The sequence below is a fragment of the Hordeum vulgare genome, chromosome 2H (genome assembly GCF_904849725.1).
Source record: "Hordeum vulgare subsp. vulgare chromosome 2H, MorexV3_pseudomolecules_assembly, whole genome shotgun sequence".
Classification (NCBI taxonomy): domain Eukaryota; kingdom Viridiplantae; phylum Streptophyta; class Magnoliopsida; order Poales; family Poaceae; genus Hordeum; species Hordeum vulgare.
This window is the reverse complement of record NC_058519.1, coordinates 369,820,808-369,892,896: the sequence shown is the minus strand read 5'-3', so window position 1 is coordinate 369,892,896 and position 72,089 is coordinate 369,820,808. Positions and strand designations below refer to the sequence as shown.

The 72,089-nt window shown below is 45.0% G+C and overlaps 1 protein-coding gene and 1 long non-coding RNA gene across 3 annotated transcripts; both read right to left on the bottom strand.

Annotated features, from left to right (window-relative positions):
* Positions 1-60,149: 60,149 nt before the first annotated feature.
* On the bottom strand, positions 60,150-64,877 carry LOC123426310 (ABC transporter B family member 25, mitochondrial-like). Of its 2 annotated transcripts, XM_045110122.1 has the most exons (6): positions 64,056-64,877; positions 61,802-61,933; positions 61,573-61,634; positions 60,978-61,021; positions 60,599-60,701; positions 60,150-60,346 (listed from the first exon to the last, which is right to left on the bottom strand). In XM_045110122.1, exons 1-6 carry the CDS (start codon positions 64,183-64,185, stop codon positions 60,341-60,343), a joined length of 477 nt encoding a protein of 158 aa, XP_044966057.1. In that variant the 5' UTR covers positions 64,186-64,877; the 3' UTR covers positions 60,150-60,340. The 2 variants fall into 2 exon arrangements, with proteins under 2 accessions (XP_044966057.1, XP_044966056.1); XM_045110121.1 differs by having other exon boundaries at positions 60,150-60,701; positions 64,056-64,874.
* A 1,862-nt stretch (positions 64,878-66,739) lies between these two features.
* On the bottom strand, positions 66,740-67,547 carry LOC123430098. The gene is made up of 3 exons (XR_006622853.1): positions 67,330-67,547; positions 67,126-67,215; positions 66,740-67,036 (listed from the first exon to the last, which is right to left on the bottom strand). It is a non-coding gene; the product is annotated as an uncharacterized LOC123430098 (long non-coding RNA).
* Between the last annotated feature and the right edge of the window lie 4,542 nt (positions 67,548-72,089).

Here is a 72,089-nt window from a genome sequence, read left to right as displayed (position 1 = left end):
CTTCCTCAACTGCCACGAAGTGAAGTCTTCACGGACGTTAGTCCTCAGTTTGTCCCTTTTTGTCACTTGATGACAAAGGGGGAGAAACTTGAGAGTTAGTCTTCAAGCAGGATATTTTTGGAGCTTATGAACTATATTTAAGTTAGAAAGTCTTGGCTCTTCTGAAGTTTTTATGTAATGAGTTGTAACTTAAGCCAGATGGTACTCTGACGCTTTTGAACGTTTTTCTTTGCATGCTTATTCCTCAAGTTTTAATGCACGCATGCTGGAATTCGTCAGATACCATTTGTCATCATGCACTTTCATTTTCTTCATATGATATGTTATATGTATGCATGATTTACAAGACTTAGGGGGAGATCTCCATGATATAAATCATCAATGTGCATTTGCTGTGAACAGAAAAATCCTCAAGATATGCACATCTTCAGGGGGAGTGTCGGGACCCCGATCCTAAGCCATAGGAATCTAGCCTGTAACACATCGCATCCCTTTGCGGTCTCACGCACGGTTAATCCCACGGCTGCAGCCTTACCTTAGCCGGGACCGTTTGCGCCTTTTGACTCACGTATGCAATTGTGTCGCTAGTATTCCAATGACAAAGAACCCGGATCGACATGTCTAGTCATAAACCAAAGTGGCAGTACCGCACAAGGACAGGCATACATGACCCAGCAAAGCAGGTGTCAGTCACCAACGAATGTAGACGAGTCGTAGCAAGCTACAAGGACTCCATTACATCGCGTGACTTTTCCCCAAAGGGACAGACACAATAGCTAAGAAGGACACACGCCGGTCAACCAATGTGTCCGGAGCAGTAGCGAGCTGCCTTGGCTCGTTCGATCACAAAGGGGCATTTCTCTGTAAGGAGTGCTACTAAAGTTTACGGCTAGGTAATCGAACCCCACACATATCAAGTACGACACACGTACGCATGTCATACCGATATGTATAGATACATCGATGGCGTCACAACATAACCATAAACATACAAGCTATATTTAAGAGGCTCGGAAGAGCCACACACATAATATTACACAGTAAGGGTCTCGTGACCCATAATAGCAGTCATTCAGTTACAAGCCAGCGGAAGTGTTTAAAACTGTGTGAGTACAGACAGGTGAAACTAGAAGGCACATGGCCTGACTATACTACAGACCCAACCTAGGGCCAGATCGTAGCTGGGACACCAGCTACTCGTCGTCGTCGATGTCTATGAAGAACCCTCCATTAGGGTCATTAGCAACCTCTGCAACACTTATTAAGCAAACATGAGTACGGAGGTACTCAGCAAGACTTTAGGATAACTATCTACTCATGCAATGTATCAATAAGGTATTGTGGGGTTTCATGCGGAAAGCCAGCATTTGACTCGTGGCTAGACAACTTGCATTTCTAAATAATTTTTACAACTTGATTTCTCGCACACGAGTCCACTAACACCATAACAATACTCCATCGTGGAATCATTCCGTCTCCATACGGAAATGCCGTCCACGACACTCATGCTTATCTTGACAATTTTATGAGTAGCCATTGAAGTTATCTATGAACAACATATGTCACCAAGTAGTCCATATCCGCGGACGCGGCTATTCGAATAGATCATAACCCTGCAGGGGTGTACTTCGTCACACACGCTCTCGCCACTTATCGCCATGTGCACGTCATGCACCTCGGCAACCTTCAAGCGGAAGCCCAGCGAGGGAGTCAGCCACGACCGTTAACCACATTAGTACCTAGTCTAGGTCTATCGCCTATCTGAGGGTAACTCGCACGGAAGTTCGGCCGAGTTTTCTGCCACGGCCCCAATCGATGTGCGCAGGGTTCCCAAGCCCACCATTCGGGTGCCACTTGGTGCACCGTGCCACTGCCTACCGCATCACAGCCCACCTCTCAGGTCAGCGCTATGCACGGCCTCCAGAATGACTATGAACACCAGAAACCACTTGCAACTCCTGGACCAAGTACTAAGCGATTAATAAGTCGAGAGGGTCAATTAAGTATCCCAACGTGTGGTAGTATCTAGTCTTGAATTACATACACGGAACTCAGTTCCTAAGGATGGTTCCAATGAAACAACCCGCCATGTACTCCTACACAGCCTTTCACCGGTACCTTTACCAAATCAGGTTCAACACACAACCTTTGCTTACCGAACACATTCTCACGATTCTGTTCGTCTCCCAGATGACAGACCATACACAACTCTAAGAATAGCATGCATAGCAGGATAAGGCACATCATGGCTCAAGCAGCTACCAGGTATGCTAGGTTGCAAGGTTCAGCTATTTACTGTGACAAGGATAGGTCATGCAAAGGAAGTGGGTTCAACTAACGTGGAAAAAGCATTTGAAGCATTTGATCCTAATGCAATAAGTAAGTGCAGGAGCAAGAACATGGGATTTATCGGGATGATCAAAATGGTTGCTTGCCTTGTTGCTTAGAGGAGTGACAATATCCGTCAGACGGATATTCGGTGGAATCCGGGGGAGCGGAGCCTACCGAAAGAAATGACAACAATCAATAACAATCATGTGCAACAAGATGATGCATGAGCATGGCATGAGGATGCAAGGTGGTATACTATTATAGCTAACATGTATTAGGTTTGGAGTTGATTTGAATCAAATTCAAATATCACTTCAAACGAGGTATTCTCGGATACCATTTTAATTGATTCGACCTGATGCTCAAATCAACTTGCTTTTATCATGCATGGAATGACATGTTAGGTTGCTGGTTTGTGATTTGGACAGTGTTTGATCATATCATTTGTAGTGAAATTTAATTATTTTCCAAATTCCATCTCCAAAGTATTTATAAGAATTAACTTATTCATTAATCTACATGTTTGGGTTCAATAACATTTTCAAACATGTTTGGAAATGACATATTCAGATTCCTTGAATTTTTCTGATACTTTTTCATATATAAATTATTTTCATTGGAGTTACAGATTAATTTCTATGAATTTTAGAAGTTTTGGCATTTTTCTGGAATCCTTTTAAATCAGAAATTCACTTACTGCGTCATCACTACATCATCATGGCGTCAGCAGGTCAACTGACCTGATCAGGTCAAACCTGACAGGGGGACCCACTGGTCAGCGCCTCAGGGGCTAATCCCGCGCTGACCAGCCCCTAAGTAGGTTTGACTTGGCCTTGGGCCCAGTGTCAGCGAGCGATTAGGGTTAAACTACTGGGGTTAAGCTGGCCACGTCGTTCCCCGCCGGAGACTAACCGGCGGCGACCAGATCCGCGGCAGAACCTCGCCGAAGACACGCTATATCGTGCTGTGGTGCTCGGAAAAGGTTGCCGAGAGCACTGGGATGATCCCCAGGCTCGACCTCATCCAGCACTGGCCTCAGGGAGGGCTATAGGTGGCCGGAGCAAGCCGGTGACGAGCCGAGGTGGCTGCCGGAGTTCGGGCTCGATGGTCCAGTGGGTAGAGGGCACGGATCCGAGGGGAAGAAGAGGGGAAATGATCGCATGCTCACGGTGGAGGTGAAGCTAGGCTCAGACTGCTCGGGGAGGGGCTCTAGCCGGCGTTTCACCGTCGATTTGCCGGCAACCGAAGGTTGAAGACAATGGCGTTGGGGATGTTGCAGGGCTCGGGGAGGCTTCGGCCTTTGCAGAGAGAACCAGCTCGTCGAGGCGGAGCTACTGGACTACTCGGGAGGAAGGTCCTGTGGCTAGAGGCACGACGGCTCGAGCTCGAGCTCTTGGCAATGGCGGCAGCAGGAGGGAGGAGAGATCCCGAGAGGAGGGGAAACTAGAGCAGGGGAACGGATAGAGACGGGCTCGGGGTGGATATCCCCGCTGTCGCGCTGTCCTGGGGAGCACCGGAGCGTGCCACGGCGAAGCAGGAGATGGAGGAGCCGCCGTGGGCGTTCGCTCCTCTGCCAGAAGGCAGGAGGAGGAAGACGCCCTTGCCCCTGGTGGGCTGGGCCTCCTCAGGGCGACAGGTAAGGTTTTCCTCTTTTCTTTCTATTTTCTTTCTGTTTTGCTAGCTAGTCGATTTGCTATTTATTTCAGCTCCAAAATAGTTTGTAAAAACTATTTTGAACACACGAGAATATTTGTTGGAATATATCGAACCATTCCTGGAGTTTTCAACATTTTTGAAAACTTAAAGTTTTTGAACTCAAATTTTAAACATGAAACCAGTAGCTTTTTGCATTTATTTAAAATGCCAAAAGTGTTATGAAAATGGTTTTCTTCATTGCTTATTTGCTTCCATGATTTATCAGAAAAGTTGAACTTTTCTTAAGGCCATTTTGAGTTCATTGATTTGAACAAGTTTATAATTCCTTTGAATTTGAGAAGTGGCTAGGTTTTTATTTTTAGTGTTCCTTCACCACTTGCTTGTTCTTGTTGAAAATTTCCTAGATGCAATGCAAAGAAGATATGAACACAGCGCTAACTTGATTAAGGTGTCAGGGATGTGACAACTCACCCCCACTCAAAAGAATCTCGTCCCGAGATTTAGAAGTCGTCGGGAATAACGCAGGATACTCAAGTCGGAGACGATCCTCTCTTTCCCAAGTTGCCTCCTTTTCAGAATGATTTGACCATTGAACTTTAAGAAACTTGAGGTTTCGACGTCGAGTGGTAATCAAGAATACGCACGGGGTATAATCGGTATGAAAGGTTATCTTGAAGATCAAGCGTTTCGTGGTCCACTTCACGGATAGGATCCGAAAAGCAACGCCTGAGTTGCGAGACGTGAATGACATCATGAACCTTGGAAAGATGCGGAGGAAGTTCCAACTGGTAGGCAACTTCTCCTCGTTTGGCAAGAATGCAAAAAGGACCAATGTAACGAGGAGCCAACTTGCCCTTGATACCGAATCGATGGGTACCCTTCAAAGGTGTAACCCGAAGGTAAGCCTTCTCGTCAACTTCAAAGGTCACAGCCTTATGATGACGATCATATTGGCTCTTTTGACGAGACTGGGCTGTTTTCAACTTTTCACGAATAATGCGAACCTGCTCTTCTGCATCCTGGATCATATCCGGGCCAAAGAGTTGCCTCTCTCCGGTTTTTGACCAATTAAGAGGTGTTCGACATCTTCGTCCATAGAGAACTTCAAAAGGAGCTTTGTCCAAGCTTGATTGATAACTATTGTTATAAGCAAATTCGGTGAATGGAAGGCACTTCTCCCAATTCATACCGAATGATATAACACAAGCTCGGAGCATATCTTCTAGGATTTGATTCACTCTTTCTACTTGACCACTTGATTGAGGATGGAAAGCAGTGCTAAAAGATATGTGAGTCCCCATGGCATTCTGAAAACTTTCCCAGAAGCGAGAAGTAAAGATACTCCCACGGTCTGAGTTAATCTCCAGGGGAACACCATGAAGAGACACTATTCGAGAGATATATAACTCCGTTAGTTGGCTAGCTGTTATACTCTCACGAACGGGAAGAAAATGAGCCACTTTGGAGAGACGGTCAATGACCACAAAGATAGCATTATTTCCTTTCTTGGTCTTGGGAAATCCGGTAATGAAATCCATGCTAACTTTATCCCATTTCCATTCAGGAATAGCTAGAGGTTGAAGGGTGCCAGCAGGCCTTTGATGTTCTGCCTTAACTCGACGACAAACGTCGCAGTTAGCAACGAATTCAGCAATTTCTCTCTTCATCCTAGTCCACCAGAACCTCTGGCGTAGGTCCTGATACATCTTAGTACTACCGGGATGAATGGTGAGAGGAGAATCATGAGCCTCCTTAAGGATCAATTGCCGCGAACGTTTGCTCTTAGGAACCACTAAACGGTTTTGAAAGAACACAACACCTTTCTCATTGATGGAGAAATCCCTAGCGTTACCGCTAGCAATATTCTCCTTGATCCGGGATATACCCTTATCATAAGCCTGCACGGCTATGATTTGATCCCTAAGGGTAGGCTTCGCCACCAGGGTAGAAAGGATTCCTTGAGGAACAATATGAAGATTCAACTTCCGAAATTCCTCATAGAGATGTGGTTGACCTTGTTGTAGCATCAAATTGTTACAATAAGATTTACGACTTAGTGCATCAGCCATAACATTGGCCTTCCCCGGGGTGTAAGTTATCCCTAAGTCGTAATCCGAGATCAACTCAACCCACCGTCTTTGCCTGAGATTCAGATCCGACTGGGTGAAGATATATTTCAGACTTTGGTGATCAGTGAATATTTCGCAACGATTACCCAGAAGGTAATGTCGCCAGGTTTTTAGTGCATGGACCACAGCTGCAAGCTCAAGGTCATGTGTGGGATAATTATCCTCATGTGGACGCAACTGTAGAGATGCGTATGCGATCACATGACGATCTTGCATGAGAATGCAACCTAATCCTTGTCGCGAGGCGTCGCAATAGATAACAAAGTCCTTCGAAAAATCTGGTGGTAGCAACACAGGTGCGGAAGTTAGGCGTCTTTTCAGTTCCTGAAAACTATGCTCACACTGTGGTGTCCACTCGAACTTTTTATCCTTCTTGAGGAGTTCAGTTAGAGGCTTTGCAACCTTGGAGAAATTCTCGACAAAGCGGCGACAATAGCTCGCTAGACCAAGAAAACTCCTAACTTGCTTAACCGATTCAGGTTGAGTCCAATCAAGGACAGCTTGAACTCTCTTGGGATTGACATCAATACCCTTACCAGAGATTACGTGACCTAGATAGGTCACTTATGGTAACCAAAATTCACATTTTGAAAACTTGGCATAAAGGCGATGCTCTCGAAGTTTCATCAATACCAGCCTTAGATGCTCGGCATGTTCTTGTTCGTTCTTCGAGTAGATGAGAATATCATCGAGGTATACTACGACGAATTTATCCAAATACTCCATGAAGATTGAATTCATCAGACGAGAGAAGGTGGCTGGGGCATTGGTTAAACCGAAGTACATGACGGTGTACTCGTATTGGCCATAACGAGTAACAAAGGCCGTTTTTGGAATGTCCCCGTTCTTGATCTTGATTTGATGGTATCCCAACCTCAAATCCATTTTGGAGAAGACTGAGGATCCAGCGAGCTGGTCGTACATATCGTTGATCCTGGGGAGCAGATACTTGTTCTTTATGGTGACCAGATTAACTGGTCGGTAATCTACAACCATCCGATCCGTTCCGTCTTTCTTCTTGACGAATAGGACGGGGCAAGCCCAAGGAGAAGAGCTAGGACGTATGAAACCTTTATTCAAGGCCTCATCTAGTTGCTTCTTAAGTTCGGCTAGCTCCAGGGGTGCCATCTTATATGGTCTTCTGGCTATTGGGACAGTTCCGGGAACAAGATCTATCACGAACTCTACATCTCTGTCACGTGGAATTCCTGGCAGTTCCTCTAGAAAAACATCCGGGAAGTCACGGACTACCGGAATGTCTTCAAGTTCCGGAAGAGGGTTGGCATTTAGGGAATAGAGTTGGCATTTGGCAACTCAAGTAGAGACATTGACTATCTCACCCGAGGGATGGGTAAGCTGAACATTTCTAGAATGAGTATCAATCTTGGCATAGTGAGCTGACATCCAGTCCATACCCAAGATGATATTAATATCCGAAGATTTCAAGGCTATCAACGAGGCTAGAAAAACTAGCCTGTCTACTAGAATTTCATTATCATAGGTTATCCTAGAGGTTTGCCATTTACTACCAGGATTTGGACAACCAATGGAATTGGCATATCACAAAAAGACATGTTATGCAACTGTGCATAACATTCTGAAATGAAGGAATGAGAAGACCTAGTGTCAAGAGAACATACGCTGGGTGATGATTAACAAGAAGCGTACCCAGTATGACGTCGGGATCCTCTGCAGCTTCTTCTGCTGAGACATAGTTCACACGGCCACGTGCAAGAGTTGGCTTCACATAGTAAGCTTTGCCTGACTTGCCTTGCACGACGGACTTTCTAGGTTGCTTGGCACCCACATTTTGAGGACACTCACGGGAATAGTGCCCTGGTTCTCCACACTTGTAGCATATCACTTGGTTGGCATGTGGTGCATCATTGCTAGCTGGACCACCATAAGTTTTTGCTGGAGGGTTGGTCTGATTCGTCTGAGGCGCCACGTAGGACGGCCTCGGAGTGTATCTTGGCGGCAGAGAACTGTTTGGAACCCACAACCTGCGTTTTGGAAACGCGGAACTAGATGACGAGCCAATGTCACGGGAGTGCTTCCTTGTGGCTTCAAAGTCGGTATGACCAGTCTCAGCACTGATCGCCTTGTTGACCAGGGCTTGAAATCTTGCACACTCGTGGATGCACAGATCACGACGAAACTCAGGGCTCAGACCCTTACGGAATCTTGCTTGCTTCTTGGCGTCAGTAGACACCTCCTCGGTTGCATAGCGGGCGAGGTTACCGAACTCGCGGCTATAGGCATCCACGGTCAACTTGCCCTGGGTGAAAGCACAGAACTCCTCTCTCTTTCTGTCCATCAGGCCCTCTGGTATATGGTGCAGACGGAAGGCTGCACTGAAGTCTGCCCATGTGGCTACTGGTTCAACATGACGCATAGCTTCAAAGTTCTCCCACCACAGATTGGCGGGTCCTTCCAGGAAATACGCCGCAAAGGTCACCTTATCGGCCTCAGAAACATTCGCAGAGCGAATCTTGCGTGAGATGCTGCACAGCCAGTCATCAGCGTCGAGGGGATCGACAGAGTGATGAAACTTTGGAGGATTCAGCTTCACAAAGTCGTTGAGGGACACTGCAACATTCCTAGGCTAACGAGCCGTATTCTGCTCAATACGCTCTAGCAGTCGGTTGATCTCCCTTTTGTTTCTCTCTGCCTCAAGCATAACTTCCGCCAGAGAGGGCGGGTGAGGCAGGTATTCCTGCGACACTTGACTACCCTCGCCTTGCTTATGAGCAGGGGCACGGTTCAACCTGGTGAACACCATCCTGACAAACAAACTCACAGCTTAGACCAATATCATATCAATACTAGCTATGGATTAAGAATGTACTGAACACACGGAATGCGGAAATGAATATCCGAACAACATGGTAACAAGCAAGTGCTATATATACACCATGGTTCATACACACCCTTACATAGTTCAGTACAACCTTAACTGAAGAGGAACTATTGAAATTATGAAACTACTCATCAGAGGCTTACAAGCTTCCTATACATTATTTATCTAGGCCTCCGGAATTCATTTCACATCACAGGCATACTTCACAAGTCACGCAGGACTGTGGACGTACGGCTACTACCATACTATCTTTCCGCTCACAGCTCACGCATCCGCATAGAACATCTCATAGAGATTACCTCCATGGCCTGGAAGCTCAACCTGCGGATTAGGAAACACTCTGGCCTGAGATCCCTGGGATCCATAAGGACACGGATGTGGTCTTGGTCCCCTGACTGGTGGTAATAGGGGTCCCCGAAGAGGGGTGACTCCTCGTATAGCTGGCCAGCCAACGTGGGCTGGAAGATGGGTCCTAACAGGGTTCAGCATCTCCATATCTCTGTATCCTGTCTGGACTACCGGTGCCAGCTTGTAAGTGCATCTAGTGCCCCTTAGTGATTTTGGTGGTTTGAAGACTTATAGGTTAAGTATCTAATGTGTTTTTAAGTGTACACAGGATCTATAAGTCATTGAGGAGTTTGAGATATTTGAAGAATATCGACCCCTAAAAATATATGTCTTCAGTTGAAGAAATTGGTCTGAAGCTGAAGAAATGAATCGCGAAGAATTTGCGATGAAATTGATATTCCTCATGAAGATATTGATATTGAGAAGATCGGTGGTTCCTGAAGAAAATCGTTCTGAAGAAATTGAAGCGTGAAGATTTTCGTTTTCTGTTTTACTTTCTTCGCATTTGATGAATAGGAACACCGTACTGTTAAAGGGGGTCAAAGTAACACTATGGAATGGATTTCCTCATGATGCTCAACCCAAGCCAAATCCTACCAAAAGCCTCAAGTGAGGAATATGAGTGACATGAGGACTTTCACAGTTGAGAGTCCCGACCGTTTCGATAAGCCACGCCAAGTCACTGATCTTATCCACTCCAACGATCATATTATTTAAGGGCATTAATGTCAAATCATGTCGGGATGCTCCCAGGCTATAAATAGCCGCCCCCCACAACCACTAGCTGGTTGGCTGCTCTGCTAGAAACTGACACTTGTCATAAGAGCAACCCAATTCCTCAGAGCTTTCGAGTGTAAATCATCAGTGAGGAAATACACCACCCACCGAAACCACAAACCAAACCTAGTGATTGAGCATCACTGAAGAAGTTGTTCCTCTATGGGACTGAAGCCTTTTACCTTTGAGGACTGTGCATCCTCCAGACGGTTAGGCGTCATGGTCTAGAGCAATCCAACAGTCAATTGTGGATCGCCGGGTGACCAAGTTTGTGAGGGTTTGGAAGTCTGCCCTGAAGACTTACCACGAGTGTTGGGCGAGGACTGTGTGTCCTTAGCTCAAGGAGAATACGGTAGGGACTGTGTGTCCCGGGATTGGGTGTCCTTTGGTTTAAATACCAAGCCGCTCCAAACCAGATGTACAACTGTCACAGCAGTTGGAACTGGGTCATCAACAACAGTCTTCACCAAGAATCGGGTTCTAATTCCTCAACTCTTTACATTATCTGTATTATGTGTTGATGACTTTCACTGTGACTGTTTGAAGAATTTGCTGAAGACTTTCTCTGAATTTCCTCAACCCCAAATTCTTCACTTGAGTAAATCATCATCTGTATTCTGCGTGCCTGCTTGCTGTGCAATCTGTTTTCATATTCTTCACTCTGTAATACTGCTATTGTGAACGATTGCACAACTGATCCTTAACTGTTTCCGCTGTAAGTTAGTCATCAGTGAGGAATTTCCTCAAAAGGAATTTCCTCAGTGATGAAATTCTAAAAATCTCCTATTCACCCCCCCTCTAGTCGATATAACGCACTTTCAATTGGTATCGGAGCAAGGTACTCCCTTGTTCTGTGTGATTTTGGTTTAACCACCTGGAGTTTTAGTTATGTCGACTGCAGGCATGTTTAAGGTGACTGTAGCATGTCCTACCTACGAGGGAAAGAACTTTCCCTTCTGGAAGAACAAAATGCAAATGCATCTACAAGCTATAGACAATGATCTCTGGTATATTGTGGAAAATGGTGTCCCCATCATTTCTGCTAGTGTCACTGCAGCTGATGTGAAGAAATTCAAGCAACTTGATTCTCAAGCGAAGAACATCATCTGTGGTCATCTGAGCCCTGGCCAGTTTGGAAGAGTAAGTGCCTTAGGCTCTGCAACACTGATATGGGAGAGACTGTGCAAGGTAAATGAAGGAGTATCAACCCAACGTGACTCTCGTGTTGATATTCTTCGCAATCTCTTCAATCGCTTCAAGAGACATGACAATGAAAGCTGCCAAGACACCTTTGATCGCCTCACTGACATATCAAATGAACTGCAAGCACTGGGAGCTCGAGACATCACTGATCACGAAGTTGTGAAGAAACTGCTGAGATCTTTGGATTCTTCATTTGACACTTTAGTTCTGATGATTCAAGAAAGACCAGACTACAAGATGTTAGATCCTGCTGATATCCTCGAGAGGCTAAATACTCATGAATTCCAGCTAGAAGAAAAGAGAGATCTATATGGACAGAGCTATTCCAGACCACGTGCACTGAAGGCAAGAGCAATTTCCTCATCTGAAGAAGAAGACACAGATGATAGCAGCTGTGACCCTGAAGAATTTGGTCAGGAACTTGCAATGCTAGTGAGGAAATTCCAGAGATTTACATGACGAGGCCAGTTCGGTAAATCATCAAGAAGAGACACGAGGAAATCAGAATCTGCATCTGAGGACTACAAGAAACGGACCTGTCACAAGTGCAAGAAATCAGGTCATTACATTGCTGATTGTCCTCGCTGGGGAAAGGAATCAAAGAAGAAGAAATACAAGGATGACAGTTCTGATGACTCAAAGAAGAAGAAGAAATTTTCAAAATCCTCATCTTCAAAGTCCTCCTCACACAAGAAGACTAGCTTCAGAAAGGCTCGGGCACTTATTGGCAAGGAACTGGATTCCGAGGCAGAATCAAAAGAATGTGATGATGAAGAAGGCTCCGGAGAAGATTCAGAATCTGGACAGGCTAGTCTTGCGCTAGCAACCAATTTCGTCAGCAAGTCAATCTTCAATCTTGAAGAAAATGAGTGCACCATTCATACTGATGATCATGCTGATGACTTCGCTCCAACCTATTGCTTCATGGCAAAAGGTTCAAAGGATGACAAACCCAAAAATACTGAGTGGGTTCTCGATAGTGGCTGCACACATCACATGACTGGTGATAAAAGCCTACTGATGAATATGCCACTAACTCCATCACCTCTGAAGCAAATCACATATGCTGATAAAGGTCCTCAACCAGCCACTTGCTTACTAGCAAAAACCTCAGAAGGATGGCTGTGGCACAGAAGACTAGGTCATGCAGGCATGAGGAATTTGCACACACTTGCAAAGAAGAAGCATGTCATTGGCATCGAATCTGTCAAATTCCTCAAGGATCATCTCTGCGGTGCTTGTGAATCTGGGAAAATGACCAGATCCAAACATCCCTCCAAAACCATCATGACCACTACACGTCCATTTGAATTGCTTCATATGGATTTATTTGGACCTACACACTATGCAACACTAACCAATGCAGCATCTCTATATGGCTTTGTCATAGTTGATGATTATTCCAGATACACTTGGGTGCACATTATCGTGTATAAAACAGAAGTACAGGAAATCTTCAAACGATTTTCTTCAAGGGCATCAACGAACTTCGGCATCAAGATCAAACATATCAGGAGTGATAATGGAACCGAGTTCAAAAACACTGGTCTTGATGATTATCTTGATGAACTTGGTATTACTCACGAATTGTCTGCTCCTTATACTCCTCAGCAGAATGGTGTCGTCGAAAGAAAGAACAGGACTCTGGTTGAAATGGCGAGAACTATGCTTGAAGAATATCAGACTGCTCGTCGCTTCTGGCCTGAAGCAATCAATACTGCATGCCATATCATCAATAGGGTATATCTTCACAAATTCCTCAAGAAAACCTCATATGAACTCCTCACTGACAAGAAACCCAATGTAAGTTATTTCAAAGTCTTCGGTGCAAAATGCTGGATTAGAGATCCACATCATAGCTCGAAATTTGCACCTAAGGCACATGAAGGTTTTATGCTCGGTTATGGAAAGGACTCGCACACCTACAGAGTCTTCAACAACTATCATAACAAAGTTGTTGAGACTGTAGATGTGCGGTTCGATGAAACTAATGGCTCGCAAAGAGAGCAATTGCCTTCTGACCCAGATAAGGTGTCTCCTGAGGAAGCGATAAAGCTTAAGCCTACTGAAGACATTGTTCCCACTGAGGAAATTGGTGAAGAAACAATCCCCATCGCTAATGAAAGACAAGAAGATGCTCCTGAGGAAATTGCAACAACACCACTTCCTCAGCCCAGACAAAATCCTCAACCAGCACATCCGAGGATTGCAAATGAAGTAGAACTTGACAAAATCCTCAACGACATCAACGCGCCAGGTCCTCTCACTCGCTCAAAAGCTTCACACTTAGTTAACTTTTGTGGGCATTTTTCTTTAGTATCTATCACAGAACCCTCAAAAGTAGCTGAGGCTTTTCTGGAACCGGAGTGGATCCAAGCCATGCAAGACGAACTTCTTCAATTCAAGCTGAATGACGTATGGGAGCTCGTCAAACGACCAGATCGTTGCAAGCATAACATAATCGGCACCAAGTGGATTTTCCGAAACAAGCAAGATGAGGACGGTCAAGTGATGAGGAACAAGGCACGACTTGTAGCCCAAGGCTACACCCAGGTTGAAGGAATAGATTTCGATGAAACTTTTGCACCTGTTGCTAGACTTGAAGCTATTCGAATCCTACTTGCTTATGCTAATCATCATAACATCATCTTATATCAAATGGATGTGAAAAGTGCATTCCTCAATGGTAAGCTTGAGGAAGAAGTATATGTTGCTCAACCCCGAGGTTTTGAGGATCCAAAGAATCCAGACAAAGTCTTCAGACTCAAAAAGGCTCTGTATGGTCTCAAGCAAGCCCCTCGGGCATGGTATGATACATTGAAGGAATTCCTCATGAAGAAAGGCTTCAAACCTGGTTCACTCGATCCAACTCTTTTCACAAAATCTTATGATAATGAGCTGTTTGTATGTCAAATATATGTTGATGATATCATATTTGGCTATACTGACAAAAGATACAGTGACGAATTTGCTTATATGATGAGTGAAGAATATCAGATGTCTATGATGGGGGAGCTGAAATTCTTCTTAGGTCTTCAAATTCGTCAACAAAGCAATGGAATCTTCATATCACAGGAGAAATACCTCAAGGATGTTCTGAGGAAATTCGACATGCATGAATGCAAAGGTGCCAAGACTCCAATGCCTACCAACGGTCACCTCAGCACTGATGAAAATGGTAAAGATTTCGATCAGCTGGTATACCGTTCTATGATTGGTTCTTTATTGTATCTATGTGCATCTAGGCCAGACATAATGCTTAGTGTTTGCATGTGTGCACGTTTTCAAGCAAAACCGAAGGAATCACACCATAAGGCTGTGAAACATATTCTTCGATACTTAGCTCACACACCAACACTAGGATTATGGTATCCCAAGGGCTCCAATCTTCATCTGGTAGGGTATTCTGATTCAGACTATGCTGGTGACCGCGTGGATCGCAAGTCAACATCTGGCACATGCCATTTCCTCGGAAGATCACTGGTTTGCTGGTCCTCAAAGAAGCAGAACTGCGTATCACTCTCCACTGCCGAAGCTGAGTACATTGCTGCTGGTTCTTGCTGTGCTCAATTACTATGGATGAAGCAAACCCTCAAGGACTACGGCATCAACATGAAGAATGTGCCTCTCTACTGTGACAATGAGAGTGCTATCAAGATTGCCTACAACCCAGTACAACACTCGAAGACCAAGCACATCCAGATTCGTCATCATTTTCTTCGGGACCATGTCCTCAAGGGCAATATCCTCATCGACCATGTGAAGACTGGTGATAAATTGGCAGATTTCTTCACTAAGCCCTTGGATGAGAAAAGGTTTTGCAAGTTGCGGTGTGAGCTAAATATCTTAGAGTCTTCAAATGTTTTGTAAAAACATGCACACATCCTAACACTTATGCAAAGTTGATGACTTAGTTGTGCAACACATGATGAAACGATTTTCTTCAACTGATGAAGAATGTCACTCTGAATGTGAATAAATTAACGAAGAAATTGATTCTCAGGGCCCTATGACAATTGTACGCGGCGTCTGTAATCAACATTCTTATATGGTGGGTAACGCCACCGCCCAATGTGAAATTCCTCAAGTTGATTTTCTTCAAATGATCAAATTCCTCACAATGCATTTTTCTTCAAAACAATTGTTCTTAATTGTGATGATCTATTGCAAAATCTTCAAAAACACTTGATGACTTTCATTTGCGTAGGTAGACTGTGATTTCTAGTCCTCAACAGCATTCACTTATTGCTATTTCTTCAAGTTGATGTTTCGGCTAAGTGAATGTGATCGGACCCTATTTTCCCTCTATGCTATACTTATCCAGTCTATTCAATTCTTCATATGCGTTCTACTTGAAACTTTGTTCAAAATCATCAATGCATCCTTGTCAGCTGATGATTTTGTAACGAAAAATCCTCAAATCTTCGAAAAATTGTTTTCTTCAAAGGAACAGTAACTGAAACCCCACTTCCCACGATTGGATAGCCACGATCTCCACTATCTCCACCGCATCGTACGGGAGCTACACGTGTCCTGCTGAGACGTAGAGGCAAGGGCTATTCGGTCCGAAACTTTCGCGCCAAACAGTAACTTTCGGGCTATAAATATGTCCTTAACCCCCTCGGTATCATCTTCTTCGCCTCATCGCTCTCCTGCCACAGCACACCGAACCCTAGCGCCACCGCTGGTAGTCTTGTCGCCGGCAAGGAAGAGCTTCACTGTCTCAACCTTCTCGCCGCCAGGATCACGCCGGAGACGGAACATCTACGTCCGCCGCCGCCGTAGACGTCCTCTGCTGCCAAGTTAGGGTGCATTGGACACTTGACCGAAGAGCCTCTCCATCACCACCTTTTTGTGTTCTTCGTTCGCACCTTCCAGGGTAATTATATCCCATTTTTACAACAGATTAGATCTAAAATTTTACCTCTCCCATGTGAAATCTGTTTTTCCTCAAGATACGATGTGCACATGATTCCTCAAAAACTATCCATCACCACAACCATTGATGAACTAGCTAAGCATCTAAGATTTTCACGAGATTCCTCAATTGTGCGAATTTTCGGATCTGTACAACTCTGGAACCCAAGAACAGAATGCTTAAGCAAATTCCTCAACCACTGGTTATATTCCTCAAACTGTCAAACTTTTCTATTTTCTTCAAATCTGAGAACGCATATGACCTCTCCAAATTCCTCGCAACTATACTCTGTTCACAGGTACACACATGTCAGCTGATGAATCTCTCGGTTCTCATCACATTAACTCATTTGCAGCGTTTCTGGAAGAAACTCTTTAAGGCTCATCAGAATCCTCAAGAGTTCAAAATCCTCAGATAATTCCTCATCTGAAGAAAATGGAGGAAGAAAGGAAACAGAGGGGAGGAAAGAAACTGGAGCAGAACACAGCTGTGGACATTCCTGATGACATATACCTGGACTACTGCACGCCTGATGATGAACCTGAGACTATGCCTAAAAGAAAGATTAGGCTGCAGAAATTGAACGCAGATGGGCAAAGGAGTGGAAGGAGTACATGTTTGTGACTCCAAAATATGCGAAGAAATTCGCTTTGAAGCCTCCTGGCAGAAGGGCCCCACTTGAGGATCATCAAGTTGCTCATCCCTCAAGTCTTATGACACTTGATGACTACCGAGAGGAAAAAGAAAGGCATCTGGCCAAGCTCAAGAAGCAAGCAGAAACAACAATGAAGAAATTTCATGAATCTTCAGCTGCTGCCTCCGGTGCTGCTCATTCCTCAGCAGCAGAAACCTCAGGCTCCGAGATTCCTCAAACAAAGTCTGTGCCAGCAAAGCCAAAAGCTTCAAAACCCCAAGAAAAGTCTGCACAGGCTTCTGTCACCAAACCGTCAGCTCCAAAACCCTCGGTTCCAAAACCGTCCACACCAAAACCATCAGCGCCAAAACCCTCAGCACCAATCGCATCTACACCAAAGTTCTCAGCTCCACCTCCAAAGCCAGTACAGAAGAAAGTCGTGAAGACTACGACTGCCAGCTCCAGCTCCTCACTCCCAGCTGCAACTAGCTCGGAGACAAAGTCTTCAACACCCCATGTGAAGACTTTGGCAACTACTGAACCTGCACCTCTGCCCAGCCCAAGCAAAATCATCACAGTCCCGTCTGCATCAGAGGGAAGTGAAGAATATGATGATGAAACTCTGGAAGCCATCATCAGGAACAAGCAAGAAAGGGTAGCACAAGCATCAGGCAGTGCTATTCCTCTGGCGATGGACCCCAAGGTCCTTCTCGATTTCATCAATGTGTGGTATGAAGACCCAAACACACCCATTGATGATTTGAAACTTCCTCCTGGTGTCAGCCACATGGTGGCTACTTTCATAAACAAAGCCAAGTGGAAGGAACAGAAGGCCAAGCAGGCAAAGATTGCAAAGGCCAGAAAGGAGAAATTCCTCAGGCAAAATGTTCTCAAGCTGACGCCTAAAGCATTGGTGTCCACCCAGGCAGAGCTGCAAGTCTTGACTGACAAGTGTGAGAAACTGTCAGATCGCACAAGCATCAAAAGCAATTTCATCAAGGTAGCCACTAGTGTTGTTGATGACTACAACAGACGTCACCCCCCACCAGCACCAACTCCGCAGCCCCTGGTTGAACAGCCAAAAGATGCATCTCCTGTTGAGGAGGAAATTCCTCAAGCCGAGGAACAATACCAAGAGCGCCGTGCTGATGAGGCGGCCATTAAAGAAATCATCACTAAGACCGCTCCTGATGAAACTGCAAACCCTGATGAAACTGCTACCGATCCAGCTGCTTCACCAAAGCAGGCTGATGACTATGTTCCAGCTGGTTCCTCACTGCCAGCTGAAGAATCTGTTAAGAAAACACCTTCACCAAAAACTTCAAAGGTGAAGAAGTTAATCCCGTCTGCATCAGACGCGAAAAAGACAAGGGCTGCTGAGAAGGAAGCGAAGAAGAGAAAAGCTTCCTCAGCAGAAGAAAAGATTGAGGCAAAACGCCTCAAGGAAACTGAAGAATCTGCCCCACTGGACCCGGTGCCTCTTAATGTTGCACCCTCATTTGAAATGGTCGTCGTTGGTGACCACACTACGAGGGCAGATGAGGAAATGAAGGATGCTGCCTCTGAGGAGCATACTGATGAGGAAATACAAATTGATGACAGTCCTCAACCTCATATTCCTCCGAAAGAGATTACTGAAGCTTCAGCTGCAGCAGCTGATGAATCTGCGTCTGCCACAAAGTCAGCTGATGAAAATCAAGCTGAAGAAAATGTCCAGTCTGAGCAGGCTCCTCCCTCTGAACAGGTTGACCAAACTCCTCAAACTGAGAAGGAAGAAGAAATTCCTCAGCCTGATGCTCAGCCAGAGCAAGCAATTCCTCACCCTGAGGAAACTGCTGAAGAAAATGTTCCTGCACCTGACAATGAATTCATTGTCCTTAACCCAGAATCTGCCATGGTTGTTTCCCCTCCCATTCCTCAGCACAATCTCACTCCAGTTCAGCGCCTGCCATTCTCGAAGAGGCCAAAGTTTCAGAAAGAAAATTTCTTTGAGGAACGCATGTATTTCATCGGAGAGAATCCTTATGACAAGACTCAAATGAGGCATCTGAAGTTTTGGACAAGGACGCAGATGAACTACTATGCTTCTGTGCTCTGTGGCCGCAACAAGATATTCCAGCACAGGCACATTCCTCATGCTAAACTTGAAGAAATTCCCTGCATGGAACCAGTCCTCAGTGTACTACATGATGCAGGTTTGCTCCCTATGTGCTCCGACATATCAGATTGGAATAGTGAGCTAATTCTTCAGTTCTATTCAACTCTGCACATCTCGGGCAATGCTGATGACATCAACACTTGGGTGTTCGACTGGATGACCCAAAATACTCACTACAAGGCTCCAGCGTCTGAACTCCTCAGAGAACTGCCCGTACCAATTCCTTCAGAAGGGGCAGTGAAGCTTTATGGTGAGCGTGAGCTGCCAAATGGAATGATGGAAGTCCTCATGAAGCCTTTGGCTGCAGGAAAACCCTCAAGAACCACATTCCTCGTCCATGAGCTAAAGTACACACCCCGGTCTGTCTACCGCATTCTCTGCAGTGTGCTAGCGCCAATCAAAGGCCATGATGATGACGAAGATGTCGTCGGCCTCATGAAGAATATCCTCTTCAACATCATTCATGGTATCCCCATGAATATCCATGATTTCTTCTTGAGGACTTTGGCTGACAATGCAATGTGCCCATATGATCACAAAATTTATGCACCATGGATCATGAGATTCCTCAGGACAAGAACAGGCATCAACTTCCACGCAGATTTCCAGAACCATGTTGGTTATATGCCTCCTATCCGAGTCAACAAGAAGACTTTCGAGCCTATTGAGGGAAAAGGAAAGTCTGTAATTGATGAAGGAAGCAGGCCTCTTGATGGTCAATTTAAAGAGCCAGATGAATATTCCTCATGGGACGATACTGAGACTCGTCCACCAAGCCCAGTTCCTCCTCGCGTGCTAACCACCAGAGACCTTCTTCTCAGTCTTCATCAGAAGGTGGATCACAACCACAAATGGGTCAAACGCCAGTTTGGTGCCATTGTGAAAACCCTCACTGAGACACAGAACAGTGTGAAGCTTAATCATCACTATCTGCATGAGGTTTTTGATCGCACCTGGGCTACCCTTGCACATCTGAAGACCCAGACTGAGCTTGAAGAATTGAACTTTGAGCAGGACTTTGACTGGTCGTGGCCTCCCAAGAAAAAGTTCAGGCCCATTCCAGTGCCAGATCTTGAAGACAGCTCCTTCTCCTCCTTCTGCACCGCCGAATCTGATGAGGAACAGCTCGACACCGCAACAGGCCCAAGGAAGAAGACTACACCCAAGAAGCACCAAGGATCTTCATCAACCGCCAAGAAATGAAGTCTTCACGGGCGTTAGTCCTCAGTTTGTCCCTTTTTGTCACTTAATGACAAAGGGGGAGAAACTTGAGAGTTAGTCTTCAAACGGGATTTATTTTTGGGCTTATGAACTATATTTAAGTTACAAACTCTTGGCTCTTCTGAAGCTTTTATGTAATGAGTTGTAACTTAAGCCCGATGGTACTCTGACGCTTTTGAACGTTTTTCTTCGCATGCTTATTCCTCAAGTTTTAATGCACGCATGCTGAAATTCGTCAGATACCATTTGCCATCATGCATCCTCATTTTCTTCATATAATATGTTATATGTATGCATGATTTACAAGATTCAGGGGGAGATCTCCATGATATAAATCATCAATGTGCATATGCTATAAAAGCAAAATCCTCAAGGTATGCACATCTTCAGGGGGAGTCTCTGTGAATCTTGTTTTCAAATTCCTCAAATGAGTATTTACACTTCATATTTTTGATCCTTGTTGAAGACTTAACCTAATTGTCATCAACCACCAAAAAGGGGGAGATTGTAAGTGCATCTAGTGCCCCTTAGTGATTTTGGTGGTTTGAAGACTTATAGGTTAAGTATCTAATGTGTTTTTAAGTGTACACAGGATCTATAAGTCATTGAGGAGTTTGAGATATTTGAAGAATATCGACCCCTAAAAATATATGTCTTCAGTTGAAGAAATTGGTCTGAAGCTGAAGAAATGAATCACGAAGAATTTGCGATGAAATTGATATTCCTCATGAAGATATTGATATTGAGAAGATCGGTGGTTCCTGAAGAAAATCGTTCTGAAGAAATTGAAGCGTGAAGATTTTCGTTTTCTGTTTTACTTTCTTCGCATTTGATGAATAGGAACACCGTACTGTTAAAGGGGGTCAAAGTAACACTATGGAATGGATTTCCTCATGATGCTCAATCCAAGCCAAATCCTACCAAAAGCTTCAAGTGAGGAATACGAGTGACATGAGGACTTTCACAGTTGAGAGTCCCGACCGTTTCGATAAGCCACGCCAAGTCACTGATCTTATCCACTCCAACGGTCATATTATTTAAGGGCATTAATGTCAAATCATGCCGGGATGCTCCCAGGCTATAAATAGCCGCCCCCGCAACCACTAGCTGGTTGGCTGCTCCGCTAGAAACTGACATTTGTCATAAGAGCAACCCAATTCCTCAGAGCTTTCGAGTGTAAATCATCAGTGAGGAAATACACCACCCACCGAAACCACAAACCAAACCTAGTGATTGAGCATCACTGAAGAAGTTGTTCCTGTGTGGGACTAAAGCCTTTTACCTTTGAGGACTGTGCATCCTCCAGACGGTTAGGCGTCATGGTCTAGAGCAATCCAGCAGTCAATTGTGCATCGCCGGGTGACCAAGTTTGTGAGGGTTTGGAAGTCTGCCCTGAAGACTTACCACGAGTGTTGGGCGAGGACTGTGTGTCCTTAGCTCAAGGAGAATACGGTAGGGACTGTGTGTCCCGGGACTGGGTGTCCTTTGGTTTAAATACCAAGCCGCTCCAAACCAGATGTACAACTGTCACAGCAGTTGGAACTGGGTCATCAACAACAGTCTTCACCAAGAATCGGGTTCTAATTCCTCAACTCTTTACATTCTCTGTATTATGTGTTGATGACTTTCACTGTGACTGTTTGAAGAATTTGCTGAAGACTTCCTCTGAATTTCCTCAACCCCAAATTCTTCACTTGAGTAAATCATCATCTGTATTCTGCGTGCCTGCTTGCTGTGCAATCTATTTTCATAATCTTCACTCTGTAATACTGCTATTGTGAACGATTGCACAACTGATCCTTAACTGTTTCCGCTGTAAGTTAGTCATCAGTGAGGAATTTCCTCAAAAGGAATTTCCTCAGTGATGAAATTCTAAAAATCTCCTATTCACCCCCCTCTAGTCGATATAACGCACTTTCACAGCTGCGTCAAAGCCGTCCACAGACGCGCACGGGTAGCATAAAGCTCCATGCGGAGAGCACGAGCATCCTTGTCTCTGTTCTCTAGCATCTCAAGAGTGGACTGCAGTAGTGGATCCTCCATAGAAGAATCAAAATAGACTCTGCTGAGGTATCCCTCTTCACCAGGCTGAGAGGCCAGAACATAGCAGAACTCTGAATTCTGCAGCAGTGCATGTCTCGCCCTCATAATGGTCAGCATTGAATAGGCAACATCTTGTACTGCCATGTCAACAGTGACTCCCAACCCATAGGACCAATGGATTGGCTCCTCAGATCCAGGGTAGTCTGGAAATACCCTAACAGTGCAGATATACTGGGTGTGGTTGAAGTCTCGGTATTGTTCCTCCACTGTGTACTCGGGGTACCAGCGGTAACCGCACACCGACATCACCCTGACCAGCATGGCCGTATGACCCGGCTCATCAATGCACCTGGTCAGACGTACCACCTGACGAGAAGGACGGCCAGGCATATGAAAATAGAGAGTAATGCAAAAGCATTAGAGCTCTGAATGCAAAATTGGGAGCATAACGGCTGTAAATTCTCAAAAACAAATTTTGAGACAACCCAAAATGGAATAACGTAACCACTCAACTATCAAGTTAATTCTCTGATCATCAAACTTACTCCCCTTTTTTCTAGGAATGAAAGAAACCCAATATAACTCTCGACCCGTAGTCTTATAATCTACCGATCAGAAACACGAGCCTAGAAGAAGATGAGTAACCTAGTCCTTAATTCCCGCAGAAAAGACGAGGATGACCAGAATAGAATAACCTAAGAAGAGAGCAAGAGTCTTACGTTCCCTTCCACAAACAATTCCCTTATGTATAACTAAAGAAATTCTAGACTCAACTTCGACCAGTTTGGCTTAGTAGTCCTACAGTCAGTCAGGCTCTGATACCAACGCTCTCGGGACCCCGATCCTAAGCCATAGGAATCCAGCGTGTAACACATCGCATCCCTTTGCGATCTCGTGCATGGTTAACCCCACAGCTGCAGCCTTACCTTAGCCGGGACCGTTTGCGCCTTTTGACTCACGTATGCAATTGTGTCGCTAGTATTCCAATGACAAAGAACCCGGATCGACATGTCTAGTCATAAACCAAAGTGGCAGTACCGCACAAGGACATGCATACATGACCCAGCAAAGCAGGTGTCAGTCACCAGCGAATGTAGACGAGTCGTAGCAAGCTACAAGGACTCCATTACATCGCGTGACATTTCCCCAAAGGGGACAGACACAGCAGCTAAGAAGGACACACGCCGGTCAACCAATGTGTCCGGAGCAGTAGCGAGCTACCATGGCTCGTTGGATCACAAAGGGGCATTTCCCTGTAAGGAGTGCTACTAAAGTTTACGGCTAGGTAATCGAACCCCACACATATCAAGTACGACACACGTACGCATGGCATACCGATATGTATAGATACATCGATGGCATCACAACATAACCATACACATAAAAGCTTTATTTAAGAGGCTCGGAAGAGCCACACACATAATATTACACAGAAAGGGTCTCGCGACCCATAATAGCAGTCATTCAGTTACAAGCCAGCGGAAGTGTTTAAAACTGTCTGAGTACAGACAGGTGAAACTAGAAGGCACATGGCCTGACTATACTACAAACCCAACCTAGGGCCAGATCGTAGCTGGGACACCAGCTACTCGTCGTCGTCGATGTCTATGAAGAACCCTCCATTAGGGTCATTAGCAACCTCTGCAACATTTATTAAGCAAACATGAGTACGGAGGTACTCAGCAAGACTTTAGGATAACTATCTACTCATGCAATGTATCAATAAGGTATTGTGGGGTTTCATGCGGAAAGCCAGCATTTGACTTGTGGCTAGACAACTTGCATTTTTAAATAATTTTTACAACTTGATTTCTCGCACACGAGTCCACTAACACCACAACAATACTCCATCGTGGAATCATTCCGTCTCCATACGGAAATGCCGTCCATGACACTCACGCTTATCTTGACAATTTTATGAGTAGCCATTGAAGTTATCTATGAACAACATATGTCACCAAGTAGTCCATATCCGCGAACGCGGCTATTCGAATAGATCATAACCCTGCAGGGGTGTACTTCGTCACACACGCTCTCGCCACTTATCGCCATGTGCACGTCATGCACCTTGGCAACCTTCAAGCGGAAGCCCAGCGAGGGAGTCGGCCACGACCGTTAACCACATTAGTACCTAGTCCAGGTCTATCGCCTATCTGAGGGTAACCCACACGGAAGTCCGGCCGAGGTTTCTATCACGACCCCAAACGATGTGCGCAGGGTTCCCAAGCCCACCATCCGGGTGCCACTAGGTACACCGTGCCACTGCCTACCGCATCATAGCCCACCTCTCAGGTCAGCGCTATGCACGGCCTCCAGCATGACTATAAACACCAGAAACTACTTGCAACTCCTGGACATAGTACTAAGCGATTAATAAGTCGAGAGGGTCAATTAAGTATCCCAATGTGTGGTAGTATCTAGTCTTGGATTACATACACGGAACTCAGTTCCTAAGGACGATTCCAATGAAACAACCCGCCATGTACTCCTACACATCCTTTCACCGGTACCTTTACCAAATCAGGTTCAACACACAACCTTTGCTTACCGAACACATTCTCACAATTCTGTTCATCTCCCAGATGACAGACCATACACAACTCTAAGCATAACATGCATAGCAGGATAAGGCACATCATGGCTCAAGCAGCTACCAGGTATGCTAGGTTGCAAGGTTCAACTATTTACTGTGACAAGGATAGGTCATGCAAAGGAAGTGGGTTCAACTAACGTGGCAAAAGCATTTGAAGCATTTGATCCTAATGCAATAAGTAAGTGCAGGAGCAAGAACATGGGATTTATCGGGATGATCAAAATGGTTGCTTACCTTGTTGCTCAGAGGAGTGACAATATCCGTCAGACAGATATTCGATGGAATCCGGGGGAGCGGAGCCTACCGAAAGAAATGACAACAATCAATAACAATCATGTGCAACAAGATGATGCATGAGCATGGCATGAGGATGCAAGGTGGTATACTATTATAGCTAACATGTATTAGGTTTGGAGTTGATTTGAATCAAATTCAAATATCACTTCAAACGAGGTATTCTCGGATACCATTTTAATTGATTCGACCTGATGCTCAGATCAACTTGCTTTTATCATGCATGGAATGACATGTTAGGTTGCTGGTTTGTGATTTGGACAGTGTTTGATCATATCATTTGTAGTGAAATTTAATTATTTTCCAAATTCCATCTCCAAAGTATTTATAAGAATTAACTTATTCATTAATCTACATGTTTGGGTTCAGTAACATTTTCAAACATGTTTGAAAATGACATATTCAGATTCCTTGGATTTTTCTGATACTTTTTCATATATAAATTATTTTCATTGGAATTACAGATTAATTTCTATGAATTTTAGAAGTTTTGGCATTTTTCTGGAATTCTTTTAAATCAGAAATTCACTTATTGCGTCATCACTACATCATCATGGCGTCAGCAGGTCAACTGACCTGATCAGGTCAAACCTGACAGGGGGGGGGGCACTGGTCAGCGTCTCAGGGGCTAATCCCGCGCTGACCAGCCCCTAAGTGGGTTTGACTTGGCCTTGGGCCCACTATCAGCGAGCGATTAGGGTTAAACTACTGGGGTTAAGCTGGCCATGTCGTTCCCCGCCGGAGCCTGACCGGCGGCGACCAGATCCGTGGCAGAACCTCGCCGGAGACACGCTATATCGTGCTGTGGTGCTCGGAAAAGGTTGCCGAGAGCACTCGGATGATCCCCAGGCTCGACCTCATCCAGCACTGGCCTCAGGGAGGGCTATAGGTGGCCGGAGCAAGCCGGCGACGAGCCGAGGCGGCTGCCGGAGTTCGGGCTCGATGGTCCAGTGGGTAGAGGACACGGATCCGAGAGGAAGAAGAGGGGAAATGATCGCAGGCTCACGGTGGAGGTGAAGCTAGGCTCAGACTGCTCGGGGAGGGGTTGTAGCCGGCGTTTCACCGTCAATTTGCCGGCGACCGAAGGTTGAAGACGATGGCGTTGGGGACGTTGCAGGGCTCGGGGAGGCTTCGGCCTTTGCAGAGAGAACCAACTCGTCGAGACGGAGCTACTGGACTACTCGGGAGGAAGGTCCTGTGGCTAGAGGCACGACGGCTCGAGCTCGAGCTCTTGGCAATGTCGGCAGAAGGAGGGAGGAGAGATCTCGAGAGGAGGGGGAAACTAGAGCAGGGGAACGGATAGAGACAGGCTCGGGGTGGATATCCCCGCTGTCGCGCTGTCCTGGGGAGCACCAGAGCGTGCCACCGCGAAGCAGGAGGTGGAGGACCGCCGTGGGCATTCGCTCCTCTGCCAGAAGGCAGGAGGAGGAAGACGCCCTTGCCCCTGGTGGGCTGGGCCTCCTTAGGGCGATAGGTAAGGTTTTCCTCTTTTCTTTTTATTTTCTTTCTGTTTTCTTTCTGTTTTGCTAGCTAGTTGATTTTCTATTTATTTCAGCTCCAAAAACTATTTTGAACACACGAGAATATTTGTTGGAATATATCGAACCATTCCTGGAGTTTTCAACATTTTTAAAAACTTAAAGTTTTTGAACTCAAATTTTAAACATGAAACCAGTAGCTTTTTGCATTTATTTAAAATGCCAAAAGTGTGATGAAAATGGTTTTCTTCATTGCTTATTTGCTTCCATGATTTATCAGAAAATTTGAACTTTTCTTGAGGCCATTTTGAGTTCATTGATTTGAACAAGTTTATAATTCCTTTGAATTTGAGAAGTGGCTAGTTTTTTTTTGAGTGTTCCTTCACCACTTGCTTGTTCTTGTTGAAAATTTCCTAGATGCAATGCAAAGAAGATATGAACACAATGCTAACTTGATTAAGGTGTCAGGGATGTGACAGTGAGTCTCTCTGAATCTCGATTTCAAATTCCTCAAATGAGTATTTACACTTCATATTTTTGATCCGTGTTGAAGACTTAACCTAATTGTCATCAACCACCAAAAAGGGGGAGATTGTAAGTGCATCTAGTGCCCCTTAGTGATTTTGGTGGTTTGAAGACTTATAGGTTAAGTATCTAATGTGTTTGTGAGTGTACACAGGATCTATAAGTCATTGAGGAGTTTGAGATATTTGAAGAATATCGACCCCTAAAAATATATGTCTTCAGTTGAAGAAATTGGTCTGAAGCAGAAGAAATGAATCGCGAGGAATCTGCGATGAAATTGATATTCCTCATGAAGATACTGATATTGAGGAATCCGGTGTGTCCTGAAGAAAATAATTCTGAAGAATTTGAAGCATGAAGATTTACACTTTCTGTTTTATTTTCTTCGCATTTGAGTAATAGGAACACCGTACTGTTAAAGGGGGTCGAAGTTACACTTTGGAATGAATTTCCTCATGATGCTCAACCCAAGCCTAATCCTACCAAAAGCCTCAAGTGAGGAATACGAGTGACATAAGGACTCTCACAGTTGAGGGTTCCGACCGTTTCGATAGCCACGCCAAGTCATTGGTCTTATCCACTCCAACGGTCATATTATTTAAGGTCATTAGTGTCAAATCATGTCGGGATGCTCCCAGGCTATAAATAGCCACCCCCCACAACCATTAGCTGGTTGGCTGCTCCGTTAGAAACTGACACTTGTCATAAGAGCAACCCAATTCCTCAGAGTCTTCGAGAGTAATTCATCAGTGAGGAAATACACCATACACCGAAACCACAAACCAAACCTAGTGATTGAGCATCACTGAAGAAGTTGTTGCTGTGTGGGACTGAAGCCTTTTACATTTGAGGACTGTGCATCCTCCAGACGGTTAGGCGTCATGGTCTAGAGCTTTCCAGCAGTCAATTGTGGATCGTCGGGTGACCAAGTTTGTGAGGGTTTGGAAGTCTGCCCTGAAGACTTACCACGAGTGTTGGGCGAGGACTGTGTGTCCTTAGCTCAAGGAGAATACGGTAGGGACTGTGTGTCCCGGGACTGTGTGTCCTTTGGTTTCAATACCAAGCCGCTCCAAACCAGATGTACGACTGTCACAACAGTTGGAACTGGGTCATCAATGACTGTCTTCACTGAGAAACGGTTCTAATTCCTCGACTCCTTACTTTCCTCGTATTATGTGTTGATGACTTTCACTGCTGCTGTTTGAAGAATTTGCTGAAGACTTTCTCTGAATTTCCTCAACCCCAAATTCTTCATGTCAGTTAATCCTCATCTGTATTCTGCGTGCCTGCTCACTGTGCAATCTGTTTTCACATTCCTCACTCCGAAAAACTGTTGTTGTGAAACTTTGCACTTCTGATCGTTTACCATTTCCGCTGTAAGTTAGTCATCAGTGAGGAATTTCCTCAAAAGGAATTTCCTCAGTGAAGAAATTCTAAAAATCTCCTATTCACCCCCTCTAGTCGATATAACGCACTTTCACATGTGAGAAAAAAAGAGAGGCCAAAGAGCCCAAAAACAAAAAATGGGGAGAAAAGAAAAAAAAGAAAAAAAAGAGGCCTAAGAGCCCAAATAAAAAAAGAGAGAAAGAGAGAAGGGACAATGCTACTATCTTTTTCCACACTTGTGCTTCATGTTAGCACCATGTTCTTCATGATTGAGAGCTTCTTGCTTTGTCACTACCATATGCTAGTGGGAATCTTCGTATATTCCAATGATGGGCTTCCTCAAAATTGCCCTAGGTCTTCGTGAGCAAGCAAGTTGGATGCACACCCACTAGTTTTCCTCTTGAGCTTTCACATACTTATAGCTCTAGTGCATCTCTTGTATGGCAATCCCTACTCATTCACATTGATATCTATTAATGGGCATCTCCATAACCTATTGATACGCCGAGTCAATGTGACCATCTCCTCCTTTTTGTCTCACAACCACCACCACACTTTATTCCACCTATAGTGCTATATCCATGGCTCGCGCTCATGTATTGCATGATAGTTATAAAAGGTTTGAGAAAGTAAGAGTACGAAAACAATTACTTGGCCAATTCCGGGGTTGTGCATGATTTACATTAGTTTTGTGAGGATGATGGAGCATAGCCAGACTACATGATTTTGTAGGGATAACTTTCTTTGGCCTTGTTATTTTGAAAGTTCATGATTACTTTGCTAGTTTGCTTGAAGTATTACTGTTTTCATGTCAATAGCAAACTATTGTTTTGAATCTTACGGATCTGAACATTCATGTCACGTGAAAGAAGTTGCAAAGGACAACTATGCTAGGTAGAATTCCACATCAAAAATTCATTCTTTATCACTTCCCTACTCGAGGACGAGTGGAGTTAAGCTTGGGGATGCTTGATACGTCTCCAACGTTTCTATAATTTTTGATGGTTTCATGCTATTATCTTGTCAAACTTTGGATGTTTTGCATGCATTTTATATATTTTTTGGGACTAACTTATTAACTCAGTGCCAAGTGCTAGTTCCTATTTTTTCCATGTTTTTGACCCCTTTCAGAGGAGATTTTGAAACGAGTCCAAACGGAAGAAAATCCCTGAAAAGATTTTTTTTGGAACAGAAGAAGATCGGGGAGCTTGGGAGCCAAGGCAGGGGAGCCCCAGGGGCCCCACAAGCCCCCACCCCGTGGCCAGGGGGGCGCGACATCCAGGCTTGTGTGCCCCCTGGACGTCCCCTGACCTAGGTCTTTCGCCTATATATTCCCATAAATTCCAGAAAAAAATCAAGAGATCATCGAAAGTACTTTTCCGCCGCTGCAAGCTTCTGTCTCCGCAAGATCCCATCTGGGGAACGTTCTGGTGCCCTGCCGGAGGGGGGATTCAAACACGGAGGGCTTCTTCATCAACACCATGACCTCTCCGATGATGCGTGAGTAGTTCACCATAGACCTACGGGTCCATAGCTAGTAGCTAGATGGCTTAGTTGTGCGTTTTGTCTGGCCAACTAGATCTATGATTCTTGTAATGGGATAAGTGCTTGGTTTTGGGTTCATACCATGCGGTGACCTCACCCAGTGACAGAAGGGGTAGCGAGGTGACTCTGTGTCAACAGACCTTCCCCTGCAACAGTACCATAAGAATGCTTCTAGCACTCCCTGGCAACGAAACTAGAAGAATGTTGTTGACGGCCCACCAACGCATGGGATCGCAACAGTTTTCGAGGGTAGAGTATTCGACCCAAATTTGTTGATTCACCAAACAGGAGGTGAGAGGATACTCTCGAGTATTAGCAGTTGAATTTATCAAATTCAACCACACCTGAAAGATTAGTATCTGCAAGCAAAGAGTCAGCAGCAAAGTAGTATGATAACAACGGTGTCAGAAACGATCGGTTGACGGCAGACTATTCCTAACGATTGTATCAATGGCGCCAGAAGTTGCCCATTGACGGAAATTGTCTTTTCCCGTCAACGACAAGCGAACCAGAATTGTAGCAGGTAGCAGAAGTGTAACAAATAACAGGAGTGGCAAGGAACAGCAGTAGTGACAGCAGTAGCAAGTAGCAACAGTAGCAAGCGACAATAGTAACAGCAGTAGCAGCAGAGCAAGACAAGTAACAGCAGCAGAGCAAAACAAGTAACAACAGCAGTGGGACGAACTCGTAGGCAATGGGTCGGTGATTCGTTTGGATGATATTCATCATGCAACAGTTATAACACGGAGACATATGTGGCTAGCTCCCGTTCATCAATGTGATGTAGGCATGCATTCCGTGTGTAGTCATACGTGCTTAGGGAAAAGAACTTGCATGACATCTATTGTCCATCCCTCCCGTGGCAGCGAGGTCCAAAAGGATACTACGGGATATTAAGGTTCTCCTTTTAATAAAGAACCGGAACAATGCATTAGCACTTGGTGAACACATGAACTCATCAAACTATGGTCATCACCGGGAGTGGTTCCGGTTATTGTCACTCCGGGGTTGCCGGATCATAGTAGTTAACTACAACTTGCTAGATCGGATCTAAAACACACATATATTGGTGACTACATAATAATTTCAGATCTGAAATCAGGGCACTCGGGCCCTAGTGACAAACATTAAGCATGGCAAAGTAGTAGCAACATCAATCTCAGAACATAGTGGATACTAGGGATCAATCCCCGTCAAAACTAACTCGATTATATGATAGATCTCATCCTACTCATCACCGCCCAGCGAGCCTACAAATATATTACTCACGAACAATGAAGAGCTTCATGCAATTGGAGAGGGAAGAAGGTTGATGATGACGATGGCGACGATTTCCCCTCTCCGGAGCCCAAAACGGACTCCGGATCTGTCCTCCAGATGAAGAACAGGTTGTGGCGGCGCCTCCGTTTCGCAAACGCGACGAAATCTTCTCTTCTAGTTTTTTCTGGGCGAAAGTGAATTTATAGAGCTGAGATTGGGGGCGGCAGAGCCACGTGGGCCCCACAAGCTTGGTTGCCGCGGCCAAGGGGGGGGGGGTGGCCGCGGCAACAGGGCTTGTGGCCCACTGGACCACCCCCTATGGTGGATCTTTGCGCAGGTATTTTTCATATTTTCCAGAAAAATTCTCCGTAAAGTTTCAGGACGTTCCGAGAACTTTCATTTCTGCACAAAAACAACACCATGGCAATTCTGCTAAAAACAGCGTCAGTCCGGGTTAGTTCCATTCAAATCATGCAAATTAGAGTCCAAAGCAAGGGCAAAAGAGTTTGGAAAAGTAGATACGATGGAGACATATCAAACTCCCCCGAGCTTAAAACCATGCTTGTCCTCAAGCAACTCAGTTGACAAACTGAGAGAGAAAGAAAAAAAAACTTTGACAAACTCTGTTTGATCTTGTTGTTGCTACTATGTCTAACTCATAACCAGAATTTCATCAAGATCACAAGTTAACCACATAAGCAAGTGACACAAAGGTCTCACGGTAAACTAATATCAATGGCATAATCAGCTAGCAAGCAAATAATAATGAGTTTTAGAAACCAACAATTCAATCAAAACAAGCATGAAGCAATAGGAATAGGTGGTATCTCGCTAGCTCTTTCTGAGACCGCAAAACATAAATGCAGATCACTTTCAAAGATAAAGGGCTGACTAAACAGTATAATTCATAGCAACGAAGATCCAGTCATAGTCATACTCAATATCAATCAAAAGCAAAGCATAAAAATGACAGAGGTGCTCTCTAATTGGTGCTTATATAAGAGGAGGATGACTCAACTGGAAAATAAATAGACAGGACCTTCGCAGAGGGAAGCATTGATTTGCAGAGGTGCCAGAGCTCAAGCTTTGAAAACAGAGATAATAATTTTGGGTGGCATGCTTTCATTGTCAATGCAATGACCAACAGTTCTCAATATCTTCCACGCTACTCATGCTATAGGCGGTTCCCAAACAGAAAAGTAAAGTTTTAACTCCCCCACCACCAATCAATCACACTCCACGGCTAGCCGAATCCTCGGGTACCGTCCATACTAACATCAATCTAGGGGTAGTCTTGTTTTACAGTTATGTTTTCGATTTAAGCGTGGAACTGGGAATTCCAATTACTGGCCCCTTTCTCGTGAATGACAGTGAATAAACACATGTCGAGGATAGCATGCCTAACATGGAAGATATCAATAGCCCCTGTCACCACATGAGCGGTTCGGGCATGCAAAACAGATTATTTCTTGAAGGTTTAGAGAATGGCACATGCAAATTTACTTGGAACGGCAGGTAAATACCGCAAAAAGGTAGGTATGGTGGACTCTCATGGAAAAACTTTTGCTTTTATGGAAGTGGATGCACAAGCAGTATTCCGCTTAGTACAAATGAAGGCTAGCAAAAGACTGGGAAGCGACCAACTAGAGAGCGGCAACAGTCATCAGAATGCAATGAGTTTGACTAACATGGAATGCAAGCATGAACAAGATATAAATCACCATGAACACAAACATTATAGAGGCTATGTTGATTTTGTTTCAACTACATGCATGAACATGCACCAAGTCAAGCCACTTGAATCATTCAAAGGAGAATGCCATCCTATCATACTACATCATAGTCATCTCAAAATCTATGTTGGCATTCAAGACAAACCATTATAAGCTCCTAGCTAAATAAGCATGGCATCAGAAACTATGATCTCTAAGTTGTCATTGCAAACATGGTTCTCTCACAACAAAGCTGAATCTGGAACGACAAGCTAGTCATATTTACAAAAACAAAATAGATAGAGTTCATACCAGCTTTTCCAGTCTCAGTCACTTCATCATATATCATCATCATTGCCTTTCACTTGCACGATCGAACGATGTGGACAGTAATAAGCGTGCTCGTGCAATGGACTAAGCTGAATCTGCAGGCAAACACAAAGGAGAAGATAAAGTAATATGGCTCTTTAAAAGCTAAACAGGTATGCATGCAACAGCCACTAAACATTGTAAACAATATCTTCTACCTTGACCCAAAGAAAAAGAAAACTACTTACACGGGAAAGCTCCCAACAAGCAAAAGAAGAAAGGAAAATCTTTTTGGGTTTTCTCAAAAGGACACAAGAAAATTAAAACAAACTAGCATGGATAATACAGTGGCAAAGTGTGAACACCGACGAACAAAGTAAAAGCATAAGCATGAATGCAAGATCGGTGAGAACACGTACTTCCCCAAGCTTAGGCTTTTGGCCTAGCTTGGTCTACTCCCAAGGACGGTCCTCGTGAAACCCAAAATCATAATCAGGGTTATACGGGAGTGTTGTAGCCATTGTCTGAATATCTGCCTCACGAAGACGAGGAGCCGTCGCCTCCCTCTCATACTCCTCTACCTCTCCTATGGTTATGTAGTATCTCTATTTTACCTGAAAGTCAAAGAAAGCAGGAGCAGGAAGGGTAATATGGAAGACACACTGCTGGTTAAATATAAATCGGTATAGGAGGGATTCATCATCCCTCTCAAGAAACTGGTAGCGTGTCAAAGCGACGCAGTCAAGGAAAGTTGTATGGAGCGGGGGATCTCCTGCGCGGATGGGTACTCCAAGAAAATTTGCTATGTGAGTGGCATAGATGCCGCCAAAGAAATCTCCTTCAATAGCATTTTTATTCAGCCTCCTTGCTATAATAGCTCCCATGTTGAAGATTTTGTCACCCGTAACTGTGCTCTTAAGGATAGTAAGGTCGGATGCGCACAGGTGACAATGTTCAACCTTACCATTAATGCATCTACCTATAAAGAGGGCAAAGTAGTGCAAGGCAGGGAAATGAATTCTTCCTATGGTAGCTTGCGTGATGTCTCTAGTTTCTCCAACAGAAATACTAGAGAAGAAATCTCTAACCGAAGATTTAGCATGATCTTTAAGATTACCCCCATCGGGTATTTTGCAAATCCTATTGAAATCCTCCAAATCCATGGCATAGGATTTATCATACAGATCAAATAGTATGGATGAGTCACGACCAACTGAAAATTTAAATCTACGCATGAAAGAGGCAGTGAGCATAGCATACTGTTCGCATTTATCTGAGAGGAATTCTTCTAACCAGGCATTGCGGACAAGTGCATCAAACTCATCCTTGAAGCCTGCTTCGATCATGAATTCATCGGAAGGCCATTCACATGGTTGTGCCAGTGCGTCCCTTAGTTGATAAGCACCGGGCTCCCGAAAAGAAAGACGGGGACCCTTCTTACTTGAGGAACCACCATGAAACTTCCTCCTGAACATAATTTCTCTTTGCTGAAATTTTGAAGTTCAAGAGAAAAGTGAATAAAGACCAACCACACCTTATAGCAACTACTCCAACTAGTGCCTAGAGACCGTATCACGCGCTAAAACTACTTGGGACCAGCTAAAATCAACGTTTCAAGCTTATGAACAGGGTCACCAAGGTAGCAAGAATACGCGAAGGATAAAGCACTAGAGAAAAAACTAATTGGACCAATGGAGGAGTCACTTACCAAGGAGTAATTTCCCCAAAACGGTTTGGAGAATGGTGCTTTGAGCAAGGAGATCGAAAATCACAGCCAAATGAGCAAGAACACGGGTTTGAGCTGCGAAACAATTTTTTCTGGAGGAAGAAGAAGAGGATGGGAGCTGGAATGAGTGGAGGGGGCCCTGTGGGCCCCACAAGCTTGCTCCCCGCGGCTAGGGGGGTACCCCGCGGTGACAGGGCTTGTGGCCCATTGGGGTGGCCCCCAGGCCAGCTCTCTGTCCTAGTATTTTTCAAATATTCCAGAAAAAATCATACTAGATTTTCACGACCATCGGAGAACTTCTATTTTCGAGGTATTTTTCTCCGGGACGCTAGAACAGAAAACAGGAAAAACTAAACTAAACCTATCATTTTTCTTCTAAGCAAAAGAAAGTGAAAGCTTAAAACAAAGGTATGTGACTCTTTGATTCATCCATTTCATGGTCATCAAAAGAAATCCGTCAATGGGGTTGATCAAATCCTTATGACAAAACTTTCTCGAATCGCAAGAGAAAACGGAGAATTTTCGAATAGCCACTAAGTCACCTCAATGGGGATATTAATCTCCCCAACAAGCAAATCATACTTCATCTTGACACGAGGAATAGGGCATTCAAAGCTCCCAATAAGAATCGATGTAGTTTTTTCGATAGCATTGATGCAATGTACTGGATATCATTTCTTCGGAAAGTGCACGGTATGCTCATTACCGTTGACATGGAAAGTGACATTGCCTTTGTTGCAATCTATAACAGCCCCTGAAGTATTTAAAAAGGGTCTTCCGAGGATGACCGCCATGGCATCGTCCTCGGGAATATCCAAGATAACAAAGTGTGTTAAGATAGTGGTATTAGCAACCACAACAGGCACATCCTCGCAAATGCCGACAGGGAAAGCAGTTGATTTGTCAGCCATTTGCAGAGAGATTTCAGTGGGTGTCAACTTATCCAGTTCAAGTCTACGATAAAGAGAGAGAGGCATAACACTAACTCGGCTCCGAGGTCACATAAGGCAGTTCTTACGTAGTTTCCTTTAATGGAGCAAGGTATAGTGGGCACTCCAGGATCACCAAGTTTCTTAGGAGTTCCACCTTTGAAAGTGTAATTGGCAAGCATGGTGGAGATCTCAAGATCTGGTATCTTCCGTTTATTGGTCACGATATCTTTCATGTACTTGGCATACGGAGACATTTTGAGCATATCAACTAACCGCATCTGTAGAAAGACGGGTCTTATCATTTCAATAAAGCGCTCAAAATCCTCATCATCCTTTCTCTTGGATGACTTAGGAGGAAAGGGCATAGGTCTCTGAACCCATGTCTCTCTTTCTTTACCATGCTTCCTAGCGGTGAAGTCATTCTTATCGTATCTCTTAGGTTGTGGGTTATCAGGATTAACCGTAGGTTCAATCTCCACATCCTTATCATTGCTAGGTTGAGCATCATTGTGAACATCGTTGTCCACATTGTCACCAGGTTCATGTTCATCACCAGATTGTGTTTCTGCATCAGACGCAGAAATATCATTTGGTTCTTCAGGTGTGACAGTATTTGGTGAACTAACATGCAGGTTTCTATCATCCTTCTTATTCTCCTTAGGATGACTGTGTGCATCTGCATTAATTCCTTGAGAATCTTGATCAATTCTCTTAGGATGACCTTCAGGATACAAAGGTTCCTGAGTCATTTTGCCTCCTCTAGTAATGCCTCTGACAGAGCTGTCATTTAATTCATTGAGCAAGTCATTCTAAGCTTTAAGTACTTGTTCTACCTGAGTAGTAGTCATAGAGGCATGTTTACTCAAAAGCTTCAGATCATTGACATTTCTGTCTACACAAGCACTTAAATGACTAAGCATACGAGTACTTTGTTCCAAATGTCTGCTAACATAATCATTGAAACTCTGTTGTTTGGCAACAAAGTTGTCAAATTCATCAAAGCATAGGCTAGCAGGTTTATCAAACGGAATATCACTCTCATCAAACCTACGCAGAGAATTTACTTCTACTACCTGTATCGGGTTATCGAGACCATGGATCTCTTTGATAGGTGGTAGATTTTTGACATCTTCAGATCTAATGCCTTTCTCTTGCATAGATTTCTTGGCTTCTTGCATATCTTCGGGACTGAGGAATAGAATACCTATTTTCTTAGGAGTTGGCTTAGGAGGTGGTTCGGGAATAGTCCAAGCATTATCGTTGATCGAGATGTTATTCAATAGAGTCTCAGCTTGTTCTACAGTTCGTTCCCTAAAAACACAACCGGCACAACTATCTAGGTGGTATCTAGAAGCATCGGTAAGGCCGTTATAGAAGATATCAAGTATCTCGTTCTTCTTAAGAGGGTGATCAGACAAAGCATTTTGTAGCTAGACGAACCTCCCCAAGCTTGTGGGAGACTCTCTTCTTTGAGTTGAGCAAAGTTGTATATTTCCTGCAAGGCAGCTTGCTTCTTATGGGCAGGGAAATATTTCTCACAGAAGTAATAGACCATATCCTGGGGACTACTCACACATCCAGGAGCAAGAGAAGTGAACCAGGCTTTAGCGTCATCCTTTAGAGAGAAAGGAAACAACTTAAGGATATAGTAGTGGCAGATCTTCTCCTCACTAGTGAAAAGGGTAGCTATTTCGTGTAGTTTGATAAGATGGGCTACAACCGTCTCAGACTCATAACCGTGAAAAGGATTAGATTCGACTAGAGAGATTATCTCAGGGTCGATAGAGAATTCATAATCCTTATTGGTGATAAAGATAGGTGAAGTGGCAAACTTCGGGTCGTATTTCATCCTAGATTTCAGAGATTTTTCCTTCCACTTGAGAAGAAATTTCTCATTGTCATATGCATCCTTACACGCAAGAAAATCCTCAGCTATCTCTCCCTCCATAACGTAACCCACAGGTATATCAGGCAATTCATATCTAGGAGAGCTAGATCTAGCAGGAGCAAAAGTAGGTTCTATCTCAATAGTATCGGCAGTTTTAGAAGCATCACGAGCATTGGCAGTAACTCTAGCAATATGAGCATCAAGGAACACCCCTAGTGGCACATCAGGCAAAGTAGCATCTCTAGCAGTATCAAGCATAGCATCATCAGGAAAAATAGCATCTCAAGTATCATCAGGCAAAGCAGTATCAGGCATATCATCTCTAGCAGTATCAAGCATAGCATCTCTAGCAGTATCAGGCATAGCATCTCTAGCAGTATCAGGCACAACATCTCTAGCAGTATCATCATAAGCATCATCAAGCACATGCGACATATAAAGATTTCTAGCAGGAGGTGATGTTGCAAACTTACTCATAACTGAAGGTGAATCAAGTGCAGAGCTAGATGGCAATTCCTTACCTCCCCTCGTAGTTGAGGGCAAGACTTTGGTTTTTGGATCCTTCAGATTCTTCATAGTGATTAGCAGATATAAATCCCAAGTGACTCAGAGAATATAGCAATACCTCCCCGGCAACGGCGCCGGAAAAATGCTGACTCTGTGTCAACAGACCTTCCCCTGCAACGGCACCAGAAGAATGATGCTAGCACTCCCTGGCAACCAAACAAGAAGAATGTTGTTGACGGCCCACCAGCGCGTGGGATTGCAACAGTTTTCGAGGGTAGAGTATTCGACCCAAATTTGTTGATTCGCCACTCAGGAGGTGAGAGGATACTGTCGAGTATTAGCAGCTGAATTTATCAGATTCAACCACACCTGAAAGATTAGTATCTGCAAGCAAAGAGTCAGCAGCAAAGTAGTATGATAACAACGGTGTCAGAAACGATCTGTTGACGGCAGACTATTCCTAACGATTGTATCAATGGCGCCAGAAGTTGCCCGTTGACGGAAATTGTCTTTTCCCGTCAACGACAAGCAAACCAGAATTGTAGCAGGTAGCAGCAGTGTAACGAATAATAGCAGTGGCAAGGAACAGCAGTAGTGACAGCAGTAGCAAGTAGCAACAGTAGCAAGCGACAGTAGTAACAGCAGTAGCAGCAGAGCAAGACAAGTAACAGCAGCAGAGCAAAACAAGTAACAGCGGCAGTGGGACAAACTCGTAGGCAATGGGTTGGTGATTCGTTTGGATGATATTCATCATGCAACAGTTATAACACGGAGAGATATGTGGCTAGCTCCCGTTCATCAATGTGATGTAGGCATGCATTCCGTGTGTAGTCATACGTGCTTAGGGAAAAGAACTTGCATGACATCTATTGTCCATCCCTCCCATGGCAGCGGGTCCAAAAGGATACTATGGGATATTAAGGTTCTCCTTTTAATAAAGAAGCGGAACAACGCATTAGCACTTGGTGAACCCATGAACTCCTCAAACTATGGTCATCACCTGGAGTGGTTCCGATTATTGTCACTCCGGGGTTGCCGGATCATAACACAAAGTAGGTAACTACAACTTGCAAGATCGGATCTAAAACACACATATATTGGTGACAACATAATAATTTCAGATCTGAAATCATGGCACTCGGGCCCTAGTGACAAGCATTAAGCATGGCAAAGTAGTAGCAACATCAATCTCAGAACATAGTGGATACTAGGGATCAATCCCCGTCAAAACTAACTCGATTACATGATAGATATCATCCTACTCATCACCGTACAGCAAGCCTACGAGTAGATTACTCACGAACGATGAAGAGCTTCATGGAATTGGAGAGGGAAGAAGGTTGATGATGACGATGACGATGATTTCCCCTCTCCGGAGCCCAAAACGGACTCCAGATGTGTCCTCCAGATGAAGAACAGGATGTGGCGGCGCCTCCGTATCGCAAACGCGACAAAATCTTCTCTTCTAATTTTTTTCTGGGCAAAAGTGAATTTATAGAGCTGAGATTGGGGGCGGCAGAGCCACGTGGGCCCCACAAGCTTGGTTGTCGCGACCATGGGTTGGCCGCGGCAACAGGGCTTGTGGCCCACTGGCCCACCCCCTCTGGTGGATCTTTGCGCAGGTATTTTTCATATTTTCCAGAAAAATTCTCCGTAAATTTTCAGGACGTTCCGAGAACTTTCATTTCTGCACAAAAACAACACCATGGCAATTCTGCTGAAAACAGCGTCAGTCCGGGTTAGTTCCATTCAAATCATGCAAATTAGAGTCCAAAACAAGGGCAAAAGAGTTTGGAAAAGTAGATACGATGGAGACGTATCACGAGACATGCATCGTGTTGTTGCCATCAAGGGTATAAAGATGGGGTTTTCATCATTGGTTTGAGATTATCCCTCTACATCATGTCATCTTGCTTAAAGCGTTACTCTGTTCGTCATGAACTCAATACACTAGATGCATGCTGGATAGAGGTCAATGTGTGGAGTAATAGTAGTAGATGCAGAAAGTATTGGTCTACTTGTCTCGGACGTGATGCCTATATGCATGATCATTGCCTTAGATATCGTCATGACTTTGCGCGGTTCTATCAATTGCTCGACAGTAATTTGTTCACCCACCGTGATACTTGCTATTTTGAGAGAAGCCTCTAGTGAACACTATGGCCCCAGGGTCTACTCCACACCATATTTTCAGCCTTACACTTTTACTTCGTTGCACTTTTCGCCTTCAGATCTCACTTTGTAAACAATCTTGAAGGGATTGACGACCCCTTTGAAGCGTTGGTTGCAAGCTTGTTTTTGTTTGCGCATGTACTCTGGACTTGACGAGACCCTCCTTCTGGATCGATACCTTGGTTCTCAAACTAAGGGAAATACTTACTGCTCCTGTGCTGCATCACCCTTTCCTCTTCAAGGGAAAAAGCAACGCAAGCCCAACCTCTGTCAACGTGTCAATTTCTGGCGTTGTTGTCTGTGGGATAGCACTCACCAGGCGCCTCGACCGCCACCTCCTGTGCCTCATCGGGCCCCGGCTGCATGAGCCCCCACTGCCGCGGTTCAGACGCACTCATTCCGTAGGCTCACGCTGGCCGAACAACTTGAGCGTCGTCGCCAAGGCCTCTGCTACAATTGCGACGAGCCCTACGTCCCCAGACACTTGTGCCCATGGCTCTTCTACCTCGAGGCAGCCGGCTACATATAGGACGACGCCGTCGCCGCCGCTCCCGGTGCCGTGGCCGCCCTGCCAGGCGGGGAAGACGCCGCCGAGGCCGCTCCGGCGAACGCCTTCATGGTCTCGCTCCACGCGCCTGCGGGTATCCAGACGGAGAAGACCATGCTGCTGCCGGTCACCATCAAGGGCGAGAAACTCCTGGCGCTACTCGACACCGGTGTTGGGGAACGTTGCATGGGAAAAAAATTCCTACGCACACAAAGACCTATCATGGTGATGTTCATCTACGAGACGGAGATTGGATCCACATACCCTTGTAGATTGCTAAGCGGGAAGCGTTAAGAAACGCGGTTGATGTAGTGGTACAACTTCGTGATTCAAATCACCGTCGTCCCACGATCCGTTCCGATCTAGCGTCGAACGGACGACACCTCCGCGTTCAGCACACGTACAGATCGATGACGATCTCCGCCTTCTTGATCCAACAAGAGAGATGGGGAAGTAGATGGGTTCTCCGGAAGCATGACGGCACGCCGGTGGTGGTGATGATCTACTCCTGCAGGGCTCCGCCCAAGCTCCGCGGAAATCCGATCTAGAGGAAGAACTACGTGGTATAGGTTTGAGTTGCACGTGGCAAAGTTGTGTATCAAAAGCCCTAAAACCACCAATATATATAGGAGGAGGGGAGGGGCTAGCCTTGGGGCTCACGGGAGCCCCAAGGGCGCCGGACGAAGGGGAGGAGGTGGACTCCCACCCCAATTCGGTTTGGAGGAAGGAGTCCACTCCTTCCTTCCCACCTCCCTCTTTCCTTGTTTTTTTATTTTCCTTTGGTTTTTTCTCCTTGTGGCGCCATAGCCCACTTGGGCTGACCTCACCAGCCCACTAAGGGCTGGTCCGCCACCCTAGGGCTACTCGGATCACTCCCGGGTGGGTGGGCCCTCCCGGTGAATACCCGGAACCCATTCGTCACTCCCGGTAATGTCCGAAAACTTTCCTATGACCAAATGAAACCATTCTATATATCAATCTTTGTTTATAGACCATTCCGGAAACCCTCGTGACATTCGTGATCTCATCCGGGACTCCAAACAACCTTCGGTCATCAACACATATAACTCAACTATACTAAAACATCATCGAACATTAAGTGTGCAGACCCTGCGGGTTCGAGTACTACGTAGACGTGACCCAAGACACTCCTCGGTCAATATCCAATAGCGGGACCTGGATGTCCATATTGGATCCTACATATTCTACGAAGATCTTATCGGTTGAACCTCTATGCCAAGGATTCATATAATCCCGTACAACATTCCCTTTGTCCTTCGGTATGTTACTTGCCCGAGATTTGACCGTCGGTATCGCTATACCTATTTCAATCTCGTTACCGACAAGTCTCTTTACTCGTTCCGTAATACAAGATCCCGTGACTAACACTTGAGTCACATTGCTTGCAAGGCTTATTTGTGATGTTGTATTACCGAGTGGGCCCCGAGATACCTCTCCATCACACGGAGTGACAAATCCCAGTGTTCATCCATGCTAACTCAATGGACACCTTCGGAGATACCTGTAGAGCACCTTTATAGTCATCCAATAACGTTGTGACGTTTGATACACACAAGGTATTCCTCCGGTGTCAGTGAGTTACATGATCTCATGGTCATAGGAATGAATACTTGACATGCAGAAAAGAATAGCAACAAAATGACACGACCACATGCTATGTTCATAGTTTGGGTCTAGTCCATCACATGATTCTTCTAATGATGTGATCCTCTCATCAAGAGACAACACTTGCATATGGTCAGAAAACCTTAACCATCCTTGATCAACTGGCTAGCCAACTAGAGGCTTGCTAGGGACATGGTTCTGTCTATATATCCACACATGTATCTATGCTTTCATTCAATACAATTATAGCATGGATAATAAACGATTATCTTGAAACGGGAAATATAATAATAACTATTTTATCATTGCCTCTAGGGCATATTTCCAACAACCGGATCAATCAAGATTTTTCTGTACGTGGCCACCATGCGCCGTCTCGCGCTTCATCCGACGGGAGGGGAGCACCTCCGAATTACGGTGGCCAACGGTGACCGTCTTCCCTGCCAGGGTATTGCTCGCGATGTTCCTCTCGCCATCGGTGACGAGCAGTTTTTCATCACGCGCGTTGGTCTCAACCTGGGCAGCTTTGATGTCATCCTTGGCGTCGACTTCCTACGCACCCTGGGTCCCGTTCTCTGGGATTTCGACGCGATGACCATGGTCTTTTGGTGCCTGGGCCGCCGCATTCGCTGGGAAGGTGTGCGGGGCGGTTCTGCTGCGTGTCCCCAACCTCATTTGTCGGCCACCTCTGCCGACCCGACCAAACCCCTACTGAACCGTCTACTGCAGTAGTACAACGACGTCTTCGAGACACCCCAGGGACTTCCTCCAGCCCGAGCCTACGACCATCGCATCCGCTTGCTATCGGGCACACCTCCCGTGGCCGTCCACCCATACCGCTGCCCCAACTGCACAAAGATGAACTTGAGAGGCAGTGCGCGGAGATGCTTGTCGAAGCATCATACGGCTGACCACTTCACCATTCTCGACGATGGTACCCCTCGTCCGTAAAGCGGATGGCACGTGGCGCTTTTGCATTGACTATCGGGCTCTCAACATCAAAAACTCCAAGGATAAGTTCCCGATTCCGGTTGTTGAGGAACTACTGGACGAGCTACACGGGGCATGCTTTTTCACCAAGCTTGACCTCCGTTCCGGCTATCATCAGGTGCAAATGCACCTGGACGACATTGCAAAGACCACTTTTCGCACTCACCATGGCCACTTCGTGTTCTTAGTCATGCCGTTCGGCCTTGCCAATGCCCCGGCGATGTTTCAGGCATTGATGAACGATGTCCTCCGCCCCTACTTGTGGCGTTTTGTGCTCGTCTTCTTCGACGACATACTCATCTACCGTTCGTCGTGGGTCGAGCATTTGCAGCACATCGCCATCGTTCTTAACGAGCTTCGGGCACATCACCTCTACCTCAAGCGCCCAAAGTGCTCGTTTGGCACACCGTTCGTTGCTTACCTTGGCCATGTCATCTCAGCAGTGGGTGTTGCCATGGATGCGGACAAGGTTGACGCCGTCGCCACCTGTCCGACGCCGCAGTCTCCTCGGGCTCTTTCCGGGTTCTTGGGGCCAGCCGGCTACTACCGAAAGTTTATTCGGGAGTTCGACCTGATTGCGGCCCCACTTACGGGGTGTTGTGGCGCGACGCGTTTGCCTCAGACACCGATGCGGCTGACGCTTTTCAGACACTAAAGCAAGCCCTCATGACTGGGCCGATTCTTCAGATGCCGGATTTCGATAGGCTGTTCACCGTCGACTGTGACGCCTCCGGCATGGGGTTCAACGTCGTCCTCCATCAGGGTGTAGGGCCCCTCGCCTTCTTCAGCCGGTCGTTCGCTGCATGTCATCACAAGCTCGCCGCTTACGAGAGAGTGCTCATCGGGCTGGTCCAGGCGGTACGACATTGACGGCCATATCTGTGGGGGCGTCCGTCCCTTATCCGCACAGATCGCTACATCCTCAAATTCTTGTTGGACCAACGCGTGTCCACCATTCCGCACCATCAATGGACAAACAAACTCTTTGGTTTTGACTTCACCGTTGAGTATCGCGAGGGCCATCTCAACACCGTTGTGGATGCAGTGTCCCGCCGTGATTCTGATCAGGCTGTTGACACCGGCGAGGCCGAGGGAGCTTCCCTCTGCATCCGCTCCGGACCCTCCTTCGCCTTCATTGATGATATACGCCGGGCCACAGTGACAGCGGCGGACACCCAGTTACTCCGACAATAGCTCCAGGAGGGAGCGCTGCCTGAGCCATGGTGCCTGGAGAGCGGCCTACTCCTCCATGGGCGGCGCCTCTTTGTGCCGAACCACGACGACCTCCGCCACCAGAGCCTGCTCCTCGCTCATTCGGCCGGTCATGAAGGAGTACAGAAGACGCTCCACCGCCTTCGCACCGACTTCTTCATTCCCGGTGACCGCGCGCTGATGCAGGATTGGGTTCGGTCTTGCGTCACTTGTCAACGCAACAAGACCACCACGTTGCAGCCGACAGGATAGGTACAACCACTTGAGGTTCCCTCGCAGGAGTGGAGGAACATCTCCATGGATTTCATCGAGGGTCTTCCCAAGGTGAGAGGCAAGTCCGTCATTCTCACGGTGGTGGACCGTTTCTCCAAGTACGCCCACTTCATTGCACTGGGCCACCCCTACATCTCTACATCTGTCGCACGCGCCTTCTTTGATGGCACAGTCCGTCTCCACGGATTTCCTTCGTCCATCGTCTACGACCGCGATCCAGTGTTTACTAGTCACATCTAGCGTGATCTTTTCAAGATGGCGGGCATCAAGTAGCGGCTGAGCACAACGTTCCATACTCAGAATGACGGCCAGTCAGAGATTGTGAACAAGGTAATCGCAATGTACTTACGTTGTGTTACAGGTGATCGCCCACGAGCCTGGGTGGACTTGCTCGCTTGGGCGGAGTACTGCTACAACACATCCTACTACTCCACTCTGTGTGCCACTCCGTTCGAGGTCTTTTATGTCCGTCCTCCACCGCCCATGCTTCCGTTCCAGGAAGGGGTGGCTCAGACCGAGGCGGCATGCGAGCTTCTCCGCAACAGGGATGAGGTTCTCGCGGAGGTGCGTCAACGTCTTCTCCAAGCGCAACAGCTGTCCAAGAAGTACTATGACGCCCATCATCGTGATGCAGAGTTTGCGGTAGGTGATTGGGTGTGGCTTTGCCTTCTCCACCGCACCACTCAGTCGCTTGATCCGCGCGCCAAGCGCAAGCTCGGGCCGCTATACACCGGGCCATTTCCAGTGGTGGAGCACATCGGCAGCGTGGCCTACCGGCTACAATTGCCGATGGCTGCCCGTATCCATGATGTCTTCCATGCGGGGCTGCTCAAGCCTTTCCATGGCGAGCCACCGGCATCTTCGCTGGCCCTTCTGCTAGCTGCCAACGGTCGCCTACTTCCAGGTCCACAGAAGGTGTTGCGGGCTCAGCTGAGCCGTGGCGTTTGGCGACTTCTGATTCAGTGGCAAGGCATTTCCGAGGAGGACACCACTTGGGAGCAACTCGAGGAGTTCCGCTAGCAGTTTCTAGATTTCCAGCTCGAGGACGAGCTGTTTGCACAGGCGGGGAGAGATGTTATGACCGGGGCTACTTATAGACGCCGCCGGCCCAATTATCATAATTAAGGGCTTAGCCCAGTTATCATATTTTTATCTAGCTATGAGATTATATATACTCATGTAAAGACCTATTGTGAGATTAAGAAGAAGCAAACTTATTTGCTCGGCTTCTGCCGGGAAACCCTAAACCCTAGCCGCCGCCGGAGGCCTTCTCCATCTCGCGACCATGGCGCCGTAGCGCCGTCGCTCGCGCCTACAGCCTTGCCAACCCTCCAGCCACCCATATAACCTACGCCTACGCCCTGGTAGGAGGCCAACTCCTATCACATATATATTACTAAACTATGTACCATGTAAAAGGAAAAAAGAATTGCACTTGAGAATGCCGGATGGGATTCAGATAGCTTACCCCTGCCGAGTCTCATATCAGCAGCACGCGTCGTCATTAGCACTCACCTTTGGCTGTGATAAACTCGTAAAACAGTGAAACAGTTGACGTTTAAGAAAACCAGTGGAACAATTACTGTTTCAGGGATATCGTGTGAGCGGGTAAAGGGATTTGACAGTTTATAAAATATCATGTGGCTATATACCTTGTTAGTAAGAAGCACTTGACTAGATTCAAATGATTAAGTATATCAAGCAGCATGTTACTACTAGCAGCTACAGTTTCTCTATGCACACACTGCTCAAGATTACAACAAGTAATTAAAATTTCAGTTTCATGTGTTCCTTTTCAGGTTCAGGGTTCACAAATTTCTTACAACAGGTAGCATTCCCTGGTGGCATTGGCTGCTTATAAACTACAGAGAATGCTGATAAATCACACTAGTATAGGTGGAAGAGAGGATCAAAATTCAGACTTGTACCTTGTTCTCCTCAATTCCTCATCATCCAGATCCTCATCCTCTGCATCCTCCCATGTCGGATCCTTGTCCTCTTCATCCTCTTCATCCTCCCATGCCGGATCCTTGTCCTCATCATACTCTTCATCCTTCATGACAGATTCCTGTTCTCTTCCTTTGTCATCTTCGTGTGCTTGTCCACCGTCGCACCGGACATCTTGCTCCACAGGGGCGAGGAGCAGGGAGTAGTGGTGGCGCCGGTGGAGACATAAAGACTGCATGTGGGGTGGCGGCCTGACCGTTGCATTTTTTTAGAAAATCTCACGAAGTTCTTTGTAAAAGATCTAGCAATCCCTGACGTTTCATTTTATTAGCACAAAGCAATGGAAAAGAAAATTTGGGGTACATGTCCTAAGACCAGTACAATGATGTATAAAACACGGCTGCCATTTGCGGGCCGAAGGCAAAATTATAGATGCCTACTTTCTCATGGCGGATCCTAAAAGGGGCTCTCTAAGCATGTTGGTCTTGCCTACTGCCAAAACTCAATGAAGATACCGATGGCTTTTGTGATGTCCCCTCATGATGGCAGCTTGCCTCTGAAAGTGCATTTATGCCGCTCGTGTCAAATCGCCCAGCATGTCAGAAGCATAATAGTTTTTGTGCCTGCAGTAATGCTACACGTACATAAGTTTACAACAGTTTTACAAGCAGGTGGACTTTGATTGGCGATTAAGGGGGATGGGGCCCCACCCCCTTAAAAATTAAGGGGATGTTGGAATTATGCCCTAGAGGCAATGATAAATAAGTTATTATTATTATAATTCCTGTATCAAGATAATCGTTTATTATCCATGCTATAATTGTATTGAATGAAGACTTAGATACATGTGTGGATACATAGACAAAACATTGTCCCTAGCAAGCCTCTAGTTGGCTAGACAGTTGATCAAGGATAGTCACGGTCTTCTGACTATGTACAAGGTGTTGTTGCTTGATAAGTGGATCACATCATTGGGAGAATCATGTGATGGACTAGACCCAAACTAATAGACGTAGCATGTTGATCGTGTCATTTTGTTGCTACTGTTTTCTGCGTGTCAAGTATTTATTCCTATGACCATGAGATCATATAACTCACTGACACCGGAGGAATGCTTTGTGTGTATCAAATGTCACAACGTAACTGGATGACTATAAAGATGCTCTACAGGTATCTTCGAAGGTGTCCGTTTAGTTAATATGGATCAAGACTCGGATTTGTCACTCCATGTGACGGAGAGGTATCTCGGGGCCCACTCGGTAATACAACATCACACACAAGCCTTGCAACCAATGTGACTTAGTGTAAGTCACTGGATCTTGTATTACAGAACGAGTAAAGAGACTTGCCGGTAAACGATATTGAAATAGGTATGCGGATACTGACGATCGAATCTCGGGCAAGTAACATACCGAAGGACAAAGGGAATGACATACGGGATTATATGAATCCTTGCCACTGAGGTTCAAACGATAAGATCTTCGTAGAATATGTAGGATCCAATATGGGCATCCAGGTCCCGCTATTGGATATTGACCGAGGAGTCCCTTGGGTCATGTCTACATAATTCTCGAACCCGCAGGGTCTGCACACTTAAGGTTCGGCGTTGTTTTATGCGTGTTTGAGTTATATGGTTGATTACCGAATGTTGTTCTGAGTCCCATATGAGATCATGGACGTCATGAGGGTTTCCGGAATGATCCGAAAACGAAGATTGATATATAGGGTGACCTCATTTGATTAACGGAAAGTTTTCGGCATTACCGGGAATGTACCGGGAGTGACGAATGGGTTCCGGATGTTCACCGGGGGGGCAGCCCACCCCGGGGAAGCCCATAGGCCTTAGGGGTGCCGCACCAGCCCTTAGTTGGCTGGTGGGCATGCCCAAGAAGGCCCCTGTGCAGGATAAGAGAAAATCAAAGAGAAAAAAAGAAGGGGAAGTGGGAAGGAAGGGAAGGACTCCACCTTCCAATCCTAGTTGGACTAGGATTGGAGGAGGATTCCTCCTCCCCCCCTTCGGCCGACCCCCTTGGGGCTCCTTTAGCCTCAAGGCAAGGCCCCTCCCCTCTGTCCTATATATACGGAGGTATTAGGGCTGATTTGAGACAACTTTGCCACGGCAGCCCGACCACATACGTCCATGGTTTTTCCTCTAGATCGTGTTTCTACAGAGCTCGGGCGGAGCCCTGCTGAGATTAGGTCAGCACCAACCTTCAGAGCGCCGTCACGCTGCCGAAGAACTTATCTACCTCTCCATCTCTCTTGCTGGATCAAGAAGGCCGAGATCATCGTCGAGCTGTACGTGTGCTGAACACGGAGGTGCCGTCCGTTCGGCACTAGATCGGAGCGGATCGTGGGACGGATCGCGGGATGGTTCGTGGGATGGTTCGCGGGGAGGATCGAGGGACGTGAGGACGTTCCACTACATCAACCGCGTTTATTAACTCTTCTGCTGTGCGATCTACAAGGGTACGTAGATCTGAAATTGCCCTCGTAGATGGACATCACCATGATAGGTCTTCGTGCGCGTTGGAAATTTTTTGTTTCCCATGCGACGTTCCCCAACAGTGGCATCATGAGCTAGGTTCATGCGTAGATGTCATCTCGAGTAGAACACAAAAGTTTTTGTGGGCGGTGATGTGCGATTTGCTGCCCTCCTTAGTCTTTTCTTGATTTTGCGGTATTGTTGGATCGAAGCGGCTCGGACCGACATTACTCGTACGCTTACGAGAGACTGGTTTCATCGCTACGAGCAACCCCGTTGCTGAAAGATGACTGGCGAGTGTCGGTTTCTCCAACTTTAGTTGAATCGGATTTGACCGAGGAGGTCCTTGGATGAGGTTAAATAGCAATTCATACATCTCCGTTGTGGTGTTTGCGTAAGTAAGATGCGATCCTACTAGATACCCATGGTCACCACGTAAAACATGCAACAACAATTAGAGGACATCTAACTTGTTTTTGCAGGGTATGCTTGTGATGTGATATGGTCGATGATGTGATGTGATATATTGGATGTATGAGATGATCATGTTGTAATAGTTAATATCGACTTGCATGTCGATGGTACGGCAACCGGCAGGAGCCATAGGGTTGTCTTTAAACTAATGTTTGTGCTTGCAGATGCATTTACTATATTGCTAGGATGTAGCTTTAGTAGTAATAGCATGAGTAGCACGTTATTTTTCTTAGAACGACGGTAGCATTATGAGGTGATCTCTCATTGAAATTGTGTTCTCCCCGACTGTGCACCGTTGGTACAGTTCGTCGTTTCAAGACACCACGTGATGATCGGGTGTGATAGACTCAACGTTCACATACAACGGGTGCAAAACAATTGCACACGCGGAACACTCGTGTTAAGCTTGACGAGCCTAGCATGTGCAGACATGGCCTCGGAACACATGAGACCGAAAGGTCGATCTTGAATCATCTAGTTGATATGATTAGCATAGGGATGCTTACCACTGAAACTATCCTCAACTCACGTGATGATCGGACTTGAGCTAGTGGAATTGGATCATGAACCACTCAAATGACTAGAGAGATGTACTTTTTGAGTGGGAGTTTAGCAAGTAATTTGATTAAGTTAAACTCTAATTATCTTGAACATAGTCTAAGTCCACTTTGAATATATTTGTGTTGTAGATCAATGGCTCACACGACAGTCACCCTGAATTTTAATATGTTCCTAGAGAAAGCTAAGTTGAAAGACGATGGAAGCAACTTTGTAGACTGGGCTCGTAATCTGAAGAAGGATTATGTCCTTAATGCTGCGCTAGGAGATGAACCACCCGCTACGGCTGACCAAGATGTTAAGAACGCTTGGTTAACACGTAAGGAGGACTACTCAGTAGTTCAATGTGCATTCTTGTATGGCTTAGAACCGGGACTTCAACGTCGCTTTGAGCGTCATGGAGCATATGAGATGTTCCAGGAGTTGAAGTTTATCTTTCAGAGAACGCCCGGATCGAGAGGTATGAGACCTCCGATAAATTCTATGCTTGCAAGATGGAGGAGAATTCGTTTTCAGTGAACATGTGCTCAAAATGTCTGGGTACTCAAACCGTCTAGCTGAGCTGGGGATTGAACTCCCGCAAGAGGCTATCACTGACAGAATTCTTCAATCACTGCCACCAAGCTATAAGGGCTTTGTGTTGAACTATAACATGCAAGGGATGAACAAGTCACCCGGCGAGTTATTCGCGATGCTGAAAGTCGCAGAGTCAGAACTCCGTAAAGAGCATCAAGTGTTGATGGTGAATAAGACCACTAGTTTCAAGAGAAACGGCAAAGGCAAGAAGGGTAATTCTAAGAAGTGTGGCAAGCCTGTTTCCAATCCGACGAAGAAACCCAAAGTTGGACCTAAGCCTAAAACGGAGTACTATTATTGCAAGGGTATGGGTCACTGGAAGCGCAACTGCCCCAAGTATCTGGCTGATAAGAAGGCGGCCAAAGAAAAATCAGGTATATTTGATATACATGTTATTGATGTGTACTTAACCAGCTCTCGTAGTAGTGCCTGGGTATTCGATAGCGGTTCTGTTGCTCATATTTGCAACTCGAAACAGGAACTGCGGAATAAGCGAAGGCTGGCGAAGGATGAAGTGACGATGCGCGTGGGAAATGGTTCCAAGGTTTATGCAATCGCCGTCGGCAGAGTTTCACTTCAGTTACCATCAAGATTAGTTATGAACTTAAATAATTGTTATTTAGTGCATGTGTTAAGCATGAACATTACATCTGGATCTTGTTTATTGCGAGACAGTTACTCGTTTAAGTCAGAGATTAATGGTTGTTCTATTTCTATGAGTAATATCTTTTATGGTCATGCACCCAATGTGAGAGGATTGTTCATATTAAATCTTGATAGTGATAATACACATATACATAACATTGAGACCAAAAGAGTTAGAGTTAACAATGATAGCGCCATGTTTTTATGGCACTGCCGCTTAGGTCATATTGGTGTAAAGCGCATGAAGAAACTCCATACCGATGGACTTTTGGAGTCACTTGACTTTGATTCACTTGACACGTGCAAACCATGCTTCATGGGCAAGATGACTAAAACTCCGTTCTCCAGAACAATGGAGCGTGCAAGTGACTTGTTGGAAATCATACATACCGATGTGTGTGGTCCGATGAGTGTGGAGGCACGCGGCGGATATCGTTATTTTCTCACCTTCACTGACGATTTGAGTAGATATGGTTATGTCTACTTGATGAAGCACAAGTCTGAAACATTTGAAAAGTTCAAGCAATTTCAAAGTGAAGTTGAAAATCATCGTAACAAGAAGATCAAGTTCCTACGGTCTGATCGTGGGGGTGAATATCTGAGTTTCGAGTTTGGTGCTCACTTAAGACAATGTGGAATTGTTTCACAGTTAACACCGCCTGGAACACCACAGCGTAATGGTGTGTCCGAACGTCGTAATCATACTTTATTAGAGATGGTGCGATCTATGATGTCTCTTACCAACTTGTCGTTATCGTTTTGGGGCTATGCATTAGAAACAGCTGTATTCACTTTAAATAGGGCACCATCAAAATCCGTTGAGACGACACCATGCGAACTGTGGTATGGCAAAAGACCAAAGTTGTCGTTTCTTAAAGTTTGGGGATGTGATGATTATGTCAAAAAGCTTCAGCCTGAAAAGCTGGAACCCAAAGCGGAAAAGTGCGTCTTCATAGGTTACCCAAAAGAGACAGTTGGGTATACCTTCTATCTCAAATCCGAGGGCAAAGTGTTTGTTGCTAAGAACGGAGCTTTTCTCGAGAAGGAGTTTCTCTCAAGAGAATTGAGTGGGAGGAAGATAGAACTTGATGAGGTTGTTGAACCTCTCATTCCTATGGATGGTGGCGCAAGGCAAAGGGAAACCCCTGTCGTTGCGATGCCGGTTGAGGAGGAAGTTAATGATGATGATCATGAAACTCCGGATCAAGTTCCTGTCAAACCTCGCAGGTCGACGAGACCGCGTACTACTCCAGAGTGGTACGGTAATCCCGTCTTATCAATTATGTTGTTGGACAATAATGAGCCTGCGAATTATGAAGAAGCAATGGTGGGCCCGGATTCCAACAAATGACTGGAGGCCATGAAGTCCGAGATAGGATCTATGTATGAAAACAAAGTGTGGACTTTGGAAGTACTACCTGAAGGCCGCAAGGCTATTCAGAACAAATGGATCTTTAAGAAGAAGACGAACGCTGACGGTAATGTGACCGTTTATAAAGCTCGACTTGTGGCAAAGGGTTTTTCACAAGTTCAAGGGATTGACTACGATGAGACATTCTCACCCGTAGCGATGCTTAAGCCCGTCCGAATCATGTTAGCAATAGCTGCATTTTTCGATTATGAAATCTGGGAGATGGATGTCAAAACGGCGTTCCTTAACGGTTTCCTGAAGGAAGAGTTGTATATGATGCAACCCGAAGGTTTTGTCGATCCTAAAAATGCTAACAAAGTGTGCAAGCTCCAACAATCCATTTATGGACTGGTGCAAGCATCTCGGAGTTGGAATAAACGCTTTGATGAGGTGATCAAAGCATTCGGGTTTATACAAGTGGTTGGAGAATCTTGTATTTACAAGGAAGTGAGTGGGAGCTCTGTGGCGTTCCTAATACTATATGTGGATGACATATTACTGATTGGAAATGGCGTGGAGTTTTTGGAGAGCATAAGGATTACTTGAATAAAAGTTTCTCTATGAAGTACCTAGGAGAAGCTGCTTACATTCTAGGCATAAAGATCTATAGGGATAGATCAAAACGCCTGATAGGACTTTCACAAAGCACATACCTTGATAAAGTTTTGAAGAGGTTCAAAATGGAACAGTCCAAGAAGGGGTTATTGCCAGTTTTACATGGTACGAGATTGAGTAAGACTCAGTGCCCAACAACTGATAAAGATAGAGAGCATATGAGCACTGTCCCCTATGCTTCAGCCATAGGTTCTATCATGTATGCAATGCTGCGCACTAGACCGGACGTTAGCCTGGCCATAAGTATGGCAGGCAGGTTCCAGAGTAATCCAGGAGTGGATCACTGGACGGCGGTCAAGAATATCCTGAAGTACCTGAAAAGGACTAAGGAGATGTTTCTCGTGTATGGAGGTGACGAAGAGCTCGCTGTAAAAGGTTACGTCGATGCAAGCTTTGACACAGATCCGGACGACTCTAAGTCACAGACCGGATACGTATTTATTCTTAATGGGGGTGCGGTAAGCTGGTGCAGTTCCAAGCAAAGCGTCGTAGCTGATTCTACATGTGAAGCGGAGTACATGGCTGCCTCGGAGGCAGCTAAGGAGGGTGTCTGGATGAAGCAGTTCATGACGGATCTTGGAGTGGTGCCGAGCGCACTGAATCCAATAACCCTGTTTTGTGACAACACGGGCGCCATTGCCTTAGCAAAGGAACCATGGTTTCACAAGAAGACCAGACACATCAAACGACGCTTCAACCTCATCCGCGACTACGTCGAGGAGGAGGACGTGAATATATGCAAAGTGCACACGGATCTGAATGTAGCATACCCGTTGACTAAACCTCTTCCACGGGCAAAGCATGATCAACACCAAAACTGTATGGGTGTTAGATTTATTACAATGTAATTCACATGGTGATGTGAGGGCTAGATTATTGACTCTAGTGCAAGTGGGAGACTGTTGGAATTATGCCCTAGAGGCAATGATAAATAAGTTATTACTATAATTCCTGTATCAAGATAATCGTTTATTATCCATGCTATAATTGTATTGAATGAAGACTTAGATACATGTGTGGATACATAGACAAAACACTGTCCCTAGCAAGCCTCTAGTTGGATAGACAGTTGATCAAGGATAGTCAGGGTCTTTTGACTATGTACAAGGTGTTGTTGCTTGATAACTGGATCACATCATTGGGAGAATCATGTGATGGACTAGACCCAAACTAATAGACGTAGCATGCTGATCGTGTCATTTTGTTGCTACTGTTTTCTGCGTGCCAAGTATTTATTCCTATGATCATGAGATCATATAACTCACTGACACCGGAGGAATGCTTTGTGTGTATCAAACGTCACAACGTAACTGGGTGACTATAAAGATGCTCTACAGGTATCTCCGAAGGTGTCCGTTGAGTTAGTATGGATCAAGACTGGGATTTGTCACTCCGTGTGACGGAGAGGTATCTCGGGGCCCACTCGGTAATACAACATCACACACAAGCCTTGCAACCAATGTGACTTAGTGTAAGTCACGGGATCTTGTATTACGGAACGAGTAAAGAGACTTGCCGGTAAACGAGATTGAAATAGGTATGCTGATACTGACGATCGAATCTCGGGCAAGTAACATACCGAAGGACAAAGGGAATGACATACGGGATTATATGAATCCTTGGCACTGAGGTTAAAACGATAAGATCTTCGTAGAATATGTAGGATCCAATATGGGCATCTAGGTCCCGCTATTGGATATTGACCGAGGAGTCCCTCGGGTCATGTCTACATAGTTCTCGAACCCGTAGGGTCTGCACACTTAAGGTTCGGCGTTGTTTTATGCGTGTTTGAGTTATATGGTTGGTTACCGAATGTTGTTCGGAGTCCCGGATGAGATCATGGACGTCACGAGAGTTTCCGGAATGATCCGGAAACGAACATTGATATATAGGATGACCTCATTTGATTACCGGAAAGTTTTCGGCATTACCGGGAATGTACCGGGAGTGACGAATGGGTTCCGGATGTTCACCGGGGGGGGGCAGCCCACCCTGGGGAAGCCCATATGCCTTAGGGGTGCCGCACCAGCCCTTAGTGGGCTGGTGGGCAAGCCCAAGAAGGCCCCTGCGCAGGATAAGAGAAAATCAAAGAGAAAAAAAAGAAGGGGAAGTGGGAAGGAAGGGAAGGACTCCACCTTCCAATCCTAGTTGGACTAGGATTGGAGGAGGATTCCTCCTCCCCCCTTCGGCCGACCCCCTTGGGGCTCCTTGAGCCCCAAGGAAAGGCCCCTCCCCTCCCTCCTATATATACAGATGTATTAGGGCTGATTTGAGACAACTTTGCCACGGCAGCCCAACCACATACCTCCACAGTTTTTCCTCTAGATCGCGTTTCTGCGGAGCTCGGGCGGAGCCCTGCTGAGATTAGATCATCACCAACCTCCGGAGCGCCATCACGCTGCCGGAGAACTCATCTACCTCTCCGTCTCTCTTGCTGGATCAAGAAGGCCAAGATCATCGTCGAGCTGTACGTGTACTGAACGCGGAGGTGTCGTCCGTTCGGCACTAGATCGAAGCAGATCGTGGGACAGATCATGGGACGGTTCGTGGGACGGTTCGCGGGACGGATCGAGGGACGTGAGGACGCTCCACTACATCAACCACGTTTATTAACGCTTCTGCTGTGCGATCTACAAGGGTACGTAGATCTGAAATCCCCTTCGTAGATGGACATCACCATGATAGGTCTTCGTGCACGTAGGAATTTTTTTGTTTCCCATGCGACGTTCCCCAACAAGGGAAAGGTTAGTTAGGAAGAAAGAATCCTAGTGAATGTGTAACCGTGTGTAACTCTTTGTACATTTAGCATTTTTGTTGTGCCTGTCCTCTCAGCTGGTTGGGTCTCATTCATCATACTTTGTATGATCTCGAGCGTGTTACACTTGATCCAAGAATCCTTTGTAGATAGTTGTAGGCATCCTCCCCTTCTTCCCAGCCTTCCCCATACCTCTTTTACAGTTGGGCAGTTCCATAGCAGTTACATCACGTGTACCCTCGACAACAGGGGTGATGCACTGTAGTTTACGTCGAAGGAGATCCGACCGACAGCGCCATACGCAAGACAATTGGCGGGTGCTTTTGCAGGTCCGAAACCCCGCGTGCGTGGGACGAACCACGTCAGGGAGTGTGGATGCTGTGGGCTTCCCTGGGTCATTTCGCTCGCACCTAGAGCCTTGATATTCACAGCTCTCAAACTCGCGGAATAGCGAAGAACGAGAAAGAAAAACGACGAAGAGATAAAATATAGATGAAAAAGTAGTAGATTGATTGTTTCTTTTGTGTGTTGTTCAATCGGCCGTCACCACTAACATACATAAGAGGTGGCTGAACTTCACGTACAAAGAAAGAATTTATCTAGGCTTCCTTTATGATAAAATTACATCAATTCACATTCTAGAGTCCAGATTTATTCTAACTCGGATTCATCCTAAATCTGACGCAAACTTTGGTCTTGCTCGTTGCGCGGGCCATCGAATTTCCACATGACCTCCACTTGAGATGGACCACACATAAATTTTGGGTGCCTCGACGAGGCCAACAATCCGTAGGTTGACCACTTTTCCCAATAAGTCCGTTTTAAATACTTTACGAGGACATGTTTGACTTCCAGACGGACTCGGTCATGCAGCTAACTAGAGTGTCCGGATCTTGTAGCAGATTTGTAGGTTGCATACTACTTCATATGATGATGACTCCAAAATCAATGTTTCCTGTTTCACGATACGCAAACTTTCGTGTAGAACACTTTCTCATCCGAAGCCATCGAGATAATATTTTGAGGCCATCTTCAGCTTTTGGTTGGATTAATCAAAATTGACAATTTCCACTTGGCCAACAAGATTTTCACTCGTTCAACAAGCTTTTCGCCGATAACCTTTTCACTTGGCCGACAAGCTTTTCGCCGGCAACGTTTTCACTTGGCCGACAAGCTTCACTCAGGCAAAGTCCGAATAACTTGCTTGACCCATCAGACATCACCTAGGTGGGTGTCTCGTACCTCGCGCCATCTTTTCATTTAGGGTCGATCCACATAGGGTTGCCTTTAATTTTTATACACGAATTTGGTTTGGGATGATATATATATATATATAAATCAATCGACTCGACGAGACGAAGACAATCCATATATATCACTTCTTCATGTGAGGCCGTTTTGGAGGCGTAATCGACCAAACAGCTCTTGGAACACAAAATCTTGATACTTCAAGCATAGTTTCGGCCCTTTGATATGAAATCAGATGGCAATGACCCCAAGAGCAAAGTTTTAATTTTAATTATACAAAACTTTGTTATGTAGAGAACTTTTCTCGATGAATCCATCTTAATTATGTTTTTAACTATGTCGCAATATGATGTCAACACACGCTATGCGGGCCAAGCAGGTTAAGTAGGCCAAAGTCCGCTTCAGTTTTGCGAGTTGTCCAAGGCCATATGGTGTAATCTTTGCAGCGCAGAGGTAATGGGTTAGCGGAAGTTTGCATTCGCCTGCACCTTGAAATGTGACTTCACTCCTAGAGCTATATCTCATCCAGGACCCCAAATTTCGAGAGCTCTTATTTCGCCTGCAAGGCGCCGTGTAGTCACCTAGCGTGCACCCCTAAATCCCGCTCCCTTAGTGCGTACTATTGGGCGGACCCCTATTTTCTGCTTTTTTCTTCTACAAAATAGTACATGATTTAACACAGTTCCAAATTTTAAATAATGGTCAATATTTAAATACAAAATCCGTATTTGAAAAGAATGTTTATGAGTTTGAAAAATTATTCACAATTTAAAAAATTGTCGTGAGTTTCAGAATTGTTCTTGAATTCAAAAAAAGTTCTCATAAATTAGAACAATGTTCATGATTTCGAACAGTTATTCAAAACAATGTCCATGATATTGAACAAATCTTCACGGATTCAAAATATTTCATACTATTTTAAAATGTTCAGAAAAATGATCATGAAAAAAATGTCCATGGATTCAACAAAATGTTCATGCATTCCAAAAAGATGCCATCTACAAAACAATAATCATGAATTTTAAAACTGTTCCTAAAAAGAACTATTGTCAACGCAAAAGAAAAATCCAGTGATTCAAAAAAGTGTTCACGAGTTTCCAAAGAATGTTTGATATTTTGAAAAATGACCACGGATTAATAAAATGTAAGAAATTTATGAAAAATGTTTCATGATTTACGAAATACTTGCTATTAAGAAAAGATTTTAAAACAGGAACACTAAAACGAAAATAAAACGAAAATAAAAAACCTAAAAGACTAAACACAAAAAAATAAAAAAGATAGAACCTTCCCAAAACCGGGAAAAAGATAGTTGTACCGGCCCAAAAATTTACTTGGTGGGAGCTTGGTGGTGTGCGCATGGTCGCTAATCGGCGCCTTAGGCGCCCGTTCATTCTATTTCCTTAATTGGGGCGCACACTCTCCTGAGCGCTGAGCCGGGCCATCTTCATTATTCTTCTGTATTAAAATGCAAAAAACTGCATGTGAGGGCCGCGGCAATTATTTTTCGCCTTAAGCGAGTCGACAATTTGCTATCACTGGAGCCTCCGCACGAACAGGCCGGTCCATTTAGCGTGCGCGCATGGTCGCTAATCGGCGCCTTAATCACCCATTCATTATATTTCCATTATCCGGCGTACACCCTCTCCTCCGCACTGGGTCAGGCCATTTTCATTATTTTTACTGTTTTACAATGCAAAAAACTGCACGCAGGGGTCGCGGTGACTATTTTTCATCTTAAACTTATCAACAGGTTTCTCTTGTTGAAGCATCTGCAGTAATGGACCGGCTCATTTAACGCATATATAGTACCGAAAGATAAGAAATAGAGACGCAAAAGAGGATCAAACCCGGGTCGCCATGGTGGTGGATCGTGATTCTAGCCACTGCGTAAGGGAAAGCATCAGGGTTTTTCTGTTTTCTCATATTTCCCTTTTTAATTTATTCTCCGTGTTTCTTTTTTCATTCTCCATTTTTTGTTTGGTTTCTTTTTTCTTCTTCATTTTTGTTTGTTTTTCTTTTTCTTCTCCATTTTTTCCTTTTCCTTTTCTATTTCTTATGTTTGCTTTCGTTTTCACTCTATATTTTCGTATATGTGAAAAACATTTTAAAAGTGACTAGTTTAGTGCCCGTGGCAACCACGGAACAGAAATATATATATAAATACATTGATCAAATCTGATAGGGCAATCAATTATCAGCTTTATTCATGGCTGTCCTGAACTTGGTCCGCCACTGTCGTAATGAAACAGACAGCGATGAGAGGAATAAGAGTAAGACATGATACAAAAGTGATCATTAGATATATTAGATTGAGCATTTATGTAAGCAAGAATATCCTAAAACTACAGTTGCGATGACAAAGTACAGCATTCACACCTGTGTCAAAGCCAAAGTGAAAACAACGTAAGTAGCGACTGAAACTGAAGTAATCCAAGCAAAAGTGGAGCCAAACTTCTAGGCAAGTATACTTGACACCATACCAATATGTAAATAAGAAACAAAACACAACACAGACAGAGCTCAAGCAAACATTCCGAGAATAAGTGGCATCAATTACCAAAAGCAACAGCAATATCACAGTATGCACAACTGATGGATGGTAACCGTTGGAGAAATAACTATGAGTACCTCTAGTATTGTGGGAACAATATTGAACACTGTCACTGTAAGAATGAAATTTATTGCATTGCTGCCTCTGTCAATTATGCGATTTAGAGCTCCAGTTTGCCGGCTGAAAAACATAAACAAACAAAGGAACATAAAAAATCAAATAATTCCCAGCTCGTAAATATCAAAACTCGGCAACTACATAATAACTGTAAGTGTTGAATTCTTATAACGTGTTTCCACAATGATGTTTTACACAAGTAGCAGTTAGACCTAGGGCCGATTAATTGCTAGCAGGAAGGCACCTTACTGGCCGCACAGAATATAGTGTGGACAATCAATGAATCAAGGAAAACATCGAAGCAGACATGATGGCATGAACCAGAGCATTCACAGATACCTTAGATGATAACGAAGATCAAACTCATGCAAGTGAGAAAACACCTGCGACACGTAAAGTTAATAAACTGAAGTAATACTTAAAGTGTCCACAGATAAATATCGAAATAGTTCTGCAGGACAGGTCCATCTAAAACTGAAAGTGGCTACAAATGTACAGATGACACTCGATCCTCACAGAAGTACAGATGCAAATAGTTTGGCTCCAGCTAAGTGCAAGATCTTCAAATGGTTCTTTTCCTTTTTCTAGCTTTTCTAGTTTCAGTTAGGCCTTTAGCTTTCTTTTGCTTGCTTTTAATTTTTTCTTACTGCCAGATAGACCTTGCCCCATTTGGACATTTTTCTTTTAATGAAAATGACACGCACTTAGGTGCGGGTTCGAGCAAAAGAATGTACATATACCACTCATAGTAACCTTTTTTCAGCTTCACGAATATAAGGACGTATAGGAACAACATTGTATAGCAAGAAAATAAGATACTTCATTCAATATATATCCATACCGGGTTGAAATATCTAAAATTCTGGACAGCTACAGTACTTAAACAACTTCACTAAAAAGTGATACCATGGAAATGAAAGGGTTCAGCATTTACCATCCTGGAGACTGAACGGATGGCTCTCAAGGTAACTTTCGAAAATAAAGCATTCCGCAGTTCTGGAAACAGAAAAATTACCATAAATATTTACCATAATGCATAAATCATAGTTGTATATGTTATGAAAGGAGAGCAGAAAGAGAGAACTTAAAAAATGCAGAGTTTCTTTTGGCGGCTTTTCAGGCATAAAAAAATATTGATAACCAAGTTCTTTAACAAAATTTACCTGTACAAGCTGATACTCCTGACCGCGCAATACCATATCCAATCAGAACTGCTCCTGGGCTTGCAAAGAGAGCCAACAGGGTTGCATTAGCATCTGTAAATGATGCTAGTGAGGCTTCAGCGCCACCAAGTGCTGCAAGCCAATCGATAGCAAGCTTAAACAAGAAAGGCACTTGAACATTTATAACCTGGTGTTCATTGTAAATACAAAAGGCCAGGTGATAAAGTTGAAAGCTTCATGTAACACTAGATCAATTCTTTTTTTGAAATGAGATCAATTCAGATGGGGAGCCCTTCCACCCGATGAAAATTTCAAAAGAAAAAGAAAAAGAAAAACTTCATGTAACAACTTCCATGTTTTAAGTTCATCATGGCATATATCATAACTGCAAGGGCAATATTTTTTCCTTTGATTTAAGAATGACGATAGTTGACTATTTCTATTTGAGACCTTGTTGAACAATTAAACAAGAAGACGTTACCTATTTTGTTTTCAAAAGAAATATGCATCCAACAAACAGGATGCATCTGAATTTACCACATTGCATCAAAATAGGTCAAAAGGGTCATTTGTATAGAAGCCAAGAATTTCAGTACACTATGAGTAATGCAAATGCACTGCATTCCAACGAAGTGAGGTAAGGAGACTATCAATCTTGCGCCTACTGCATGATGGTCAATGGTAGACTCTACAAAAAAGTGTTAGCCCAAATGGGGTTACTAATATATCACAGATCGCTAGTACTTAATGAGTACAACAGAAACAAAAGCCTTTGCTAACAAAAGTGGGTTGCATTATTTTAGCTCGAACAATATTTGTATAGGTAACAATTTCGACCAGTAACATCTACCTTCGCGCCGACTAAGAGACCCAATAACAACACAATCCTGATGTTGAAATCACGGCTATTGTTCATCCTTAAGTACTTCCAAAGGTTTCGAAGGATCTGAATATCTGCTATCTGATCATCGATGTCCTTCTTTGGGGCATCTTTATGCACGTTGTCATCAGCCGTTTTCCCAGCGGTAGCATTGGCAGAAGTGGAGAAGGCATTCGCTCTCTAAAAAACAAGCAAGGATCACAAAACCATAATTTGGCAAAGAAATAGTACCTTTTATGAAGAAAAGGAACAAAACAGATGCATCGACCTCTTTCTATCGTTTTGTCAACCATTGATGTCATGAACCAACCACAAAACAATACTTGATTAACCATATTTTCAGTTGGAGCTAAAAAAGGCAGGGTAAGTGCAGTTACAGTTCATAGGATCACAGGAAGTAGAAAGAGAAATGCAATGTGCTCTACACTTGTACTTCATTTTGGGCTTTGACAAATTAATCCAGAAACTGATTTTCATACAGAAACACACTGGAAAGTTGAGTGCATGCAGGTTGCAGGTTGTCCCAGGTTCTCAACAGAGAAAACTTTGTATGTGGAAATAAGGCTGCACTGAAGCTTCTAGATTCATCCCTTGGCAACCACTATACAAGAAACTGAAGCCCAAAGATAGCATTAAAAAATCACCCTCCTATTGCCCGCTACTGAAGGATAGATTGAAAAGTGGTGAAGCGCAAATCCAAATCCCTCGTGCTCTCATCCTCGTCGGCGCCACCGGCACCATCAGCAGGGTTCCGTCCGTTGTCGGCGCCGCGCTTCGGCCGGCGATTGGGCATCGGGAGGGAGGGAGGTCATGGTCGTGGTTGTCGCCTCTCTCAGGTCGGGTGTTTGTAGGAGCAGAGGAGAGCAAAGCAGGGATCTTGGTATGGAGCTTGGAGACTGCCGGAGTGCCTCCCCCGTGGCTAGCTAGCGCATCGACGGAGCTAGCGACGGTGTTAGTGACGGATCCGTGCGCCACGTCATCGAAAATGGGACCCACATGTCATAGTCATGCTTAAAACGCTCCAACCGACCGGATTGTGTTTTTGCAAAAAATTAGGCGATTTTTGTGTGTTTTCTGCAACGAATGCGTAAAAGGGTGTTTTTTCGCAAAAGTTCGCTTCATTGTGGTGGTTTTCTGCAATTAACTCAGATCTCGAGGTGCGTATGTGGAATTCTTGCTCTCTTTCTCCACTCCCAAAACACGACTGCATGCACGCCAAGTTAATGTGGGGATTAGTGCTAGCTAGCATTGGTTCTCTCATTCGAAGAGTCAAACTGAAGATTCAGAACCATGCACTTTGGATTCAGAACCAGCAAGGCTACATGGAGAATCGGCAACAAGGTTCAGACTGAAGATTGACGAAGAAGATTAAACCTGACGAAATATTGAGTGGTCCTTCTTGCATCTTGGCTTTGGGATGGAGTACCACTGCCATGGCGCCATCCCACATCACAGCTTCGCCATGGCAACTTGGCAAGGAGCCAGCTTCAATCAACCTAGTCATGTCACTGGATCAGTGTTTCCTTGCATGGACTCGGGTAGGAGAAGGATGTGGGGACAGCTAAGAATCCCTGCCTGCAAGCATCTACAGTTGCAAAAAGAATTGAGATAACAAAGAGATACTTTCATTTGTTGGTGGGATAACAAAAATTGATAACAAGTTGGAATACAACGGATTCCATAAAGGAGGTTGTTGCCTGGGGAGTGCGGCCGCTGCTTCCGTTTGTTGGAACTCCTCATCGTCCCCTGGAACACCTCTGTTGTACGCTTTGTCCTCGTCCTCGTGCGCCTGCACGCTCGGCTCCAACGGCTGCTGGACAGGCGGCTCAGGGGCCATGGCGAGTTGTGCAGGACGGTTAGCTAGCTCGTCGAGCTCGGGGATTTGGGTCTCCGGCAGCAGCCGACAAGCTCGCCAGGGCCACAAAGACAACCAGCCCCATCAGCATGAGATCCACGACGGCTTGGAGATGGTGGCGCCTCTGGAGAGAGGATCAGCGCAGCGGCAATGATGTAGTGGTGGCGGTTAGCGTTCATCAGGTGGAGTGCAGCGAGACTCGGGCGGTGATGCAGTGGAGGGCGGCGACGGCGACCGGGGCGATCGATTTAGAGGGGAGAGGGGTTAGCGCTGGAGCGATGGGATAACTGTTCGGTCTCGTGGAGTCTGGCTATTTTTCCGAGCGGGGATGGGAGAAGCGGTTGAGGTTTTCCTAATTTTTTTAGTCGTGGGTAAGAGTACGAAGGAGGGGAGGGCAAAGTAGGTCGAACATAACTGAGGTTGAACCATGACTGAGGTTGAACCATCACGACGGCACATCCTGCTTTAATAATAGAGACTAGTTAAATGCCCGTGCGTTGCCACGGCATATGAAATAATATATTAAAAAATCACTTGATAAAATCATAACATGGAATTTGGATATTTTAGACGCTCGTTTTTATATTGAATATATTTTAGGAAGAAAACAATGTTAAAGGTAAATGAAAATCTATGAGCATGGACAAACTCTTGTTTTGGAATGTAGATAATAACTAAAACATTGATAAAATTAGCACATCCGTTAAAATGCCATAGACACAAACAAACATGACGAAACGGTCATGTACATAGTGGATACAAACCAAGTTTGTGATAACTAAACTTACAAATTAAAACACATAATCATATGTATAATAGACATAACAAATGTCTACTATTTGTACTACATGCGCCAAGCTTTTTTTGTATACATCCTGCGATCGGAGAACAAATAGATGCCCGTGTGTTGGCATGTTGTCTAAATACCTTGCTTAATATGCTCTAATATATACTTCAGCGTCGCAACAAAAAACAATTTTACAATCCAAACTACTTCACTTATGACATGCCCCTTTCTATTTTCAGAATATGAATTAGCCAGCTGAATTTTTATGATTCAGTGTCACGTACAGACGTAGGTAAAAATTCAGCTAAAGTATAATACAGACTTGTCCCCCTTTTTTTAGGCAAAAAAATCACCCTGGCCAAGTCTCTGCCCGACCTCACTCTATCTTCACTCACTGGTCACCACCTCATCCCCTTCCCCATCCCCTCACACTCCCATGATATCCATTCATCCCCTCACACTCCCACCGTTATCCACTCTGAAGCTCACCTGTGCTGCCGCCGTCGCCGCCCCTCCTCTCCGACGCGGCCGTCACCGGAGCCGCCCTCCTCGCCCGCTCACGCACGCCTCCTGCTCCCATGGTTCGCGGCTCCCTCCCTGCTCCAAACCCTAAGCCCCCGCCCCCCTCGCGCCACCTGCTCACCTCTTCCCCTCCATCTCCGGCACGACTTCCTCCCCGGCCGCCACCACGCCGTCCGCGCCGACCGCGGCCTCCGCCCCGCCGCTCGAAGACTGTCTCCGCCTCCTATGCATGAAAACTAACGAATCTCATGTATACTTGATACCATATGAAGATGCAGGTAAATTCAATAGGCTACCTCCATCCTGTGAAGAAATAAATTAAGTTACACCATCCTCCAAAAACTGAGGATAGCTAGTGAAAACTAAAAGCATCATGATATAGGCATCCATCAAAGATGGATACAAGAGGAATATATGCGTTCACATAGACACAAACAAAATGGCTAGAGAACATATGTAGAACGAATTTAGAACGAATTACAACAAACTCCACGACGGCGTGTTTACTCCGACGAGGTTTGACCGGTATAGGGAGCCCCCTCAGTTCGGCCTTCCAACCTTAAAATATAAAGGTTTCTGGTGTGCATTTTTGATGGCCGTTAAATTTTTGACGGATTGGACCACTTTTACGGTTTATTCTAAACACTTATTTCAATCAAAACTGTAAAACGCAAAAATTAAAAGGGTTTGATCACTTATACCGGGTTTGCTAGAGATGCTCTTAAACGGAATGTTTCTATCCATCGGATTTGATTTTCAAAATCTTGAATGGTCAAATTCAGTTCCGATCTTAGAAAACCGATATATTATTACAAAAATAAAACCACGTATAAACTGAACTGAAGTAAAGCAAATGACACGAGGAGAGAATTAGGTGTCAGTAGTACATTTCATCGGATGAGTGAACCTCAACCTACATCCCAAAACTGAGATCGTCTTCCCTGTGATACATATGCACGCCGCACACGCTATTGCCACACGCTTTGCACTGCCATGAGCCCGTCCATGCACGCCTCAGACGCTCACGAGCTTCTTGCCGAGGATCATGTCGTCTGTGGTGAAGTCAGCCTCCTTCCTGAAGGTCCCGCGGTCGAAGTCAAGGTTGTACGAATCCGTCAAGCCGTCGAGGAGGTCGTACTCCAGCGTAACCCCGAGGTCCTTGCTGGCCTTCTCCACCGATGCGAAGAAATGCTGCCGTCGTTGCATCATGCAGTGTCGGTCAGCGACACTGTAATGGTTGTACTTTTCCAGAGCAAGACGTAGAAGAAATCACGGAATACCTGGTCTCTGAAGGGGAAGGCCTTCTTCTTGCCGAAATCGAAGTCCTTGGGGTTGTAGTGGATGATCTCCGGCTCAGGGAACCCCCCAGCCTGCATTGCATATCAAACACCAAGCGAAAAATGATGTATAGTTAGAATCTAAGTGAATTACCCACGGACATGGAGTTGTTTGCACACGAGGAACAGCTTGTTCATATATATGACCTTTGCGCATGCCTGTGCTATCCCGTCGAAGGTGACATACTTGCTGCCGGAGATGTTGTACACCTGCTTGCTCGCTTTGGGGTTGCCGAGGACCTTGATGAAGGCCGTCGCCAAATCCTGTTGCAAAACCAAGCACAAGACAGTACAGAAGATGGCTTCTACGACATACAACCCGATAGCAGCAATTCACCGCATGCATGTCAATGCACAGACCTTGACATGGCGGAGCTGGGTGATCTGGTTCCCAGCGTTAGGGATGGGGATCGGGCGACCAGCCTTGTGTTGGGGAACGTCGCAAGGGAAACAAAAAATTTCCTACGCGCACGAAGACCTATCATGGTGATGTCCATCTACGAGAGGGGATGAGTGATCTACGTACCCTTGTAGATCGTACAGCAGAAGCGTTAGAGAACGCGGTTGATGTAGTGGAACGTCCTCACGTCCCTCGATCCGCCCCGCGAACAATCCCGCGATCAGTCCCACGATCCAGTACCGAACGGACGGCACCTCCGCGTTCAGCACACGTACAGCTCGACGATGATCTCGGCCTTCTTGATCCAGCAAGAGAGACGGAGAGGTAGAAGAGTTCTCCGGCAGCGTGACGGCGCTCCGGAGGTTGGTGATGACCTTGTCTCAGCAGGGCTCCGCCCGAGCTCCGCAGAAACGCGATCTAGAGGAAAAACCGTGGAGGTATGTGGTCGGGCTGCCGTGGAAAAGTCGTCTCAAATCAGCCCTAAAACCTCCGTATATATAGGTGGGAGGGAGGGGAGGAGGCAGCCTCAAAACCTAAAGGTTTGGCCGAAATTGGAGGTGGAGGAGTCCTACTCCAATCCTACTTGGAGTAGGATTCCACCTTCCCACTTGGAAACTCTTTCCACCTTGTGTTTTTTTCCTTCTCAAACCTTATGGGCCTTAGTGGGAACTTATTCCAGCCCACTAGGGGCTGGTTTATCTCTTCCCATAGCCCATGAGACCCCTTGGGGCGTGACACCCCTCCCGATGGTCCCCGGCACCCCTCCCGGCACTCCCGGTACACTACCGATGAGCCCGAAACTTTTCCGGTAATGCACGAAAACCTTCCGGTAACCAAATGAGGTCATCCTATATATCAATCTTCGTTTCCGGACCATTCCGGAAACCCTCGTGACGTCCGTGATCTCATCCGGGACTCCGAACAACATTCGGTAACCAACCATATAACTCAAATATGCATAAAACAACGTCGAACCTTAAGTGTGCAGACCCTGCGGGTTCGAGAACTATGTAGACATGACCCGAGAGACTCCTCGGTCAATATCCAATAGCGGGACCTGGATGCCCATATTGGATCCTACATATTCTACGAAGATCTTATCGTTTGAACCTCAGTGCCAAGGATTCATATAATCCCGTATGTCATTCCCTTTGTCCTTCGGTATGTTACTTGCCCGAGATTCGATCGTCAGTATCCGCATACCTATTTCAATCTCGTTTACCGGCAAGTCTCTTTACTCGTTCCGTAATACAAGATCCCGCAACTTACACTAAGTTACATTGCTTGCAAGGCTTGTGTGTGATGTTGTATTACCGAGTGGGCCCCGAGATACCTCTCCGTCATACGGAGTGACAAATCCCAGTCTTGATCCATACTAACTCAACTAACACCTTTGGAGATACCTGTAGAGCATCTTTATAGTCACCCAGTTACGTTGCGACGTTTGATACACACAAAGCATTCCTCCGGTGTCAGTGAGTTATATGATCTCATGGTCATAGGAATAAATACTTGACACGCAGAAAACAGTAGCAACAAAATGACACGATCAACATGCTATGTCTATTAGTTTGGGTCTAGTCCATCACATGATTCTCCTAATGATGTGATCCCGTTATCAAGTGACAACACATGCCTATGGCCAGGAAACCTTGACCATCTTTGATCAACGAGCTAGTCAACTAGAGGCTTACTAGGGACAGTGTTTTGTCTATGTATCCACACAAGTATTGTGTTTCCAATCAATACAATTATAGCATGGATAACAAAAGATTATCATGAACTAAGAAATATAATAATAACTAATTTATTATTGCCTCTAGGGCATATTTCCAACAGTCTCCCACTTGCACTAGAGTCAATAATCTAGTTCACATCACCATGTGATTCCAATGAATCCAACACCCATATAGTTATGGGGTCTGATCACGTCTTGCTCGTGAGAGAGGTTTTAGTCAACGGTTCTGAAACTTTCAGATCCGTGTGTTCTTTACAAATCTTTATGTCATCTTTATAGATGCTGCTACTACGTGCTATTCGGAAATGCTCCAAATATCTACTCTACTATACGAATCCGTTTCACTACTCATAGTTATTCGGATTAGTGTCAAAGCTTGCATCAACGTAACCCTTTACGACGAACTCTTTAACCACCTCCATAATCGAGAAAAATTCCTTAGTCCATTTGTTACTAAGGATAAATTTTGACCGCTGCTAGTGATTCAAACATGGATCACTCTCTGTACCTCTCAACATACTTTGAGTCAAGGCACACTTCAGGTGCGGTACACAACATGGCATACTTTAGATTCTACGGCTAAGGCATAGAAGACGACCTTCATCTATTCTCTTTATTCTGCCGTGGTCGGGTTTTGAGTCTTACTCAAATTCACACCTCACAACGCAACCAAGAACTCCTTCTTTGCTGGTCTATTTTGAACTCTTTCAAAAACTTGTCAAGGCATGCATCTTGTTGAAACTTCTATTAAGCGCTTTCGATCTATCTCCATAGATCTTTGATGCTCAACCTTCAAGTAGCATAATCCAGGTACTCCTTTGAAAACTTCTTTCAAACAACCTTGTATGCTTTACAGAAATTCTACATTACTTCTGATCCACAATATGTCAACCACATATATTTATCAGAAATTCTATAGTGCTCCCACTCACTTCTTTGGAAATACAAGTTTCTCATAAACCTTGTACACACCCAAAATCTTTGATCATCTCATCAAAGTGCTTATTCCAACTCCGAGATGCTTGCACCAGTCCATTGAAGGATCACTGGAGCTTGCATACTTGCTAGTATCTTTAGGATCGACAAAACCTCCTGGTTGTATCACATACAATGTTTGCTCAAGTAAACCGTCGAGGAAACAATGTTTTGACATCCTACGTGCAATATTTCATAAATAATGCATCAACAACTAACAAAATTCTAACAGACCTTTAGCATCGCTACGAGTGAGAAAGTCTCATCATAGTCAACTGTTTGATCTTGTCGAAAACATCTTTGTGACAAGTCGAGCTTTTCTTAATAGTGACTTATCACCATCATCGTCTGTTTTCCTTTAAAGATCCATCTTTACTCAATAGTCCTATGACCATCAAGTAATTCTTCCAAAGTCTACACTTTGTTTTCATACATGGATCCTCTCTCGGATTTCATGGCTTCCAGCCATTTGTCGGAATTTGGGCCCACCATCGCTTTCTCCATAACTCGTAGGTTCACTGTTGCTCAACAACATGACCTCCAAGACAGGGTTACCGTACTACTCTGCAGCAGTACGCGACCTTGTCGACCTACGAGGTTTGTAGTAACTTGATTCGAAGCTCAATGATCACCATCATTAGCTTCCACTTCAATTGGTGTAGGCGCCACAGGAACAACTTCCTACGCCCTGCTACACACTGGTTGAAGTGATGGTTCAATAACCTCATCAAGTTCTACTACCCTCCCACTCAATTCTTTCGAGAGAAACCTTTTCTCGAGAAAGGATCCGTTTCTAGAAACAAACACTTTGCTTTCGGATCTGAGATAGGAGATGTACCCAACTGTTTTGGATACCCTATGAAGAAGCATTTATCCGCTTTGGGTTCGAGCTTATCAGACTGAAACTTTTTCACATAAGTGTCGAAACCCCAAACTTTCAGGAAACGACAGTTTAGATTTCTCTAAACCTCAGTCTATACTGTGTCATCTCAACGGAAATACGCGGTGCCCTATTTAAAGTGAGTGCGGTTGTCTCTAATGCAAAACCCATAAACGATAGTGGTAATTCGATAAGAGACATCATAGTATGCACCATACCAAATAGTGCGTGGCTATGACGTTCAGACACATCATCACACTATGATGTTCTAGGTGGCATGAACTGTGAAACAATTTCCACATTGTCTTAACTGCGTACCAAAACCCGTAACTCAGATTTTCATTTCCATGATCATATCGTAGACAGTTTATCCTCTTGTTACGATGAACTTCACTCTGAAACGGAATTGAACTTTTCAACATTTCAGACTTGTGATTCATTAAGTAAATACTCCTGTATCTACTCAAATCGTCAGTGAAGTAAGAACATAATGATATCCACTGCGTGCCTCAGCACCCATTGGACTGCATACATCAAAATGTATCACTTCCAACAAGTTACTATCTTATTTCATCTCAATGAAAACAAGGCCTTGCTCATGTGGTATGATTTGCATGTCACTAGTGATTCGAAATCAGGTGAGTACAAAGATCCATCAGCATGGAGCCTCTTCATGCAATTTATACTAACATGACTCAAGCGGCAGTGCCACAAGTAAGTGGTACTATCATCATTAACTCATATCTTTTGGCACCAATATCATGAACATGTGTAACACTACGATCGAGATTCAATAAACCATTGAAGGTGAATATTCAAGAAAATAGAGTAACCATTATTCTCCTTAAATGAATAATCGTATTGCAATAAACACGATACAATCATGTTCATGCTTAACGCAAGCACCAAATAAC

Coding starts and splice junctions, on each gene's coding strand:
- LOC123426310 (XM_045110121.1), bottom strand. CDS start 64,185: ATGACTAGGTTGATTGAAGCTGGCTCCTTGCCAAGTTGCCATGGCGAA. Junction 61,934..64,055: donor ACCACTCAATATTTCGTCAG/GTTTAATCTTCT, acceptor ATTGGCTTGCAG/CACTTGGTGGCGCTGAAGCC. Junction 61,635..61,801: donor AGGAGTATCAGCTTGTACAG/GTAAATTTTGTT, acceptor TTCTGTTTCCAG/AACTGCGGAATGCTTTATTT.